This window comes from Globicephala melas, chromosome 15, assembly GCF_963455315.2.
Source record: "Globicephala melas chromosome 15, mGloMel1.2, whole genome shotgun sequence".
Classification (NCBI taxonomy): domain Eukaryota; kingdom Metazoa; phylum Chordata; class Mammalia; order Artiodactyla; family Delphinidae; genus Globicephala; species Globicephala melas.
In genome coordinates, this window is record NC_083328.1 from 4636069 (window position 1) to 4707952 (window position 71884).

Below are 71884 nucleotides of genomic sequence, written 5' to 3' on the forward strand. Positions count from 1 at the left end.
ATCAGGGCTCGAACCCGTGTCCCCTGCATTAGCAGGCAGATTCTCAACCACTGCGCCACCAGGGAAGCCCCTGCATTAAGTATTTTTTAAAAGTCCAAATACCTTATCATGAGACCTCAGTGACTGAAAGGAAAATTAATCACATCTGTTTGCATAAGGATTAAGAAAGAGCAGAACAAAGGTCAATAGAATCCAAAGCAACATATGACAGACAAGTTAATTTCCAGTTTAACTCAGGATACTTACACAGTGGGGATATACTCTCCAGGAAAGGCATTGGTCGTATAACTGATCAGGAGGCAAGTTTTACCTACAGCTCTAAAGAGAGAAAAAAATGGTGTAAGTTGCTTAGTCAACATGAATGCAGTCTTAGATTTCATTATTCGGTGAAAATAACTTATAGAAAAATCAAGAAGTATATACATCAAGTACTTAGCCCTAAAGAGTTTCTATAACCTTTTATTTAACACTACACATAGTTTTATCCTGAAATTTAAAGTAAACAAACTAGAACTACTCAGAAAGGCAGAGTCCAGAGGCTTCACACTCTGCTTTTGCTTTAGGTATTAGCACTAGTAGTCAGGAAATACTTGTTAATAAGCACAAGGTTGAACAGGAACAGTATTTTAAATTGACTGATTGATGGCTGTGTTGGGTCTTCGTTGCTGCGCACGGGCTTTCTCTAGTTGCGGCGAGCGGGGGCTACTCTTCGTTGCAGTGCATGGGCATTTTGGTGACTTCTCTTGTGGCGGAGCACGGGCTCCAGGTGCGTGGACTTCAGTAGTTGTGGCACACGGGCTTAGCTGCTCCGCAGCATGTGGGATCTTCCTAGATCAGGGATCGAACCTATGTCCCCTGCATTGGCAGGCAGATTCTTAACCACTGCACCACAAGGCATGTCCCCGGGAAAAGTATTTTTAAACTGAAAGTCTCTTCTGTGAAGATCTCTAGAAGGCTTTCATCCAAGAATCTGCAAATCTATCCTCAAATTATTTTGATGAATACTAATATGCAAACATAGCTTTCCTCTCCAGCTTCCATTTTGTTGCTAAGTAATATATTTTGCTGCCTCCGAGTGGCAGCTCAAATCCCACCACCTTCCTAAAGCCTTCCCTCTGGCCATCAGTGACAGCTGTTCTCTAAAGAGAGTGCTTAGTTACCAACCACCACACACAACTGCTCTCACTTTAATTCATCTGCATTCACGTGCCACCTTGCCACATCCTCACATCCACCATAAACTTTTTTTTTTTTTCCTGGTACGCGGGCCTCTCACTGTTGTGGCCTCTCTCGTTGCAGAGCACAGGCTCCGGATGCGCAGGCTCAGCGGCCATGGCTCACGGGCCCAGCCGCTCTGCGGCATGTGGGATCTTCCCAGACTGGGGCACGAACCCGTGTCCCCTGCATCGGCAGGCGGACTCGCAACCACTAAGCCACCAGGGAAGCCCCACCATAAACTTTTAGAGCAGCTAACACATTACATTCCAGACATATTAATTAATGGCTCAGGGACGCTGGAGTAAACTTCCCAAACAGCTGCAAAGAGGAGAAGTAACAGAGAAGAGTGTAGAAATACTCCCGAGACAGGAGGGCCTCCCGCACAACTGGAAGCAGATACAGGGTGCCAGGGCGGTGATGAAAGTCTCCCAACCACTTGGAAAATTTTTCAGGGGGGTATCACCTAAAAATTAAGACGATCACTGCACCAGTAGCCAACACACATTCTCTAAATTTTACAACATTCACAGGGTGGCTTCAGGGGCTTCTCAGAGTCCCTGGCCTCCCAAGGGCTCACCAAATAAATGCTCCTTACACGGGCCCATCTCCCTGCTGTCCTCTGTTGGCTCACCAAGGTCACGAGATACACTGGAGCTCTGAGTCGTAAGATTTTGTTGTTCAATCTCAACTACTACTATAAATTAGGACTCACAATAAAGAAGTTAAGTGATTTTCTATTTTCCTTGCACTCTTAGCAAAAACCTCTCAACAAGAGCAGATTACATACAGGCCCAGGCAGTCTTGCCAATACTTGTTGCACTCGTAACATTATCAAGGCTTAACAAAAGCTGGAACTCCCTCACCCCAAAGACCTCATAGTCAAACATGACATCATCAGGAGCTAGCGTCCAACTCCTAAAGGCTTTCTAAACAGAAATGACTCATTGGCCATACATTTTGTTAAAAGCTTAGAATGTTAAAAAAAAAAAAAAAAAAAACCTGAATGAGTAGGAGTCTGAGATATCTGAAGTCATTGTCCCAGATGTGCGACCCATAGCCAACTCTACCACTTACTGGCTGGAATTGTTTAAGTTTCAACTTCCTTATGCCTCAGTTTTCTCAATTGTAAGATGGATACAAAACTACCAACTCCATCACCAAACTATTGTGAGCATTAATGCAATTTCAATCTATACCAACAAACTGGGTGCTATGCCAGAAGTACACTAGGTGCTAAAGACACTGCAACGCACAAGATCTCATGGAACTTATGCAGTTACTAAACTAAAAAATGAAAAATGCAGTCATTACACAAAATTATAGGTGTGATAAGTGTTACTAAAGATGCTCTGGAGATGGACAGCAAAGGGATCTAACCTAGTCTTGGGGGCAGAGGCGGCAGCAATGTCATTGAGACTGATGAGTGGGGACACAGCAAGGAGGAACATTCTAGGCAAACGCAACAGCACGTGGCGAGACCCAGACTACAAGAAGCCCAGTAAAACTGAAGGACGAAGAAAGAATGGGCAAGTGGCAGAGGGAAATCTGAAGAAGTTGTCCTCTCTTCTCCTTAAGGGCCTGGAACTTGATGCTACTTGGGAAGTAACAGAAGATTTTTGTTGCCGAGAAACCATTAGATTTGCATTTTCAGAAGCAGCCTCTGATGACAGTGTGGAAAGAGGACCAAAGAAGTTGAAACTGGAGGCTGAAAACAAGGAAGCAGCTGCCACTGTGTTCCAGGAACCAGCCCTGGTGGCCTGGACCGTGGAGGGGGTTTCAGGGTGCAGAGAAGTGGGCCACTTCAAGAGCTACCGAGATGTGGGGCAAAACAAGCGTGGCTTGGCCAGGGGCTGGATGTGGTAGCTGAGGAAGAGAGTGGACTCTAAGGCCAGGATAAGTGAATCTCTTTTCAAAATTACAAATGTTGCTGTGTAAAAATGTTAATAGTTATTGCCTCTTAATGTCAAAGATAAGAAGCTCTAAAAGTTTTAACTGTTATGTTAAAATATCACAGTTTCACTTCAGAGACCCTGTCCTAAGTCTCTCCTCTATGCATGAGGAACAAAGCCATCACTATAAATACCACCAACTGTGTTTTAAATGCTCCAAAATTTCTTTTCCTGAAACTCCACCTTCAGCTGAACCTTCATCTTTTGAAAGGTTTAACTGTAAAGGAATTCAAGGTACTGGCATCACCTGATAATAAATGAAATTTTATTACCAATCATCATTTGCTAAAAAGCTGTATTCTATAAGAAAATTAGTAAAGTATAAAATTCTGACTTTTTAAAATAAGTACATGTCCAACCTTTGATTTAAATGTTTACTTAATTTTAAAAAACAGATAAAAAGAAAAGGTTATTTACCTCCCATTAGTGTATTTATTCACCGCTTTTAAACACACTCCACAAATAAATGCTAGAGGCCAAAGTCAACATCGGCTCTAGACAAAGTCACAGCTTTTCCCCACAGAAAGAATAGAAGCAGTTATTTGGTCAGCCTTGACTGATGCTGCTGCATAATTTCTGGAAGTTACTATTTGCTTTGGAATTTCCAATTTTATATATTTAACTATTCGGTTCGGTCTCTTTTTAATCTTTGAAAGATGCTGTAACTCTAGAAAGTGAATGAGTCTACTAGAAGAACATTCACATAAACACATTTTTTTTTAATTTAAGAAGTATCTTATTTGTGATAAATAATCGCAACTGTTACTAGTTTTTTTACGGGTTACAAAGTTGACAGTGTAGATAGAAAATATTTATTTAAGTTTTAAGTGACAGTGAGTCATCACACAACATTTTAATCTAACGGCAATTGAGCACATTTTTTTAACCTATGCTTCTGCTCTATCCTGTAGAAATAATCAAGACCAAAGCCAGTAAATTATGTTCCTACTATGTCCTTTATTTTTCCATTAGGAGAACCTCAAGGAAAACTTTTCCTTAAAAAATTGTTGGTAAACTTCAGTGTTACTTCCTGAAACCTATAAGCCAAAACTTAAAAGCACATAAAAATCGATAAATCTGTAAACACTGGCAATTTCCTCACATTAAAAAAGTAAGGGATGGGGCTTCCCTGGTGGTGCAGTGGTTAAGAATGTGCCTGCCAACGCAGGGGACACGGGTTCGAGCCCCGGTGCAGGAAGATCCCACATGCCGCAGAGCAACAAAGCCTGTGAGCCACAACTACTGAGCCCACGTGCCACAACTACTGAAGCCCATGCACCTAGAGACCTTGCTCTGCAACGAGAAGCCACTGCAATGAGAAGCCCTCGCAAGGCAACGAAGAGTAGCCCCCGCTCGCTGCAACCAGAGAAAAGACCACGCGCACGGCAACGAAGACCCAATGCAGCCAAAAATAAAATAAATAAATTTATTTTTTTAAAAAAGTAAGGGATGGACTTCCCTGGCGGTCAGTGGTTAAGACTCTGTGCTTCCACTGCAGGGAGCATGGGTTCGAGCCCTGATGGGGGAACTAATGAGATGCCACACACCACCCAGAGCAGACAAAAAAAAAAAAAAAAAAAAAAAGAAAAGAAAAAAGTAAGGGATCCAGGCAACTCAAAAAGAAGAAGATTCTGCATTGCCTTAAAAAAAATAAAAAAGATAAATTGATCTTAGTAGGACAGAAAAACCAGATTTCTCCAATGACTATTGTAAACCAAACTAAGGAGCCTGTATTGCTGTCTAAAAGTATCTAGATCTTTTTTTCCCCCGTTTTATTGCGGTATATTTTACATACAGCACTATATAAGTTTAAGGCGTTTAACAATGATTCAACTTATATACATCATGAAATGATTACCACAATAGGTTTAGTGAATATCTATCAGCTCTTAAAGGTACAACATCAAAGAAATAGAAAAAAATTTTTCTCCTTGTGATGAGAACTCTTAGGATTTATTCTCTTAACAACTTTCATCTATAACATACAGCAGTGTTAATTACCTTTATCATGTTGTACATTACATACCTAGTACTTATTTATAACTGGAATTTTGTTCCTTCTGACTCCCTTCTAATTCCCCCTCCCCTAACCCCTAGAAGTACCTAGGATCTTAACAAATTAATAGAATGTAGTGGAATGTTAATTATAAGTATCAAATATACATTTATACTTATTGCATTAATGAAAGACCCTGAATGAAAGTCCTCAATTTATGCCAAGAAATGGGTTTTGGGGACTTCAGTTATACGTTTACTGAAGACACCAGCCCTTCAGTAAATGTATAACTACGCAGAGAGTTAAGTTCAGAAAATGTATGGATTAATAGAGCAATTTAGTGCTACAAAAACACAAAACCCTAACTGAAATTCTGATGTTCTGCCACCAACAGGGGACATTCCAACCAACTTAGAGAAAGCCAGTCATTATCACCATTGGAGGCTTCAAAAAGTTCAGATTCTCAACACTTAGGTTACTAGAACACTCAAGGCTGAAGATGCCACCTACGATAGAGTTCAAATCTGAAGCAGCCGTTACTCCAGACTGTCATTCTAGAACCACCAAGCCTAACCCTGGGGTAGCTGATTATACGGGTCAGCTAAAGATGCAGAGTTCAAAACCAAGAATTTATATCTAACTGTGTGTCACCCCCATTCTCCTTCCAAAATCAGCTTCTGTTATCAAATCCTCTTAAACTACTGCCCCCAAATGGGAACACGTTACCATGTGATAAAGCAAATAGAGCAAACTCTTGATTACAGAATCTAAGTGGTGGGCATATGAGTGTTCACTGCACAATTCTTCCAACTTTCCCATGTTTGACATTTTTCACATTAAGATGGTGGAAGAAAAAATCCCGTCTGGTGACATGTGGTAACTGCCCTGGTAGCAGGATCCCTGGTAAAACATCTCCTTTCTAGGAAGACTACAATTCTAAGTTAGGGCTACCTGATGATGCAAAGGTGAAAAAGTAGGAAGTACAAAGACATTAACTGACTAATGCAAAAGACAGATTATAAAAGGGTGGCTTTAAGGTTTCTAAAAATGGACTCCTGATAGTCCTTCACTGAACCCAACCCCAAACTTTTAGCTGGAATTATCACCTGAAATTAAAACAACAGCAAAAAACACATTACACAGAATTTTACCAACCAAGATCAGATTCAAACACTAAACATAAATTTGGAAGGCAATGCAGAAACTTAAACTCATGGATCACACCATTACTGCTTGTTCAATGGAAGTAGGCAGGAACTGGTGTACATTCCTATCAAGATGACATCATGGAAGGCATTTATCATGCTCAACTAAAAAAATTCCTGGACAGCAATGTCTAAATCAGACACTGGGCTGGAGAGACCACTAACGCCACCTGGAGTGAAATGGGGAACGGGGGCTCAAGTCACTCACCCCCAGCCTCCCAGTCAAGCAAAGCCGAAACAACACACAATTAAAAGTGGCTGTTCAGGACCTCCCTGGCAGTCCAGTGGTTAGGACTCTGCGCTTCCACCCAGAGGGCACGGGTTCGATCCCTGGTTGGGGAAGTTCCACGTGCCACACAGTGCAGCCAAAAATTTAAAATGTGGCTGATCATAAATGTGAGATGCTGTCTTACCTAAGTAAAGCTGAGAGAAAATCGTGGGGCAGAAGTTCCCCAAATTAAAGTGACAAACCCCATGTTCAGGAAGGACTAACAGAATCAGGATCAACAGAAGGATTAACACAATTAAAAAGTATCAAAATTTACCTCACATTTGATACTCAATGCCAACTGAATTGGTGTATAGAAAATAATCCATTAGAAGAATATAGGCTTGGGGACTTCCCTGGTGGCGCAGTGGTTAAGAATCCACCTGCCAATGCAGGGAACATGGGTTCCATCCCTGGTCCAGGAAGATCCCGCATGCCTCGGAGCAGCTAAGCCCGTGTGCCACAACTACTGAGCCCACACTCTAGAGCCCACGAGCCACAACTACTGAGCCCACGTGCTGCAACTACCGAAGGCCGTGCGCCTAGAGCCCGTGCTCCGCAACAAGAGAAGCCACCGCAATGAGAAGCCCGCGCACCGCAACGAAGAGTAGCCCCCGTGCACTGCAACTAGAGAAAGCCCGTGCATGGCAATGAAGATCCAGTGCAGCCAAAAATTAATTAATTAAAAAAAAAAAACAATGTCAGAGGCAGAAGCTAAGTTCTAAAAAAAGAAGAAGAATATAGGCTAATTGGTGCTAATTATAATACAGTTACGACAGAGCCTTTAACCAGAATATTTTTAAAATAAGGAAGCCTCCAATTTGTGGAACCTCAACCAGTTTGCCTTCCCTGCTTAAACTGCCCCTAACTGCCTGAAATTCCATAACATTAAGCAACTTTCACGCCACAAAATTTAGACCCGCACTTATAGCTGTAACAATTTTTTAATAAAACATTCCCATCGGGAATATAGTTTATTCAGATAAAAGCAGGAAAATACTTTTGATGGAAAAAGTATATATCTAGATTTTTCACTTAAGCCATGTCTGCTACATGTTAGCCCTGATTTAAAGTAATACAGCTCAATTTTTTTTGTAAAGGTACATTTCACTTCTAATGTCAACATCAATGTCAAATACAGTACTAAAAAACTGACAGAAAACTCTAGGTCACCGTGTTTTATGCCTAACACTCCTTCCACAGAGCCTAGCAATGCCTCAGAGTAACAGAAACAGCAATAATAATAAAAATACTGGCAGCTGGCACTCAGTAAGCACTCAGTAGGGGCCAGGCACCTGTGAGGCACTTAATAGCCAGCATCATGTTTAATCTCACAATTTCCCCTTGAGGCACCTCTCTTGGGGGATGAGTGATATGCTCAGGGTTTCCCCGTAAGTGGTGAGGTGGGGATATGAAGGAAGGATCCAGATTCCACAGTAGGCATTCAACAAGTATTTAACTAGATAAACAAGCCAAGCAAACAGTAGAGGTCCACAGTCTCTAAGTATAATTAAGTAAACTGAATATGTCTTCTGTGCATATGTTTTTAAATTTTTCAAATAAGAATATTACATTCTAGGATTAGGTAATGGATTATCAGCAATATGACTTTAAAAAAACTAGTATGTATTACTGATTCCGCATTCTTATTTTTTAAAGGAAATTCAGATAATTTAAAATGTTCCTAAGACAGTGACATATGCTCAGTTAATTCAGTAGCAAAAGGATCAAAACTTCATTTAAATGAATTTAGTGATTTCACTGTTAAACCAATTAACTGAACATTTCCCCCAAATTAAAGCTTTCTTTTAAAGGGTTAAAAAACACAAAACTACTATACATATTCCTAAATAGAAACTTACAATTTTTAATAATATAGACAGAACTATGAAGTGTCAATAATCTTTCACATTTGTGAGCCTGACAAATCATACAGAGGGCATCTTTTTAAAACAATCAGTTGTCTGATTGTCCTTCATGGATCTGAATTAGTTATAGAAACAAGTCAAATGTCTAATTTACAATGATCTAAAGAAACCGAGAACTCATAAATTCATCGAGGCATAAAAGCAAACCAGCCCTTATAACAAGTTTAGGGTACAGGGATGCCAGAACTCTTCGTTCGACTTTACAAGACTCCAAATAGGTACCAGTTGCATTCTGACTTCGCTGCAACTGGTAGTAATTCTTGGAGCTTCCTTGTTAATGCTCATGTACTCGAACCATGCTGAGACGCACGATTTTGCTCGGATTACACTGAGATTCTTGTTTCCAGGGGAGGAAAAAACTGCCTAAGACAAGTCTTCCTTTAGGGCCGGGAACCACCACAGACAGTAGTGAAAAGAACTGTTTTGAGTCACAGGGCGGCCCGGCTCAGGGAGGCTGTTCTGCTACATCCCAAACCTAACGCATGAGGCGAAGGCCAGCTTTTTCTTATTTTCTTTTCTTTCTTTCCTTTTTTTTTTAAAATGTATGACCACACCACATTCCGAGAAAGGAACCGTCTTAAGCACACCCAGCTCCTCGCAGCTAGAAATCCTAAGTTTCCCCACCTTAATAGCAAACAGAGAGTCCCTTAAAAAATCAGAAAAGTGGCTTAAGTACAAGCGGAAGGCACCCCCTGGCGAATCAGTTTAGGATCCACCCCCAACCAGCCCGTGCACATATTCCTCCCCTACGACCGAGCTGGGACCGCCGGGACCCACGAAGGTCTCAATGAAACTCGAGGTTAATGGGAAAATCAAGAGGGGGTCCTTTTTTAAGAAAGGCAACTCCCTAAACCCACCCAAACTACAGGCAAACGAGGGAGGGTGGCGGCCCGGGTCGAGTTCTGCCGGGCGGTCAGCGGGCCGGGGAGAAAGCGGGAGGGTGGAGTTCACTTTCCCTCCGGCCGCCGATCGCCGATCCCCTCCCTCCCCCCACCACCACACACACACCAAAAAATAAAAAAATAAAAAAGCCGGAACCAGGGCCGCGCCGTCCGGTCCCGGGGAGGGTGGCGGCCCACGCCCCCCGCCCCGCGCCCCGCGCCCGGGAGAGGCCCGGCCAGGCCCCAGGCCAGCCCGCGGCGCCCGCCCGCCCGCCAGGCCCCTAGCCCCGGCCCTCGACCCCCGGGGCGGCCCGCGCACTCACCCGTCTCCCACCACCACACACTTGATGGCCTGCATCTGGGCCGCTCTCTGGGCCGCGGCGGCGGCGGCCGGGCACTGAGGCGAAGAGCGGAGAGCTCGGGGCGCGGCGGGCGGGCGGGCGCGCGGCTGCGGGCGGCGGGGCGCGGGGTGCCGGGGCCGCTGTCCACGCCGCCTTGCCCTCCGCCGATGGGAAGCCGGAGCCCAGCAGCAGCCACCACCCAAAGCTGGGGAAAACTGCAGAGAAACAGGAAATGGCCGCTCCACTCACATCCGGCCTCCCCTCCCCCGCCCCGGCGCCTCCGCTCCCAGGCTCCGGGGCGGGGCCGCTCCCGCCCGCGCGACTCCCGGGGTTTCTCTAGGCTTCGGGAACGCTCGGGAGCGCTCGGGAACGCTCGGGAACGCTCGGGAACGCTCGGGAACGCTCGGCTCCGGACTCCGGGAGCCGGGAGCGGGGCGGGCCGCCCGCCATCTTTGTGCGCTTCGGCCGCGGTCCTGGCCCCGCCCCGCCCGCCCAGGTGGGCCTCGAGGGAGGCCCCGGCTTCCAGGAGCCGGCTCCCCAAGTCCGCGACCAACTGCTGTCGGAGGCCGCCCAAGGGGTGAACATCTGTTCTTTGTGATCCCCATAATTTAGGTGATGACAAGGCCCTTCTAGAAAATTCGCAACCTAGAACTATAAAGAAAAGACCATACATGGTACCATTAATCAGATAACTAATGTTCATTCAGCCAAAAATAGGTTGAACTTTCCTCCTTTGCATATGCATTTTCTAGTTATTCTTAATTATTTTTATTTTTTTAATTATTTATTTTTGGCTGCGTTGGGTCTTCGTTGATGCATGCAGCGAGCGAGCTGCATGTTGCGGCGAGCGGGGGCTACTCTTCGTTGTGGTGCGCTGGCTTCTCATTGCGGTGGCTTCTCTTGTTGCGGAGCACGGGCTCTAGGCACGCAGGCTTCAGCAGTTGTGGCTTACCAACTCTAGAGTGCAGGCTCAGTAGTTGTGGCTCGTGGGCTGTAGAGCACAGGCTCAGTAGTTCTGGCGCACGGGCCTAGTTGCTCTGCGGCATGTGGGATCTTCCCGGACCAGGGCTGGAACCCGTGTCCCCTGCATTGGCAGTCAGATTCTCAACCACTGCGCCACCAGAGAAGTCCCCTTAATTATTTTTAATGCGTTGAGCGTTTACTATGTCCTACTGATTTGCACCAAGTTCTGGAGATAATGTCCTCTTAGCAGACCATTAACATGAGAATATTTTGGTATATCTCCTCCTAGTTACATCTGTATATATATAATGAACATGTTTTTAAACAAAAGTGGGAAATCATGCTGAATCATTGTTAGAACATTTTTCATGACTGCTTACTTTTCATTCCATTATGCGCATGTGCCTTAATTTAACCAATTTCTCTATTATCAGACAGCCGATATTTCCCTATTTGAGAAAGAATGATGGGATGAACATGTATGTACAAGAATCTTTGTAGCTTTATTTCTTTAGACTGCATTCCCCCAAAATGGAGTTACTGGGTTAAAAGAGGTGAATGTTAAAAAAAAAAAGAAAAAAAGAGGTGAATAGTTGTTCAAAGTTTTGATACATGTCGCTGCAATGCCCTTCTGCAAGGTGATAACCAGTTCACACTCCCCTTACCCTGTTTAAGAGCTGATCTTCCGGAGGAGTTATTTCCAATAATATTTTCATCTTGTAGGTCTTCTCTTCCTGTAACTCATTCAGTTGTTCAGTACTATAACAATTTTTCTGAAATCAGACCTTTTCTATACAATTTTTTTGAACATTTTTGTCTTGCAATTATTTCAAAATAAACGTTTCCAGAGCAAAGGGCATCTCTTCTTTGTTCATTAAGATCCCCCTTGAAGGCCTCTCTCACCTTCGGAGAGGGCCCACACACTGTGTGTGGAGTGTGTATCTCCCTGAATAAACCTTCCTTCACTTTACTGTGGCTCGCTCTTGAATTCTTTCCTGCACAAAGCCAAGAACCCACCCTTGGCAGCCGCCCCAGGGACTCACCTGAGACCTGGGACGTGACCATCCTCTCGCCCCGCGCTCTCTTTCCTGCAGCATCTTTTCTGGTGCCCAACGTGGGAACTCAAAGGGCAGAATCTCGATCTGCCTATTGGGCTTCGGCTTCCCCTCTGAAGGGTGGCTGGGACTTCTCCTGAGCTGTGTAGATTCCAGGAGGCCCTTAGGTGGTGACTGACACTGCCTGCAAGATCTGGCAGAGACAAGTTCTCTGGCTGTGAAGGAGCCCACAGGCCAAGGATTTTCTCCTCTCAATCTTTCTCATTATCCTATCGCTCTATCTCTTTGGACTCGAGAAGATTGACCCAGACGACCACCGGATATCCAAATTAAGACTGCGCGCGGCAAGTCATTGACAACTTGGCTGGGAACTAAGGCCCCCAGCCAGGTGGAGGATGGCAACTTCAGGCTGAGCACAAGATTCCCGGAACACTGCCCTGTTACCTCACAGCCTCCAGTCAACAATTTAACTGAACAAATATTTCAGTGCTGTTGTTGCATAATGGACTGATAGGAAATGAACCAGACAAGGACACAGTTGCCAGGATTTCAGTCCTTCTGAGCTCAGTGCTGGAAGTGTTGCCGAAACTCAGCCTAATAGAAACATGGAGACACAGTCATAGGTGAAGTGGAAAAGAGTAGCTCTTATTGCTTTGCCAGGCCCACAGCAGGATAATGCCCTCAAGACTGTGTGTCCTTCCCTGGAGGGAGTAGTGAGGAGTCTTACAGTGTTCAAGGAGGAGGGCGTGGTCAGCTCATGGACATTCTTCTGATTGGCTGGTGGTGAGGTAATGGGGACTCAACATCATCAGCCTTCTGATTCCAGCTGGTCAGGGGTCTACGTGCTTGTGGGCAGCATGCAGTTAACTTACTTCTTCCACCTGGTGGGAGTTTCAGTCTGTGCAAAACAGCTCAAAGAACATGGCTCAGAGCAGTATCTACAGCCCTTGAGGAGGAACTAAAGGTCCTTGACTTTGTTTAATGGCTAAAGTATTATTATTTTGTATTGTTCGACTGTTTTCCTTTCTTTCTGCATTTTCTTGCTTCTCTGATTAAATTTATTCTTTGACTAAAGTTTTTCTACAGACAAAAGGTGGCGGAGGACATGCGTGGGGGATCTATTATGGGAAAGCCTCATAGGGTCCTGCTCGGTTACAGAAGTGGGGGACAATATGGTGCTTATCAGGAGGCAAAAAACTATAGTTATGCTAATAAAAAGGCTTTCCTCAAAGAGATGAGAGTTGAAAGATGGTCTGGGTAGAATGGGTCTTGATGGAATAAGAAGAAAAGAGTTGGACTTCCCTGGTGGCTCAGTGGTTAAGACTCTGCCTGCCAATGCAGGGGACATGGATTCTAGCCCTGGTCCAGGAAGATCCCACATGCCACGGAGCAACTAAGCCCGTGAGCCGCAACTACCGAGACTGCACTCTAGAGCCCACGAGCCACAACAGCTGAGCCCACGTGCTGCAACTACTGAAGCCCGCGCACCTCGAGCTCATGCTCTGCAACAAGAGAAGCCACCGCAGCGAGAAGCCCGCGCACCACAACGAAGAGGAGCCCTTGCTCGCCGCAACTAGAGAAAGCCCGCGCGCAGCAACGAAGACCCAAAGCAGCCAAAAATAAATAAATAAATAAATTTGAAAAATTAAAAACAAAAAAGAAGAAGAAAAGAGTTTTCCACGGAAAGAACAAAGTCCAGGAATTTAGAGGCCCAGGGTCGTCTTCAGTCCTGACGCAGAGGCACTTGTGCTGCTCCAGGTCTAGAATCCTGGAGGTAACTGCAGGCTGAGTTACAGACTGGGTGTGGACTTTATTCTGATAAGACAGGAGTTTTTGAGCAAACATGTGACTTGACCACATGGAGATCATTATTTCTCTAGATTGATAAAGTGAAATTCCATCGTATGAGAAGTTTGACCAGGAATATAAAATAATAATATATATAAAATAATAAAGTTAATGTACACACCACATATGAAAATCAGCTTTAAATGAAAACTGAGTTAGTTTAAAACTTAATTTAAAACTTCTCCAAGTTTGGCCTTGAGTGGCCATTTACAATGTTCCACATGGCAACGAATGGTCCAAAAAAGTTAAAAATTAAAACTAAATAAAAAGAATCTGAAAAAGAATGTGTGTGTGTGTGTGTGTGTATCTGAATCACTTTGCTGTACACCTGAAACTAACACAACATTGTAAATCAACTATACTTCAATTTAAAAAAATTAAATAAGCAAATATCAGACCATGTGTGTTTCTGAATGTGCTACATAGTTGTTTCTCAAGTACCTGTTACGTATGCAATCATATATCCTACTTAGGTCCTTCATTCAAGGTCAGTCATTTATTCCGCTCCAGTCACTGTCCAGATGTTGAAAGTGTGAAATGAACAAAATGAATCCCTGCCATCAGGGAACCTACAGTCTGTTGGGGAAGATGCTTAACAGGCAAATGAACAGACAGTATTCATTTCCAGGTGACATGATTAGTTGCAAGTACTGTATCTAACATCCCTTCTATCCAAAATTCCACTAGAATTTCAGAAAAGGAATTTCAATAAAAAAGACATGTAATTCTAGAACAGAAAGTATGGAGAAGACAAGAGATAGTGGAAGGTGGAATGAGGGGACAGACTGGTTTAGCCACCTAGACCAGCAGTGGGAAAAGGTGATCAACAGCAGATCGAGAGCAGAGACTCGTCAAAGGGTTGGGAACTGGCAGCCCCAGGCACCTCTGGGACTGGGGGTGTTGGGCGCGTACAGTAAGGAAGATGGGATGAGAGCTGAGAAGCAAGAGCAGGCAGCCTGTGTGGCTTCCTATCATGCATCAGGCAGGGTGACCGCCTTCCCCTACAAAGGACTGGAGGTCCCTCTCTAGAGAGGGTAAACCAGAGGGTATGGGGGGCAGGGGTGGGTAACTCCAGGCATAGGATCTGGAAAACAGAGCAAAGACCAGAGGATTGAGTAGCCTAGGCTGAATCTTGGACCTCCCTAACCCCCTCCTTCTCGGCTCCGGCTGGAAGGTTACTTCAGCGTAGGAGGGTGGAGGGTGGGAGCTCTTCTCTGGGGAAACTGTCCAGTCTAGGAGGAAAGACCAAACAGGGGAGGGTCTTCAGGAAGCCTCCCACTCCTTTAGACCTTCCCATTACCCCCTAGTTTCCCACCTCTGATCAGCAACGGAACCATGGGTTAAAAGACATGAGGGAAGGGGCTTCCCTGGTGGCGCAGTGGTTGAGAGTCCGCCTGCCGATGCAGGGGACACGGGTTTGTGCCCCGGTCCGGGAGGATCCCACGTGCCGCGGAGTGGCTGGGCCCGTGAGCCATGGCCGCTGAGCCTGTGCGTCCAGAGCCTGTGCTCTGCAACGGGAGAGGCCACAGCAGTGAGACGCCCGTGTACCGCAAAAAAAAAAAAAAAAAAAAAAAAAAGACATGAGGTAAACCTCCAGAATGGTAGGTAGAAATCAAAATAATCAAAATAAGTAAATTTGGAGAAAACAAAAACAGAGCAGAGAAGGAAACTTAAAAAAAAACCCAAAAAACTATCAATAACTCAAGATAATATAATTCATCCATGAATAAGAAGGGAGTGCTTTTATTTTTAGGAAAAGGAACGTTCAGATGATTAAAACAAACAACAACAAAAAACCCTCAGAAATTAAAAACAAGCCAGCTGAAAAAACTCGGCAGAAAGGCTGCAACAGCAAGTTGAGGAAGTCTCTCAGAGGACCCAAAAACATGGAGTGAGAGAAAATAGGAAATGGTGAGAACATCAGGGAACCAGCCCAGAAGGGCCAACCATCCTAATAATATCCTGTAATAGAAAAGAAAGAACAAAGAAAAAGCAAAGAAGGAAAACATCTATGAAAAAATTGAAGGAAGTTTCCCAGATCTGAAGGACAGGCATTTACAGAGGGAAAGCACCAGCCCAGCAAACAGAAATACCCCACCCCAGAGCACCTCGCTGAGAAACTTCAGAACAATGGGAACAGATAAGATCCCACAAGCTTCCAGAGAGAAAACACAAGTCATAAGGAAACAGGAAATAAAACAGCTTCAGGTTTCCCAACAGTTACACTGGTGGAGCCACACCTTCAAGGTTCTGAAGGAAAATGATCTTCCACCAAGGATTCTACTCACTGCTGAACTATGGATCCAGTGGGCGGGTAAAACAGGAACATTCCCGCACATCATGTCTCAGGAAGCTACTGGCACATGTGTTCCTCCAGTAGAAGGAAATAAACCACAAGAGGCAGAAATGGGAGCAGAGCGGAGGGCAATCCCCCCAACCTCCCCAACCCCGGGCATAGTGTCTATTGCATGATCAGGCCACTTCCGAGCAGGGAAACTTCATGGCCAGAAACCGCACACAGTCCTATTCTTGGCCACTTCCCTCAGGGCGAATGGCTAGAGATAGTGAAAGACAAACAGTACTGCAGTTGTGTTGACCAGCTCAGCTCTGATGACAGGGCAAGGATGTGATACCAGTGAGTTGGTAACAATGAAACAAAAGAAAAGTACTTACTTCTGGATATGAAGTATACTCCCACCCATACTTCTCTTTTTTTCTTTTTCCCCCATCCATATTTTATTGTAAAAATTTTCAAACGCACAGAAAAGTTGAAAGGCATATACAGTGAACGCCCACATATCCGTCGAAATTCTATAGTTAACATTTTTCTATACTTGCTTTCTTGCTATCTGACCATTTATCCATTCAACAATTCATCTAATGTTATGCATTTCAAAACAAGTTACAGAAATCAGGACATTCCACCCTTAAACAATTCAGCGTGCATATCATTAATTACAGTTGCTTATAGTTTGCTTCTTTTAAAGTAAAAATTACATACAATGAAATACACAAATCTTAAGTTTGCCATTTACCAAGTGTGGACAGGTATATACACCTGTGTAACGCAAAAACCCTCTGTATGTAAAACATTTCCATCACCCCAGGCAATTTCTTCATGCCCTTGCCCAGTTGATCTCTGCCGCAACTCACAAAGGCAACTTCTGTTGAGATCTTTTTCACAGGTGAAATGAGATCGTTTGGCCTGTTCTAGAAAGTCATCTAAAAGGAATCATACAGTATATACTCTTTTGCATCTGAATTCTTCCCCTCAGTATCATGCTTTTGAGATTCATTTGTGTTGTATATCATGGTTTATGGATTTCCTCTTTGTGGACACCTAGGGTGTTTCCAATGTGGGCCGTTGTGAATAAAGCTGCTAAGAATATTCTTGTACAAATCTTTTTAGACATGTATTTTCACGTATCATGGATAAGTACCTAGGAGTGGAATTGCTGGGTCATAGGATAGGTGTGTTTTGTTTTATAAGAAACTGTGAGAGGTTGGTAAACACGTGGAGGTCCTGCAAGGTTGAAACACCCAGAAAGGGCATGGGAGCTCCGTGCCCCTTCCCACGTACCTTGCCCTACACATCTCTTCCATCTGGATGTTCACCTCTATCCTTTATCATACCCTTTTTTAAAAAAAAATAGATTTTATTTTTAGGGCAGTTTTTTTTTTTAATATTTATTTGGCTGCGCCGGGTCTTAGCTGTGGCACACGGGATCTTCATTGCAGCACGCAGGATCTTCAGTTGTGGCATGCATGTGGGATCTAGTTCCCTGACCAGGGATCGAACCCGGACCCCCTGCATAGGGAGCACAGAGCCTTAGCCACTGGACCACCAGGGAAGTCCCTATCATATCTTTTCACAATAAACTGGTAAACAAAAAGAACACGTCTTCCCTCCCATTTCATTCCGAAAGAACCCTAATCAGTGCGTTCAAAGCTTCTCCAACAACGGCGGGGGATTTCAGATACTGGGCACAGTCTGATCCTATTGCAGGATTGGGAGAGAGAAAACTCTGTCCTCTTGTTTCAGCAGCAAAGGAGAAGTGAGTTGGTTGAGGATGGCCTGGTTCAGAAGCTCCAGAACCAAAGTAAAATCAAACTGGAAAGGATCTTTGAGATGCAGCTGAGACCGAATCTGGCCCAAGTGGAGAAGGCAATGGATGTCAGAAGAACTGGGTCTCACTGTCCATCCCCCTGCTGGAGGCGTCAGAAGTTTCACTTGGCATCTGCGAGTCAGTTCTGATGGGAATACTTGGTCTGGGACTTCCCTGGTGGTCCAAGTGGCTAAGAATCCACATTCCAATGCAGGGGACTCAGGTTCAATCCCTGGTCAGGGAACTAAAATCCCACATGCCGTGGGGCAACTAAGCCCATGCGCTGTAACTACTGAGCACGTGTGCCACAACTACAGAACCTATGCGATGCCCTCGAGCCACAACGAAAGATTCTGTGTGCTGCAATTAAGACCTGACACAGCCAGAAATAAATAAATAAATAAATAAATAATTTTTTTTTTTTTTTAAAAAAAGATATAGTTGGTCCCTACAAATTATCACAGCAGACTGGACTTCACCCTAACGAGGTTGACTAGACATGAACATTAGATGTGTCATGAGAATAATAGTAATGAAAATTATAAACCCCAAGTGGGAAAGTCCATACAAGGATGCTCAGTTCTGCATTATGTGTGGCCCAAACCCTAGAAAGAGGGCTTCACGTGCTTTCCCTAGGCCATCTCCAGGACGGTGGCCTCTAGCCACTCACGTCGGGGCCAGCTTCTGGACTTGAAACAAGCTTTACAGAAACACGCTTTACACTCTGTTCAGCTTGGGAAGGTGAGAGAGAGAAGAGGACAATTTGCATCATCTCAAGCTGGAAGTAAGGCGCTGCCCCCACCGTTCCTCACCGCCGTGGGCAATTGCTGAACCAAACCCAGCTTGCACTAACAAGGGTGGCTGAAGGGAAATAAATTAGTTCTGTGCTCAAAATAAAAAGAAACTGTGGGGCTTCCCTGGTGGCGCAGTGGTTGAGAGTCCTCCTGCTGATGCAGGGGACACGGGTTCTTGCCCCGGTCCAGGGAAGATCCCACATGCCGCGGAGCGGCTGGGTCCGTGAGCCATGGCCGCTGAGCCTGCGCGTCCGGAGCCTGTGCTCCGCAACGGGAGAGGCCACAGCAGTGAGAGGCCCCGCGTACCGCAAAAAAAAAAAAAAAAAAGAAACTGTGACATTTTTTTCCAAAGCAATTGTTCCATTTCACATTCCCGTCATCAAGGTATCCCCACCAACACTTGGTGTTATTGACTTTTTTTTTTTAATCAGTCTTTTTGATTTTAGTCATTCTGGTGGTTTCTAGCAGCATCTCATTAATTTGCCTTTTCCTAGTGGAAATGCAAATGATGTTGAACACTTTGGTGTGTTTGATTATCACCATGCCTCTCTTTTAACTAATAACTCAGCAAGAGTCTTCTGATTTTTCTGGACAGTAATGCAGAAAAAAATTTCACAAATCTGCCTCAATAAGAAAAATTCTGTCATATAGACATGGTTATTTATGTGTAGCCTCTCTCTGGAAGGAGACGCAGGAAGCTGGTGACAGTGCTGGCTTTGCGGAGGGGTCTCAGTACCTGGGGAAAGGATTGTGAAGGAGACTTTTCACTGTTTACCCTTGTTCCTTTCATATTTTATCCTATGTGCATGGAATACGAGCTCAAAATCAGAATAAAAATTAAACTTGCTGTAAGAGATTGCAAGAAGGAAATCAAAAAGATCTCAAGGGTGTGGCTGTACTTTGCTATCTTGATGGAAAGAAGCAAAACCCCAGGATATGGTTCAGATTCCTTCAATAAGGGGCACCCATGGCCCAAGAAATGGCTGCCTTGTCTTCATCATGTCAGACTTGCTGACATTTGATGCTGAAAGCCTGGCACAGTGGAAGGAACGCTGGAATAGGAGCCCGAGAATGCCCAGCTTCGCCACCAATGGGCTCTGTGGCTTTGCTGAGTCACCAAACCTTTTTTTGCTGGTCCGCACAATGACAATGAACTTTGTGCTCTCAGTTCTATGGGTCCACAGTTCCAGCAAGGGCTGTAACCATGAGGAGGATACAAGCTGTACCGATCACTCATTACGTTATTGGAATTTTTTGGTAAGTAAAGCCACATGCACGTCGTTAAAACAGCAACTGCGGGCTTCCCTGGTGGTGCAGTGGTTGAGAGTCCGCCTGCTGATGGACACGGGTTCGTGCCCTGGTCCCGGAAGATCCCACATGCTGCGGAGCGGCTGGGCCCGTGAGCCATGGCCGCTGAGCCTGTGCGTCCGGAGCCTGTGCTCCGCAACGGGAGAGGCCCTCTTACCGCAAAAACAAAACAAACAAACAAACAAAACCCCAGCAACTAGTACAGCAAAGCTTATACTAAAGACCACGGTGCTCAGCCCAACTTCTCTTTGGATCTCCTACCCCCAAGTCTGCCCCCAAGGGCCAACCACTTTTTTTTTTAATTGTGAAATATAACAAATGAAAGAAAAAGGCATTAAACCTAAATGTACATTTCTAGTTTTATCAGTTTTCCTGCAGTGATTTCCCCAATCTCTAAATAACGAGCCAATACCACGATTTCTTGCTGATCAACTGTCAACCTTATATCTTCGCTTTGTGCTGTGATAAATAAAGATTAAGCTCACTGCTATCACCATTCCCCCCTTTGTTGTATATATCACGATTTCAATTCTTCTCTTGGTTACCAGTAAAACTTTAAGTAACATACTGTCCCTCTCTTTTTTGCTTTACTCACTATCATCTCTGGATCCTCCTGGGTAAGATGAGGATAACTCATCAGGCTCACCCAGGCCAGCAGGTGCTGTGCCTGGACAGAGAGTGACCAAGGCAGCATCAGCCAACCTGCTTGGGCCTCTGACCCAAGGGCAGGCTGTTTGCTTGGGCCCCAGCCTCCTTGGAGCGTTCACTGATTTTGTCCCTGACATCTGGACGGGTAGAAGCCTGAAGGTGAAAGTCCTGCCCAGAATTCAGGTGGGAGAGATGTTAGGATCGTCTCCCATCCCTCCAGACCCCAAGCCAGCTGCCGCTTGCTCCTTTGTTTCCTAAGGTTTCTAGGTGTGGTGTGTCATGCTGGCTTATCTCCCTGGAAATGTTTTTAAAATGCATTAAGGGACTTCCTGGTGGCACAGTGGTTAAGAATCCGCCTGCCAATGCAGGGGACGTGGGTTAGATCCCTGGTCTAGGAAGATCCCACATGCTGCGGAGCAACTAAGTCCGTGCACCACAACTACTGAGCCTGCTCTCTAGAGCCTGCGAACCACAACTACTGAGCCTGTGCGCCACAACTACTGAAGCCCATGCACCTAGAGCCCATGCTCCCCAACAAGAGAAGCCACCACAATGAGAAGCCCGTGCACCGCAACGAAGAGTAGCCCCGGTCGCCGCAACTAGAGAAAGCCAGTGCACAGCAATGAAGACCCAACACAGCCAAAAATAAATAAATAAATAAATTTATTTTAAAAAATGCAGTACTGTTTATTGTCTTAGGGTTCTTCAAAGAAAACCAATAGGAGAAATATGGAGAGACAGAGAGGGAAAGAAAGAGGCTGAGATTATGAGGAATTGGCTCATACAATTATGGAGGCTGAGAAGTGCCCGGGTCTGCCACCTGCTGTAAGCTGGAAGCTCAGGAGAGCTGGTAGCTCTAGTCCAAGTCCAAAGGACAAAGGACCAGGAAGTTGCAGTCTGAGTGCAGAAAACCGATGTCTCAGCTTGAAAACAGTCAGCAAATTCTCCCTTACCCCACATTTTCTACTCAAGCCTACAGTGGATTCTGCTTTATTCAATCTACTCATTCAAATGTTAATCTCATCCAGAAACACTCTCACAGACACACCCAGAATAATGTTTAACCAAATATCTGGGCACCCTATGGCCTAGTCAAGTTGACACATAAAGTTAACCTTCACCTTTACTATTATGGGTATTGAGGGGGATGTGTTATTATCATCATTAATAATAATAATTGCTCATTAATAACAAGAACAAAACCCAACTAATCATTGAACACATACTATTTACCAAGCACTGCATACACTATACTTTTTTTTTTTTGCAAATACTTTTATTGTGTTCTTTCTAAATCTCAAAACAGCTTGTGGATGAGACAGTATTATTATACCCATTTCACAGATGAGGATATTGAGGCATATTGACATTTAGTAACTTGTACAAGATTATGTCTCTTGCAAATGACACTTTGAACCAAAGTCGTTGGATGCCAGTGCCTTCTGCCTTAGTCACTACACTAAGCTACTTCATTTATTCATTCTTTCATTATAAATTCTTAAAGGTCTGGTCCCTGCCCTCAAGAAGCTTCCAGGATAGCAAGGCCATGAATACACTCACAAAAAGAAACCATCTGTGGTTTGGAAGATAAACATGATGCCAGGGAGATGCATCAGACGTGTCCACAGGAAGACGTGGCCTGGATCTAAAAGGACAGGTGTCCATAGGGTTTCCATACTCGTGGCAGGTTATATTTTCCAAGTTGGCCACTGGAAGATCTCCTATCCTACAGGCCCCGCCTACAAAGTGATATTGACACATCTCCCGCTGAGAGATGAGATCTACCGTCCCCACCCCTGAGCCTGGGCAGGATTATGTCTCTGACAGAAGTGGCTCCACTGGTCTGCCTGGGATCTCTTGCTCTTGGCACCCAGTCGCCACAGTGTGAGGAAGCCTAGGCCACCTGGAAAGGCCACAGACAGGTGCTCAGAATGACAGCTTCAACTGGGGCAGCCAATAGCTGGCATCAGCTGCCGGATTCGTGAGCAGGAAGTGTGGTATAACAAAAAACATACCTGGTTTTGTGTCCAGTTCCTGGCCCGGAGATCCTAACACCTTTGGAATTTCCTGAGCCATGGGAGTGTCTTTTGTTACTCATAAGGAGACCTTTTCCACCATATCGGAGTTTATGCTAATGAGGTGACTCAGACATGGGTCCCTAGGTGTGTTCAGGGTGGAGGTAAGCACCAGAAAAACCTCCCACGTGAGTAGAGGGTTGGAACCTTCAGCACCATCCCCAACCTCCAGAGGTAGGACAGGGACAAGAGATTGGGTTCAAGAGTGTGATTTAATCAGTTGTGCCTGTGTGATACAAACCTGAGACCATGAGGCTGGAGGAGATTTGGGTTGATGAACACACCTTCATGCCGGGAGGGCGGAGTGTCTAGATGTTATGAGGAGAGGGCATGGAAGCTCTGTGCCTCCTGCCACCTTGGAGCTCGTCCTATTCAACTCTTTTTAAATTTTATTTATTATTATTATTATTATTATTATTGGCTGCACAGTGCAGCATGCAGGATCTTAGTTCCCTGACCAGGGATGGAACCCGTGCCCCCTGTGGTGGAAACAGGGAGTCTTACCACTGGACCACGAGGGAAGTTCCTCTTTCTTTTTCTTAACCATTTCATTGAAGTATGATTGACGTACAAAAAGCTAGACATATTTAGTGTATGTAACTTGATGAACTTGGAGATAAATATACACCTGTGAAATTATCACCACCATCTATGCCCTAACCATATGCATCAGCCCAAAAGTTTCTCCTGCCTCCTTTACTTACTATTACTATTTGTTATAAGAACACTTAAGACCTGCACTCTTAGCAAGTTTTTACATGTATAATACAGTGTTGTTAATTCCAGGCACTATGCTATGTACTTAGCTCTCTAGGACTTGTTCATCTTGTATAACTGAAACTTTGCACCCTTTGACTAACACCTCCCCGTTTCCCTCTTCCCCCATCCCCTGGCAACCACCATTCTATTCTCTGCTTTTATGAGTTTGACTGTTTTATTATTTTTAAAATTTATTTATTTATTTATGGCTGCATTGGGTCTTCCTTGGTGCGCACGGGCTTCTCTAGTTGCAGTGAGCGGGGGCTACTCTTCGTTGCTGTGTGCGTGCTTCTCATTGCGGTGGCTTCTCTTGTTGCAGAGCATGGGCTCTAGGAGCACGGGCTTCAGTAGCTGTGACACATGGGCTCAGTAGTTGTGGCTCACAGGCTCTAGAGTGCAGGCTCAGCAGTTGTGTGTGTGTGTGTGTGTGTGTGTGTGTGTCTCACATCTTCTTTATCTACTCATCTGGAGCTTGATTATTTTAGGTTCCTCCATATAAGTGATATCATGTAGTAATTGTCCTTCTGCGTCTGACTTATCTCACTCAGCATAATGTCCTCCAGGTTCACCCATGTTGTCACAAATGGCAGGATTTCCTTCCTTTTTAAGGCTGAATAATATTCCATTGTATCCTATTGGACTCATCATCTAGCTATTCATTTGTATCCTTTATAAGAAACCAATAATCATAAGTAATAGTGGTATCTTGAGTTCTATGAATCATTTCAGTGAGTTATCAAACCTGAACAGGGGTGGTGGAAACCCCCAAATTTACAGCCGACCTGTCAGAATTACGAGCAGCCCCCAGGACTTGTGGCTGGAGTCCAAAGTGAAGGCTGTCTTGTGGGACTGAACCTTTACACCTGTGGAGTCTAGTGTCAGAATGGAGTTGAATTATTGGACACCCAGTTGGCCTCAAGGAATTGCTCGGTTGGAAAATACAGGAAGCTTTCAAGACAACTGCAGTTCTTGCTACCATCTGACTGCAAAAACATAAGAGACCCCAAGTGAGAACCACTCAGCAGAGCCCACTCAACCCTAGAACCATGAGAGATGATAGCAGAATGGTTGTGGTTGTTTTAAGTCGCTTAGGGGCTATTTGTTATGGAACAACAGTGACTGTGGAGTATCAGGGATTCCAGGGAGAGACCTTGGCACCATCAGAGGTAGAAGAAAGAGAAGCAAAGGGCATGTGGGAGAACATCAGCAGCTGTGGCTCTTGGGTTGCAAGTAACCAAAAGCTACTCTGTTTTTGTTTTTTTTTTTAAATATTTATTTGGTTGCACTGGGTCTTAGTTGTGGCTTGCTGGCTCCTTAGTTACGGCATGGGAACTCTTAGTTGCAGCATGCATGTGGGATCTAGTTCCCTGACCAGGGATCGAACCTGGGCCCCCTGCATTGGGAGCGCAGAGTCTTAACCACTGTGCCACCAGGGAAGTCCTGCAAAACCTACTCTAAATTAAGAAAGAGAGAAAAGATTAGTAGGAAAAATACTCGGGGAGCTCAGAGAATCAAAGGAAATGATAAGTAACCAGGACTCAAAAAGGACATGATTCAGGACCACTCTGGGGCCCTTAAGGATCTTCTTTTGGGGGCAGACATCACAATACCTTAGACCCACCTGCCTGAGGACCCTGTGCTACTCCACCTAGGTTGCCCTTCCTGGTGAAGGGGAGGGGGGATTCTGGTGGCTGGTCTGGTTACCTGCCTGCCTATTGGGGAAAAGGGAGGGACCCAGTGACTCACAGCCCACCAGAACCACAAGGAATGAGGTAGAGGAAGTCCCCCCCCCGCCCACCAAAACAACGGGCAGTTGTGGCTATGCAGGCAAAGCCCAAAAACATTTGTAGGAGTAGGTTCCGTGCCAGTGACAGAGACCTAAAGTGACAACGGCTTAGACAAGATCAAAGTTGACTCCTCCTGTGTGTGTCAAAACCCAGAGGTAAATGGTTCAGGCTGGTATATCCCTCTTATCTGTGAAGCCTCAGGGCCCAGCTCCTTCCTCACATACCAAGGCGGAGCTCTAGCCAGCATGTCTAAGTTCCGAGTACAGGTTGGAGAAACAGAGCAGAAAGGGAGCAGAGTGTGTGTCCACACAATCCTGGGAAAACGTCATGGTTCTCCTTGCATCCCACTGGCCAGAATTTTGTCACACGACCACACTAAGCTGCAGTGCAGGCTGGGAAATATCGTCCCTGCTAAAAATTCTTTTGCTCCTAAGGAAGAAAAGCCTAGATCCAGGACTGTGACCAGGTCCTACCATAGCCACCATCTGGCTGCCCAGTACTCACACGTATACATCGTTCCCCACATTTAATTTTTTTTTTTTTTTTTTTTTTTTTGCGGTACGCGGGCCTCTCACCGTTGTGGCCTCTCCCGTTGCGGAGCACAGGCTCCGGACGTGCAGGCTCAGCGGCCATGGCTCACGGGCCCAGCCGCTCCGCGGTACGTGGGATCCTCCCGGACCGGGGCACGAACCCGTGTCCCCTGCATCGGCAGGCGGACTCTCAACCACTGCGCCACCAGGGAAGCCCCACATTTAATATTTTTAAATGTTCCCACCTATCACAATGGAACCACCAACATCTCACACTCAACCAAGAACACACTCCCCGTCCTCAGGTCCAGGTGCTGCAAGAGCACCAAGTCCAGCACCTCTGGGGAGTGTCCTCTTTCTTCCATCCCTTCTCAGTGTTTTGAAACTTGTGGACCAAACAGAAGTTTAGCAGGTGCCAACTCACCTTATCTATAATAATGAGGAAAAGGAGGAGGAAAGAGATGTAAACTTTTTAAAATAACAATAGTATGACACAGAATGCAAGAAAATGCAGGTAGGCACTATCCACAGTCCCCATTCTGCAGTCATAATCCTGGAGCTGACGTTTATCACTTCCCTTTTCACTACCCTTTCTGAGATCCCCTTGCCTTTGGCCAGAGTCAAAGTTAGTTAGTTAATTCGCTCAAAACTTCATTCCTAAGAGGTCTAAGCCCCTGATGGTCCAGCCCAGGTAGGGATTCTGGCATCTTTTAAAACCTTTACCCTTGATGGATCAGTCATCTATTGCTGGGTAATTAACGACTCCCAAACTTGAAGGCTTAAAAGAAAAATAAACACCAAGCAGGTTTTGTAGAATGACTGTGAACACTTCTACGTCATCCTGTGGAGCTGGGGACGCCCCAGGAGTACACACTCACAATACTAGAGTGGGAGAGTACTAAATTATCAAGCAGAGAGAAACACTAACAGGCTATTCAGTGTCTCCTTTTTTTTTTTTTTTTTGTCTTCAAGTAGCACTCCTTATAAAAGGCATCACAGGGGCTTCCCTGGTCGCGCAGTGGTTAAGAATCCTCCTGTCAATGCAAGGGACACGGGTTCGAGCCCTGGTCCGGGAAGATCCCACATGCTGCCGAGCAACTAAGCCCGCAAGCCACAACTACTGAGCCCATGTGCCACAACTACTGAAGCTGGGGCGCCTAGACCCCGTGCTCCACAACAAGAGAAGCCACCGCAATGACAAGCCCGTGCACCGCAACAAAGCGTAGCCCCCGCTCACCGCAACTAGAGAAAGCCCGCGCACAGCAACGAAGACCCAATGCAGCCCCCACCCCCAAAAAAAGGCATCACAGGTGCAAACTATTATATATAGAATGGATAAAAAACAAGATCCTACTGTATAGCACAGGGAACTATATTCAATATCCTGTGATAAACCAAAATGGAAAAGAATATGAAAAAGAATGTATACATATGTATAGCTGACTCACTTTGCTGTGCAGCAGAAATTAACACAACACTGTAAATCAACTATACTTCAATAAAACAAAATTTTTAAAAAGGCATCACAGGGACACTTATTTTGGTCAAAAAATTTTTTTGAAATGAGAAAATAGAGGATCACCATATCAATTCCTAAAAATTCATCTATAATTTTCATTACTCTTAGCTTTTTGTCAAGCTGTATAAAACTTTTAAGTATTTCATGGATTACTCATGGACAACTGGATTTTTTTAAAATAAATTAATTTATTTATTTTTGGCTGCATTGGGTCTTCGTTGCTACGCGCGAGCTCTCTCCAGCCTCGGCAAGCGGGGGCCGCTCCTCGCTGCGGTGCGCAGGTTCCTCATTGCAGTGGCCTCTCTTGTTGTGGAGCACGGGCTGTTAGGCACGCGGGCTTCAGTAGTTGTGGCACACGGGCTCCAGAGCGCAGGCTCAGTAGCTGTGGCGCACGTGCTTAGTTGCTCTGTGGTATGTGGGATCTTCCTGGACCAGGGCTTAGAACCCGTGTCCCCTGCATTGGCAGGCGGATTCTTAACCACCGCGCCACCAGGGAAGTCCCGGATACTTGGATTTTGCAATTTATTTCATGACAGTTAACATCAAAGAGAATAATCTGAGTTTACCTAGATGACCCTGACTTTCGGAATGTCACGCATTTTATTCTGACACATTCTTGGAGTGATGATTCAGTCAAAAAATATCTGTTTTCCATCTGCTACATCATGAACATTATTGTTAATTGATATTGGTAACAACAAAAAACAATTTACAGCTAAGGAAAACTTTTGATACTTTGTGGCTTAACAGAAACATTTTATTTATTAGCCACTGCATGCGGCATGTGGGATCTTAGTTTCGAACCCGTGCCCCCTGCATTAGAAGCGCAGCGTCTTAACCACTGGACCACCAGGGAAGTCCCTGGGTTTTATTTTTATTTAAACCCTTAACTAAAGATATTTTCAAATATACAGAAAAATAGAAGAGAGTAACAAACTCTTAGGTACCTATTACCCAACTTCAATCATTATCAATATAAGGCCAGTCTTGTTTCATCTATCTCCCTACTGTCAACACTGGAGTACTTTAAAGCAAACTCCCCTCATCATATAATTTTGTTCATAATTACTTGAGTATGAATCTCTAAGATAAAAACTCAATAAAATAGCTATAATTATATTAGCACATCTAACGCAATAATTCTTTAATATTAGAAATATTATACCTAATTCATGGCCAAATTTCTCTATCTCAAAAATAACTTTTTTTTTTTTAAGATGTTGGGGGTAGGAGTTTATTAATTAATTAATTTATTTTTGGCTGTGTTGGGTCTTCGTTTCTGTGCGAGGGCTTTCTCTAGTTGTGGCAAGCGGGGGCCACTTTTCATCGCGGTGCGCGGGCCTCTCACTATCGCGGCCTCTCTTGTTGGGGAGCACAGGCTCCAGACGCGCAGGCTCAGTAGTTGTGGCTCATGGGCCTAGTTGCTCCGCGGCATGTGGGCTCCTCCCAGTCCAGGGCTCAAACCCGTGTCCCCTGCATTAGCAGGCAGATTCTCAACCACTGCGCCACCAGGGAAGCCCAAAAATAACTTTTAAAAAACCTTTTTTTTTTAATTATGGAAAATTTCAAATGTATGCAAAAGCAGCAGAATAGTAGAGGGAATCTCCATCTATAGGCATCACCCGATTTTTTTTAAAGTCTTTTACTGAATTTGTTACAATATTGCTTCTGCTTTATGCCTTGGTGTTTTGGCCAAGAGGCATGTGGAATCCTAGCTCCCTGACTAGGGATCGAATCCATACCCCCTGCCTTGGAAGGTGAAATCTCAACCACTGTACCACCAGGGAAGTCCCCGCATCACCCGATTTAACAGTCATCAATTTATGGGTCTTTTTGGGTCATCTCTATCCACTCTCCTCCACACTCATTATTTGGAAGCAAATTCCTTGTATCATACATTACATCTGTAAATATTTCAACAGGTATTTCTAAAGGATAAACTCCTTAAAAATAATAATAATTCCTAAGATCATCAAATTTTCCCTGTTGCCCCCTGTCTTTCTTACAGTTGACTTTTTTTGAAATAAAGTCCAACATCAGATTTGGTAGCTAAATCTCACAAGCATCTTTTAATCTATCACCTCCCCACCACTCTTTCTCTTTCCTTTTTAAAGTATCTTTTTAAAAATGTCACAGTCTTGATTTTGCTGACCACATCATTGTAGACATTTAATATGTTCCTCTGGTAATTAGATCTAGATTTAGGGTCACATATTTTCCCAATAATATTTCATCAGGAGTCATATGTAGTTTTACCTTTTTGTGTGTTGTTTTTGTTTTGTTTTTGCTTTTTGGCTGTACCGAGCGGCACGCAGGATCTTAGTTCCCTGACTAGGGATTGAACCCGTTCACTGCAGTGGAAGCGTGGAGTTCTAACCACTGGACTGCCAGGAAAGTCCCAGTTTTTCCTTTTCGTGATGTTAGCAGTCATCAGCGATCACTGCTTAGATTCATTCATTCATTAAATTCTGCAAAATGGTGATGTTCTCATTCTGGCATTCCTGTTTTGCTTATTAGCTGGACCCATATATAGAAAGTGACCTTATCAACTACTTGCTTATCCTGAAGTACAGTATATACAGGGAAAGTAAGATAAATGCTTCATTTCTTCCCTTTACTTACTAGTTTATAAAAAAAGTTTGTCTCCAAGCACATTCCTCAGGTGACCAGTGAGGCTGTTTTTGTTTCCTTTTGTTTTGTTATTGAGTACTGTATTGGGTTAAATAATGTCCCCCAAACCTCATATCCACCCAGAACCTAAGAATGTGACCTTGTTTGGAAATGGGGTCTTTGTAGACATAGTTAAGATGAGGTCTTACTGGATTAGGGAGGGCCCTAAATCCAATGACTGGTGGGTGTCCTTCTAAGAAGAGGAGAGACACACACAGGGAAGTTGGCCGTGTGAAGACAGAGGAAGAGATTGGAGCAACATAGCTACAAACCAAGGGAGACAAGGATTCCTGACAACTTCTAGAAGCGCAAAAAGCAAGGAATGATTCTTCCCTAGAGCCTTCGAGGGAGTGTGGCTCTGACAACACCTTGATTTTAGACTCACAGCCTCCATAACTGAGAATAAACTTCTGTTGTTTTAAGCTGGCTTGTTAATGTATTACAGCAGCCTTAGGAGACATACAAATACCATAATGAACTCAGGGATTTGCCCATGCTTGGTGTGTTTCATTTCATCATAGTTATCCTTATTGGTGCTCAAACCATCCCATTTTGGCCAGTGAGATCCTCTTTAAGTTGGTTCCTGAGTCTTTTTGACACAACCCTAGCATCTGTGAGAACTTCCCTGCTGTCTGGTGTGACAGGAAGTTCTAGGCTCATCTTGTACATCGTCTGCCCCAGATCAGGTATCTGCCTCTGAGTAGGAAGCAGTATTTAGAGACTCTAACCTGGACACTAGGGGTGCTCATTGCTACTAGATTGGTCACTACTCCTAGGCTTTTTCGGCGAATAGAGCTAGGAAACACACGTACATTACCGAACCAAACTTGGGTCAGTTTGCCCTTGCGCGGTAAACCCTATCTCCTGACACGAGGCTGTGGTGAAGGAAAGTGCAGCATGTGTTGCAAGGCCAAGCCAGGATACAGGCAGCTGATGCTCAAAGAACCTGAACTCCCCAGTGGATTTCAGGGAAGGGTTGTTTAGAGACAGGGCGAGGGAGAGGGTAAAGGGGTGTGTGATCAGCTCGTGGACATTCTTCTGATTGGTTGGTGGTGAGGTAATCAGGAGTTTGCATCATCAGGTGGGTTTCAGTCTCTGCAAAACAGCTCAAAGATAAGGCTCAAGATATTACCTACAGCCCTTGAAGAGGAGCCAAAGGTCCTTGACTTTGTTCTATGGCTAAACTATTATTTTGTCTTGCTTGACTGTTTTCCTTTGCTTCTGCATTTTCTTACTTCTCGGATTAAATTTGCTCTCTGGAACTCAGGGAAAGCCTAGGAGGCTAAAGTTTTTCTACAAACAAGAGGCAGGCAGAGGACATGGTTGGAGGTCTGTCCTGGGAAGGCCCCATAGGGTCCTACTCAGATAAACACACACTCGTCTTTTTAAGATAAATACATATGAATTCACAGCATACCTCCAATTCAAATTCAGAATTACAGTATTTTATTTAAACCCATCAAGTTTATGTGGGCAACTCCCTTCTCCCATGCCAAAATTCCTTGTTCTCAGAAACACCAAAATAATTACTGATTACAATACATACATACGAGTTTCAGAGCAACAATACCGAAGCCTCTACCCACAATACAGTTAGTGAAAACAGTTTAGGAGTTTATCTTGGTTTTTAATTTTTTTTATACAGTGAAATTACAGTTGTGATGTTTCTGGGAGCAGCTGCTCGCTCTGTATTATGCCACCAATTGGATACACAGGTTCATTTGTTTCATTTTGCTTTCTGTTTTAAGGGTTTTAAATTAAAAAAAAAAGTTTTTATAATCGTGTAAAATATTTACATGGTTCCAAACTCAAATTCTAGAAAAGAAGGTATATTCAGAGAATAGCTTTTATCTCTGTAGCCTTGGCTCTATTCCCTCCCTCTCACTATAGATAAACATTTTATTTATTTATTTAAAATTAATTTTAAGGGCTTCCCTGGTGGCGCAGTGGTTGAGAGTCCGCCTGCCAATGCAGGGGACGCGGGTTCGTGCCCCGGTCCGGGAAGATCCCACATGCCACGGAGCAGCTGGGCCCGTGAGCCATGGCCACTGAGCCTACGCGTCCGGAGCCTGTGCTCCGCAACGGGAGAGGCCACAACAGTGAGAGGCCTGCGTACCGCAAAAAAAAAAAAAAAAAGTTAATTTTAAAAATTGAAGTCTGGTTGATTTACAATGTTTCAGGTATACAGCCAAATGATTCAGTTACATATATGTATATATATATATGTGTATATATTCTTTTCAATTATATACAAGATATTGAATATAGTTCCCTGTGCTATACAGTAGGTCCTTGTTGTTTATCTATTTTATATATAGCAATGTGTATCTGTTAAACCCAAGTTATTAATTTATTGCTCTTCTGCCCTTTCCCCTTTGGTAACCATAAGTTTTTTTTCTATGTCTGTGAGACTATTTCTGATACTTAACCACTTTAAAAGAAATTTATGGTTTATCGTTTTACTTAAAGAATAAACAAACAAAAGACCCCTCTCAAACCCTATAAATATGTATTTTAAAATCTGTGTATATTTAGATGTATATATATACGTGTGTGTATATGAGTATGCATTCCTCTCCTTTTCTTAGCTAAACAGTGGCATTCTATGAAGACGTTTTCACTTAAGAATGCTCCATGCTAGTACTGACTCAGCAACTCATGTTGACTTTGATCTGTTGAAGTAGTAAGTCAGGTGCCTGAAAATAACCCCTTAGCAGGAGACTGGAAACTTGCATTTTCCCAAAATGACAATTAAGGTAGTGTGTTGAAATCTACCCCCCCTTTCCAAGTCTCCATGGGAATGAGCACAAGAATTTTAATTACTTCTGACCCACATTTTGGATCGTTTGTGTCCATCTTCTCTTCGAGGTGCTTGTGATCCAGAGTTAAACATTATTAATTATAATGATTAGAATCAACTGAACTTGCTTTCTAAGGACTCAAGGGCTCTGAGTATGAAAATAGCTACTACTTTTTGGGTGCCCTCTGTCTGCCTAGGATGTGCCAGGTACTGTGCATCCCTGATCTCACTTATTTCTCAAAAATATGCTGTAGGATGGGTGTCCTTATCCTCATTTTACAGAACCAGCTCACAGGGCATCGAGCAGTGGCTGAACCTGGAACCTGGCCTCTCTGTGCTTTTCTCACCAGGTCATGCTGAAAAGAAAAAAAGGCTTTACTATTTTCCTCACCTGAGATGCTGCTCTGATGGCAAGAGAGAAGATTACAGGCAAATCACCTGGATCTTGTTGATCAACAATCAAGATTTTTAATAAAATTATTTTCCTTTTTTTTTTAAAATTTTTATATTTTCCTCTTTGCCTCTGCCTCTTTTCTCCTCTTTCCTCTCATAATCCATTGTACGTCTATGAAAATACTTTTCACACTGACATAATTAGTTCTGTTTGTTTCTCAAATTATAACTAGCAGACTGCCTTTCCCAGAGATGTCAGAAGATTGGGGCTGAGTTAAATGTTAAGTCATGAGGCTACACTGATTTACCCGCCTGCTTTGTAGCAAGGAACTAGTTAACCTTGATATATAGTAAACTTCAAATCTTGTTCGGGTTCCCATGTCTTCTCTTTGACCTCTCATTACATCTAATTACAATAGGCTTCTCACCTTGCTCAGTTAAGCTTTATGGTAATTTTGTTTGCCATTGTTTATGGCAACCGCAGAGCTTGTTAAAAATGCCTCATTGCCTCAATGGCATTTGGAGACAAAGAATGAGTAACCAGGGAGGAGATATATATATATCTCTCACATCTCCGAAGCCCATCTGGTTCTTCAACATAGTTCTAATAAACAGGACTGCCAATTCTCCACCCATGAAAATCTTTATAGGCCCAAGAATAAATTTAGCTGATCTCCAAACCTGTTTGCACATTGTCAGACTGGTTTTGTGTCTTTTGGTAAATTTTCCATGGAAGACCCTAGCCTTTAACATTTAGTCTCCTAAAAACTGTATAAAGAATAGTTCATTTTGCTTTTGGGAGGGGATGGATTGAAAAACAATGATAATTCAGCAGCATGTGTTCTGTTGTCCTCAAAGATAGCATCCACTATGCACCGAAAGGAAAACATGGCTCACAAAAAAAGCGAAGTGAGCTTTTTAAGGTCAGTGATAAATGTGGCAAAATGCAATGCTGCAAAAATAAGGGAAATTAAAAGTTTGTGCAAATCCTTTGAAAAAATATTATTTTCATAATAACAAAACTAGCCACAAGCGGGCTTCCCTGGTGGTGCAGTGGTTAAGAATTCGCCTGCCAATGCAGGGGACACAGGTTCAAGCCCTGGTCTGGGAAGATCCCACATGCCACAGAGCAACTAAGCCCGCGATTACTGAGCCTGCGCTCTAGAGCTCGTGAGCCACACTACTGAGCCTGTGCACTACAGCTATTGAAGCCCGCGAGCCACAACTACTGAGCCCATGTGCCACAACTACTGAAGCCCGTCCACCTAGAGCCTGTGCTCCACAACAAGAAAAGCCACCGCAATGAGAAGAACGTGCACCGCAACGAAGAGTAGCTCCCACTCGCCACAACTAGAGAAAGCCCACACACAGTAACGAAGACCCAACGCAGCCAAAAATAAATAAATAAAATAAATAAATTTATATATTAAAAAAAACTAGCCAAAAGCTAAAAACCCTCAAATATCTATTTCTTGGCCCAAAACACTGAACATCAAAAAGTACAATTCTTGGGCTTCCCTGGTGGCTCAGTGATTGAGTGTCCGCCTGCCAATGAGGGGGACACCGTTCGAGCCCTGGTCCGGGAGGATCCCACATGCCGCGGAGCAACTGAGCCTGTGCACCACAACTACTGAGCCTGTGCTCTAGAGCCCGCAAGCCACAACTACTGAGCCCATGTGCTGCAACTACTGAAGCCAGTGTGCCTGGAGCCCGTGCTCCGCAACAAGAGAGGCCACGGCAACGAGAGGCCCACGCACTGCAGCGAAGTGGTCCCTGCTCGCTACAATCAGGGAAGGCCCCTGCGCAGCAACAGAGACCCAATGCAGCCTAAATAAATAAATTTATTTTTTAAAAAAAGTACAATTCTTTTTAAACAGTAGACATATAAAGAAAAATGATAATCTAAATAATAGTTACAATGACAATACTAGAAATGCCCTATGTAGTTTATAATCTTCCCCTTTGCACTACAGAGGGAAAAAAAAAGCATGTTTAAAAAAGATTCTGAATATGAATTCATTTTGTGGTAGAGAAATTTTAATTGATTTTTTTTTTTTTTTTTTTTTTGGCAGCGCCGGGAGGCTTGCGGGATCTTAGTTCCCCTACCAGGGATCGAACTCGCTCCCCTTGCAGTGTAAGCCTGGAGTCCTAACCACTGGACCGCAAGGGAATTCTCTTAAATGATTTTTAAATTTTTTATTTTACTTTTTATTTATTTATTTTTTGTCTGCGTTTGGTCTTCGTTGCTGCACGCGGGCTTTCTCTGGTTGTGGCGAGCGCGGGCTACTCTTCGTTGCCGTGGGCGTGCTTCTCATTGCGGTGGCTTCTCTTGTTGCAGAGCACGGGCTCTAGGTGCGCGGGCTTCAGTAGTTGTGGCTCACGGGCTCTAGGCGCACGGGCTTCAGTAGTTGTGGCATGTGGGCTCAGTAGTTGTGGCTCGTGGGCTCTAGAGCACAGGCTCAGTAGTTGTGGCACACTGGCTTAGTTACTCTGCAGCACGTGGGATCTTCCCGGACCAGGGCTCGAACCCGTGTCCCCTGCACTGGCAGGCGGATTCTTAACCACTGCACCACCAGGGAAGTCCCTTAAGTGATTTTTTAAAACAATTATTATCACAAATCCATTTGGGGACAAAGGATTTTTAAATTTAAATACATTTAAATCCATCTTACACTGTTGCTTTCTATTGTCTCTTTCTTAAAGGACTTGACTTGTTTTTCATTTAACCAATGAAACTTTTTTCCCACCTGAACTACATTCCCAGACTTTCTCTTGGGTGGGCTTAAGTAATGACATGAAATACTGTGTCTGAAACGAGAAACACAAACACCGCCCACAAATCTTTAATAGAAACCTATATGCTTAAGCAGGAATGTAAAAACTCACTGTAAAAAAAATCCGCTTAAAACCACAGAACACTAGAAGTTTTGAAAGTTTCAATATTTTAAATTTTTACATCAGAGGCTTTATAATTAATATCATAACTATTAAAAGATTAAACTATATGTAAGTTGACACTGTAATCTACACGAGGAGTAAGTTCTGCCTGTTGGCCCCAAGCTTTCCTTTTTTTCTTTTTTTAATTGTGGTAAGACACAGAACACAAAATTTACTATTCTAATAATTTTAAAGTTCAGCAGCATCAAGTACATTCACGTCGTTGTGCCACCCTAAACCCACTGTTCAGCTCCTCAGCTCCTCCACTAGGGGGCGGACGAACACAGCGCAATCAGCCGGCCTCTTCGCGCCACCTAGTCTACGCATGCGCTTCTCACCTGGGGAAGGTAAACGGGGGCGGGGCCTGGGCGGAGCCTCGGGGCGGGGCCGGGGCACGCAGGCGCGGCGCGGGCAGTGTGACGTCAGGCTGCGCGGCCGGGCTAGGAGCTGGCCTCGGCTCGCTGCGGCTCTTCCCCGAGCGTGACGTGTTGACTCCCCTCCCCGTGGACTCCCTTCCCCGCGGCCCGCCCGCCCGCCTCACCGCCGCCTCCTTCGCTCCCTCAGAGCGGGCCAGCGGCCGGGGTGGAGGCCCGGAGGCGTCGCGGCGCCGAGAGGGCGGGCGGGCAGGCTTCGGAGCCGGGAGGGCCGGGTCCGCGGCCGGTCGGTGCGCGGCGGGCGGGCGGCGGGCGCCGGTCTATATGGCGGCGGCTCTGTCGGGCCTGGCTGTCCGGCTGTCGCGCTCGGCCGCCGCCCGCTCCTATGGGGTCTTCTGCAAGGGGCTGACCCGCACGCTGCTCATCTTTTTCGACCTGGCCTGGCGGTTGCGCATCAACTTCCCCTACCTCTACATCGTGGCTTCCATGATGCTCAACGTCCGCCTGCAGGTGGGTGAGCCGCGCCCGCCCGGCCCCTGTCCCCCGACCCTCCCCGAGCGCCGGTCCGCCCAGCGCGGCCCGGCCCACCTCGCCCAGGACGATGCAGATGCCGCCGGGAGCTGCCAAGCTGGATGCTGAATGTATGCCAAACGCCGTGCATTTCTCCCGCAACCCCACGGGGGAGAAACCCGCTGAGGTTATCGTTATCCCTGTTCCGCAAACGAGGCGGGGTGGGGACGTGAAGCGGCCTGCCTCGGGTACGGGCCTGCGGCTGGGGCGTGGGCTCCGCGGCCAGGCAGGTGGATGCTGCCACGGGCGCCAAAGGCCCTGGCCCTGAAGAGGAAATTTTGCCCAGAAAATTGCAAATTCTGGGGGGCGGGGGTGGGGGGTGAGTTTATGGTTGACTTTTCTAGTTCCCAAACTTTATGAAGCTTTGAAAAGAATTAAAACTTAAGAGGGATTAGTTCATGTTAACCAGTGTTCTGCTGGAGTTATCTCATTTATCCTGGCGGGGGTGGGTGGTGGTGAAAGGAGTGGGGGTGATGAGAGAAAACGAGGTGGAAGGAGGTAGAGAGGCAAAGGTTCAGAGGCTCGAAACAGTTCAGGTGTGAAATAGTTCACACACAAACACACACACCACACGCACACACCCAGCGCCTTGGAGATCATCTTTGCTATAAATGATTGACATTTCTACATCCCTCAAATTCCAGATGCCTTTTTCTGGTGGAATGGAAAGTCATCAAATTGAGAATTATTCCTTTCCAAGTGTGTCATAGATGGCCAAGTGCTGAGCGTGTCTTGGATTTCGTTTTCACGTGGTGGAGTGTCTGCTGTGTGCGAGGCACGGGCTCTGTGATGGAGGGATGGGTCCCTGTCCATCGAGAGCTTACAGTCCGGCGGTACTTGTGTTGCTCCCTGGTGTGCAAAATGAGGAAGCCTGAGTAGGAGTATGCAGTATTGACATGGGCGGGGCAGGTGTTTTTCTTTTTCCCTTTGGTTTAGTTGTATCAGAATATAATTGTCTCTAAGCTTGAACTGGAAGTTTTGGGTGCCTGGCACTGGTGCTGGCAGGCCACATAAAACTTAAAACCCACTGTTCATCAAAATTGTGTTCAGGTGAGTTGGGATGAACCTGCCTCTCTATTTCAGGGTCCAAACTGAGATACTTTTATGTGAGCAGGGACTTGTGGCATCCTTAAGTGGTTCCTGACAAAAGGAGTAGAAAACTCGGATACCTTTCCAGCATGTGGTATCAATGTGTAAAGAAGGGTGCTGGGAGTGGGGACTGGGGTAAATCAGAAAGCCTGTGCTCTATCCACTTGTCACTAGCCAACTGTTGTTTGTCAGATATAGCAATTTACAAGAGAAATTGGAAATCCTGATTTTTAAATATCAACTTAACAAAAAATAAACTGTGGGTAAAACAAAATATTTGACCCCAAGCTCCACTTTGGAAACTCTTGTTCTAGTGTTACATTTATAATTTGCAGTCGTCTGTAAAAATCACAAGAATGACTGTAAGAGAAAACCTACGTAATGTTGAAAATACTCAATTTTGTACCATTAAAAAAAAAATCCGCTTTCTCATATGCTTACTTAGCTATTTATGACCACTCCCCTAGTCCAAGCTACTATAATCACTCACCAGGCCTATTGCAGGTGCCTCTATCTATTCTCCACAGGGCCCTTAGAGAAGTCTTTTAAAAACATAAATCAGATTGTGTCATTCCTCACAAAAAAACAGAAAACAAAAACTGCTTCCCATTGCATGTGGAATGCAGTTCACATGTTTCTATCCTGCAGATCTGATTTCTGTCCACCTTTCTAACCTCTCCCCTGGCCTGTTCCTTGCTTGCTATCATTTCTCTTATTTTTCTATCTACTCTTAGCATGCACCAAGCCCTTGCGGCCCCTGGGCACTTGCACTTGCTGTTCTTTCCACCTCGAGTGCTCTTCCCTGGCTCTTTGAATGCTGATACATTCTCACACCCGGGTTCTGCTTTCAGAGAGGTCTTTTGGGGTCACCAAGGAGGATCTTTTGGGGTCACCAATCGGTATGATCTTGCAGCTGCTCTCTTCACTGCAAGAGTGCTGAAGGCTTGTTTGTTTCATATCAACAAGGAGCAGAGGAGTCTGTTCCTATTACGATGCTGAGGGTTTCCAAATCTCTCAGTTGCTTGTAAGGCAGTAGGATTATCTCTGGAAAGGTTGTTCAAATACAGATTTCATAACAAGGAGTTTGCACTGTCATGATTGAGGGTAAATGCATTTTGGAGGCGGGAAGTTGGCTCTGTGAGGATGGCGTGGGCAGTAGGGAGAGCTGGGTACACCAGGCTAATGGATGACTTGGTGGACTTGATGTCAAGTCATCATCCAGGTACAGCACAGCTTTAGAGTACTGGGGAATTCGGACGCTCTGGCTGTAGAGTGTGGGCTTTGTTGGTCAGTTCAGGAGTGAGTGGGAGGTGGGGAGGCCCAGACAAGGTGGTCGCCGGGTACCTTGCGGGAGGGCTGTCTGAGAACTACGTGAGGATTTTAGGTGTGATCTTGGGCTTGGATCAAGTGCATCAGCAGCCTGTCGCATGCTGAGGGGGGCAAGGTGGGAGTTGGGGTGTCTCTTTACTGTAACATTTCCATCTGCTGCTTTAAACTCCCCTGCAGGTTTAGAGTTTCTGTTCATTGGTGGAAGATCATTGACTTACCTGACTTGAGGGTTTAATGATTCTGGCCTCTGGTAAAGAGAAGTGCAACAGGAAATAGGGGACAAGAGTAAGGGGATGGGCCAACTCACCGCCACCTGCTTACTCAGGACACTCTGTCCATCCTCTTCCTTGCAGGGGCGCTGGAGCCTGTTTTGTGAGTCATAATGAATAAAGGACTCTGTCCCACATGTTTACTCAGGACCCCCAAACCATCTGTCAGTAGGGTAGCCAGGCATTTTAAGGAGATTGATACCTCTTCTTCAATTTTTTTTTTTTTTTTTTTTCCGGTACGTGAGCCTCTCACTGTTGCGGCCTCTCCCGTTGTGGAGCACAGGCTCCGGACGCGCAGGCTCAGTGGCCATGGCTCACGGGCCCAGCTGCTCTGCGGCATGTGGGATCTTCCCGGACCAGGGCACGAACCTGTGTCCCCTGCATCGGCAGGCGGACTCTCAACCACTGCGCCACCAGGGAAGCCTCTTCTTCAATTTGAGAGTGATTAAATGAGAAAATAGATGCAAAGGGCTTTGTAAACTGAGAAGGGCTATGATTTAAAAATACCGTTTGCAAGCAAGGCTTAATCTCCTAGAGTCATTAGCATCCTCCTTATTTATATATAATCTGAAATACAAGGCATTGAAAAAAATGAGAATCCATACCAAATACTAAATGTAGTAAAAGGAAGATGAAAAAAAGTGCTCTGAGAACCTGCTATAATTGAACAAGTTATGCCTACAATGTTTCAGTTACGTTGCCTGTGGAAAGAATCAAGTATCTTAGCCCCAGGTCCCCTAGATTCGCGTAACCATGAAAAGAGGAGGCCTGAAAGAGAACAGCTGGAGAAGGTGACTTCATGAAGGTGAGGGATAGTTGTCAGACCAAGCTGTGGCCTTGGCTTTCTGAGCAGGCAGCCACACAGCCCTGTGCTGAGCTGGCCAGGCCGAGAACCTCTCTTGGCCCGTCCTCTGCGGCCTGTCTCCTTGTTTTGTTTCTAACTGCTCTTCTTCAGTCTCCTCTCTCCGAAGGACTTTCTAGATCCATAGCTCCATACGTTTCAGTGTTCACCTATCACTTGAAAATCTATATTCATTCCTTCCAACCAGGTAAAAAGGGTTGAGGAATGCACGCAGGGCTGGGGAAGCTGGGTGCTGTTCCAAATAGAGCACTCAGAGTGGGCCTTAGCGATGAGCAAAACTTGAAGGGGATGAGGGCTTTAGCCATGGAGATGCCCGGCTTAGCAGAGAAGCCTTGCAGCCCGTGCGAGAGCTCTGCGTGTCCCAGGGCAGTGGGAGGTGGCCGGAGGCTGGAACTGAGAGGCTCGTGTGCCTTGGACTGCCAGGACGTTGGCCTTGACTGATTGAAATCATCTTATGGCCGGACAATTTCAAAAAGTAGTAAAGATTCCAAGGGTCGACTGCAGCTTGAAGTGAGTTTTATTTTGTTGCTTGATCTACATCAAGCTCCTGGAAGAAAGTTGGAGGAAATTATAGACTATTAAGGAACATCATAAAAGCTTAAGAGGCAAAGTCAGAAGCATGAGCTCAGTAAAACGTAGGAGTTTGTTCTGGCTTCTGGGGTATTGAACAGCTATATACTTTGAGATGGAAAATTCCAAACATGTAGGACACATAAAAATACCATGGAATCTTTCCTATCTTTCAAGGGAATTCATAATCATGGTTTTTCATAAACTTTTGAAAAAAGTTCCACCTCTAAAGATAGGTTGAAGTAGACTTTAAAAAATTTTTAACCTGCATAAAATTTGAAAGAATAGTACAGTGAACACCTGTATCCTTGACTCAAGTTTTTAAAAAGTCTTAGAAGTAAATTCTCACATAATGGTTCGAGCAGATGTTAAAGTATATGAATTAGGTCTATATGTACTAATGTTAAAAGGTATCCACCAAATATACAGTGAAGAAAAGCAAGTTTAAAAACCATCTGAGTAGTAGCACATTTAAAAAATTTTTCATAAATACACTTGTCAATACCTAGAGCAGGGAGAAGCATGCCAGGACCAGGAGGCAGCCCTAACTCAGGAGAGAGCCTGGGCATTCCTCCTCACGTGATCTGTGCAGAAGGGCCAATGTTTCTTCACCTCCACAGACTGGATGGTTTGTAAACAACAAACATTAATTTCTCGCAGTTCTGGAGGCCGAGAAGTCCAAGATCAAGGCACCAGTATGGTTAAGGTCTCTTGAGGGCCCTCCTGGTTCGTAGCCAGTGCCTTCTTGCTGTGTCCTCACATGGTAGAAGGGGCTAGGGATCTCTGGCATCTTTTTATAGGAACATTAATTGGGGCTTGCCTGGTGGCACAGTGGTTAAGAATCCGCCTGCCAATGCAGGGGACACGGATTTGAGCCCTGGTCCGGGAAGATCCCACATGGCCGTGGAGCAACTAAGCCCATGTGCCACGACTACTGAGCCCGTGTGCCACAACTACTGAAGCCTGCGTGCCTATAGCCCGTGCTCTGCAACAAGAGAAGCCACCGCAATGAGAAGCCCGCACCCTGCAACGAAGAGTAGCCCCCGCTCGCCGCAACTAGAGAAAGCTCGCGCGCAGTGACAAAGACCCAACGCAGCCAAAAATAAATTTAAAAAAATTAATCTCACTCACCTCCTAATACCATCATCTTTTGAGGTTAGGGGTTCAGCATATGAATTTTGGGGGGTTACAAACATTCAGACCATAGCATCTCCTGATAGGTTTGTAAGATCCAATAGAAATGAATTGCTTTTAAACATAAGAACTAAATGTAGTTCTTAGAATGTAGTTCTTAGAGTGTAGGGGAAAATCTTCATGATACTGAATTTGGCAGTGATTTCTTGCCAAAAGCACAGGCAACAAAAGAAAAAGATAAATTGGACTGTGAATATTAGACATTGGTTCATCAAAGGATACTATCAAGAGAGTGAAAGAGGCAACTCACAGAATGGGAGAAAGTATAGTTGACCCTTGAAGAACACAGGTTTGAACTGTGCAGGTCCACTAATACGCAGAATTTTTTCAGTAGTATATGTTAACACTGCGTGATCTGAGGTTGGTTGAATCTTCAGATGTGGAACTGCAAAGACGGAGGAACCATGTATAGGAAGGGTTGCTGTAAAGTTGTACTCAGATTTTCGACTGTGAGGAGGGTCAATGTCCCTAGCCCCCAAGTTGTTCAAGGGTCACCTGTATTTGCAAACCATATATCTGTTAAGGATTAATGTCCAAAATATGTAAAGAACTCTTACAACTCAACAGCAACAAAAAACCCAATCCAAAAATTGGCAAAGGACTTGAATAGACATTTCTCCAAAGAAGATAGATCAATGGCAAGTAAACCCAGGAAAAGATGGGCAATTGGAACATGTTTGTGGGCAGCCAGTCCACCAACTATGGTGAGGCCCTGACACATCATTATGATGACCTCTGAGCCCCAGCTTGCCCACTTCAGCCTTGTGGCCCTATGGGATGCCCAGAGGAGGGGCCCTGGTGGCCAGGCGCCTCTCCCCATACCAGCCCTGCAGGATGTGGACGCAGTGTCCCCCTGCCTCTGGGCTCTCACAGACCCACCGGGTCAACTTCTCTCCCTGAGACTCGGCTCCTCCCATCTCTCCCCATCCCACTCCAGGGACACTCATGGACCTGAAGGGTGAGTGACCACTCGTTTCTCACTGACAGTCTCCCAACCCAGACCCAGGGACCCCCACGCCAGGCTTAGTTTCCAAGAGCCCTCACTAACTGCTCCAGTTCCAAATCTGAGCCCAGCCACACAGGCTGAGAAACACTCCCCCTGCCCAGCCCTCGCCTGGCCTGGCACTGCCCCTAGGATGCCTCTCCTCTGCCAGGGCGGTAATAAAATCCAGTGCTAGGAGAGAAGAATTAGGGAACTGCACATCAAAGCCACAACGAGATGCTACCTCACACCCGTTAGGTTGGCTATTATGGGGTGAGGGGGAGGGAAAGAACGCGAGGATGTGGAGAGATTAAAACCCTTGTGCACTGTTGGTGGGAATGTAAAATGGTGCAGTTGCTATGGAAAACAGTTTGGCAAGTCCTCAGAAAGTTAAACATAGAATCACTGTATGATTCAGCAAGTTCACTGGTAGGTGTATACCCCAAAGATTTGAAAACAGGGGCTCAGGCACTTGTGCTCCAATGTTCATAGCACTATGGACAACAGCCAAAAAGTAGATACAATCCAAGTGTCCATCAACAGATGAGTGGATAAACAGAAGGTTTTATACTTTCAATGCAAAATTATACATCTTTGAAAAGGAATAAAGTTCTTTTTTGGCTGTGCCGTGCAGCTTGCAGGATCTTAGTTCCCTGACCAGTGGTCGAACCCGTGCCCCCTGCAGTGGAAGCAAGGAGTCTTAACCACTGGACCACCAGGAAAGTCCCAGGAATAAAGTTCTGATACCTGCTACAGCTTGATGAACCTTAGGAACACTATTCATAGAGACAGAATGTAGAAGGTGGTTGCCAGGGGCTGGAGAGGGGGAATGGGAATTGTTTAATGGAAACAGTTCTAGTTTGGAATGATGAAAATGTTCTAGAAATGTGTGGTGGTGATGGATGGTAGATTTTATGTATATTTTACTGCAGTTTTTTTTTAAAGTACTAGAAAAGTGATTATGCTGTTGGTTGTTGTGGCAGTGTTAAGTTGCCATAGAAGTTTCTAAGAGCCTATTCTTAATTTTGTTCTTGTATGATCACAGTAACAAACTTGGGGGTGTGGCCAGGGTCCAGTGGCTTGTACATTTTTAAGGATTTTGGCTTACTCTGAGTGAAATGGGAAACATTTCACTGAGATGTGACCTAATCTCATTTGCTTTTATAAAGGATCATTTTTTTCTTCTTTTAAAAAAAAAGGTTTATTTTTTCTTTTAAGGATCTTTTTTTTTTTTTCCCTGCGCAGCATGGCTTGTGGAATCTTAGTTTGCCAACCAGGGATTGAACCCAAGCCCCATCAGTGAAAGCACCGAGTCCGAACCACTGGACCGCCACGGAATTCTCTAAAGATCATATTATAAAAAAACCTTTATTATGGGAATATTCAAATATACACAGAAGTGGAGTACAGTTGTCCCTTGGTACCTGCAAGGGGTTGGTTTCAGGACCCCTGGGGATACCAAAATCCACAGATGCTCAAGTCCCTTGTATAAAACTGTGTAGTATTTGCATGTAACCCGTGTACATCCTCCCTTATACTTTAAATCATCTCTAGATTACTTTTAATACCTAATACAATGTAAATGCTATGTAAATAGTTGTAAACACAATGTAAGTGCTATGTAAATAGTTGCTAGCACATAGCAAATTCAAGTTTTGCTTTTTGGAACTTTCTGGAAATTCCCCCCCCCCAAAAATTCTATTTTTTTCTATTTCCTCTTGGTTGAATCCTCAGATGCGGAACTTGCAGATATGGAGGGCCACCTGTAGTATAATGAACCCCATGTATCCATCACTTCTTTTCAGTAAGGATCAACTCTTTGCTAATCCTGTTTTATCTTTTCTCCCCAGTCCTGCACTGTGTCCATCTAATCACCCCACACCGGAGTATTTTAAATAAATCCCAGACAGAACAGATCACTTTTTTGGTTTGTTGCTTAGTTTTTACGTTGAAGTAATTTGACTTACAGAGGTTGCACGTCAGTGCAGAGAGTTCCCATAGGCCCTTCCCCCAGCTTCCTCTAATGTTGGCATCTTGCCTGGCCAGAGTACAGGCATCAGAACGAAGAAGTTAACGTTGCTGCGGTACTCTTTGGATTTCACCAGTTTTTTCCACCAGTGAATTTTTTTCTGTCCCTGGACCCCACAGTGCATTTAGTTGCCATGCCTTAGTCTCATCCAATCTGTAATTTCCTTAGTCTTGTCTTTTATGTCCGTGAGTTGTTTTTTCAGCTTTTGGGTGTTTTTCACTTTTTGGCTGTTGCCACGCACATTCTACAGGCACACCTTAGGTATCGTGGGTGCGGTTCCAGACCACTGCAACAAAGCGGTTATCGTGCTAAAGCGAGGCACGTGAACTTGTTGGTTTCCCAGTGCATGTAAAAGTTATGTTTACACTGTAAGGTAGTCTATTAAATGTGCAATAGCATCATGTCTAAAAAATGGACATACCTTCATTAAAAAATACTTGATTGCCAAAAAATGCTAACCATCATCTGAGCCTCCGTTGAGTCATCATCATTTTTGCCGTAGTAACATCAGAGGTAACTGATCACAGACCACCATTACAAATACAATAGTAATGAAAAAGTTTGAAGTATTGCAGGAATTACCAAAATGTTCAGATACGAAGTGAGCAAATGCCATTGGAAAAATGGCGCCAATAGACTTGCTCAATGCAGGGTTGCCATAAACCTTCAGTTTGTAAAAAATACTGCGAAACGTAATAAAGCGAGGTGTGCTTGTATAGGTGTTGTGTGGGCATGTGTTTTCATTTCTCTTGGTTATGTACCTAGGGGTGGAATTGCTGGGTCATATAGTAACTCTGCATTCAGCCATTTCAAAGAGATCACTCTTACTTCACGGTAAGAGTGGAGGGTGGAAGCAGGGAGACCCTTAGATTAACAGGAGAGGATGCTGGTGGTTTCTCAGGGCGCAGCAGGGGAGGTGATGGGAGGAGGTTGCACTGTGGGTGTATCTTGGTGTTTGAGCCAACAGGCTTGCCTGCCTTAAAGGAAGAGGTGGTGTGAGAGAAAAGCTCATTAGCATCTCTTTGTGTGTGAGCTATACATGTTCTTTACCCAATTTTTTTTTTTTTTTTTTTGCGGTACCTCTCCCGTTGCGGAGCACAGGCTCCGGATGTTCAGGCTCAGCGGCCATGGCTCACGGGCCCAGCCACTCTGCGGCACGTGGGATCTTCCCAGACTGGGGCACGAACCCGCGTCCTCTGCATCGGCAGGTGGACTCTCAACTACTGCGCCACCAGGGAAGCCCTCTTTACCCATTTTTTGGTGGGTTGTTGGTGGGTTTCTTGGAGCCACCAAGAAACCCACCAACTTATCAGACACCTTATCAGGTGTCTGTGATAAGAGTTGAAATTTTTTTCCAGTTAATATATTTTTGACTTTGTTTATAGTGTGTTTTTGCCATACTGAAGTTTATGTAGTCAAATTTAATAATCTTTTCTGACTTTTGGGTTTTGTCATAGTTAGAAAGGCCTTCCAAATGCTAAAGATATAAGGAATTCACCTGTTATTTATTCTGGTACCATTATATCATGTTTTACTTTTTCTTGTGTGTGTGTGTGTGTGTGTGTGCTACATGGGCCTCTCACTGTTGTGGCCTCTCCTGTTGTGGAGCACAGGCTCTGGACACGCAGGCTCAGCGGCCATGGTTCACGGGCCCAGCCGCTCCGCAGCATGTGGGATCTTCCCGGACCGGGGCACGAACCCGCATCCCCTGCATCGGCAGGTGGACTCTCAACCACTGCGCCACCAGGGAAGCCCCATGTTTTACTTTTAAATGTAGAGTGTTGGAATTTATCCTGGTATATGGTGTATGATGTTGATCCAAACTGACCGTTCTCTGAACAGCACTGCCGGGAGAAACCTCGTGTGTATGACATTCTTGTCCTTGTACGTACATTCACTAGAAAGCAAGTTTCGAGAAGACAGAGCCCTTTTTGTCTGCTCGGTGCACTGTCCTGATACCAGCGCCTAGAACAACGCCTGGCTTAGGGGCTCCGTGAACGCTCGCTGATTGAATCTCTAGCAAAAAATCATAGGTGTAGAATCCCAAAGGAAAGGTTATACTCATTTGTAAATAATTTTCAAAGTCATTGCCTACTTGCCTTCCACAGAGGTGCTGCACTGTGTGCTCCCTCTGGCCATGCGGGGGGCCCTCTGGTTGCTCCCCGTCCCCTGTGGCCACTCCAGCCTGGGCCTCGGTCTCTGTCCCCCACTGCAATGTGCTGGTCCGTGCTTAGGCCACTTCCGTGTTGCCATCCAGTGGTCACTTCTCTGTCCTCTGCTTTACAGACCCCCTCAGCAGCGTTTTGTCACTGGTTCCCTCTAATACTCTTGCTGATAATGGTACTAATAGCAGCTGTTTCTTGGATGCCACAGGCTGCTGGTCAGAGAACATGCTGGGTGCTTTCACATGAAGAGTCCTCACACATCCTGAGGAAAGAGGACACAGCCTAGCTCAGCCATCCTTCTCGCCTCTCGGCCCTCGGACGTGTGAGCGCACCTTTGAGCCTCTGGGTGACCGAAGCAGGGGACAGAGTAGTGGCCCGCAGGAGCTGCACAGCCAGCTTAGAGCACAGGTGTGATTTGGACGCGCTGAGTGGTTTGCAGCAGGAAGTTGGTCCCTGTCGTCTGCTTCCTGTGCTTATGATTCAGTGTAACACAGAGATGACCCAGCCCTTCCTGTTTCTCATCCTCTAAACTGTGTAGCAGCTTGAGCAATTTGTTACTCAGCTTGTGTGTGTCAGCTGCCTCCTCAGGCTGATGTTTCAGTGCTGAGCTCAGCGATGGTCAGGTCTGCTAACGCTCACCTCTGAGAGCTGTGAGTGTGTGATATCACTCATATGTGGGACCTAAACATAACACAAATGAATGTACATGCAAAGCAGAGACAGACTCGCAGGTACAGAAAACAAACTGGTGGTTACGGAGGGGGGGCAAATTAGGGGTATGGGATTAACAAATACAAACAATGATGTATAAAATACATAAGCAACAAGGATATATTGTATAGCCATCATCTTGTAATAACTTTTAATGGAGTGTCATCTGTAAAAATACTGAATCCACTATGCTGTACACCTGAAATTAATATAACATTGTAAATCAACTATACTTCAATTTAAAAAAAAGGCCGTGAAGCCAGGTGGCCTTGGAGCACATTTGTGAGCTGTCACCAGGCAGGACCCCCGTCAAGCCCATTGTTGTCTAACCTGGCCGGGCAGCCCCTGCTCCATTAGCTGTGTCTGCGCCCCCAGCCCCACGCCGGCCCGCTTTGGGAATAGCCTTGCCACCTGGCTTTTGGGAGCACAGAGGCTGGGATATTTTTAGTTTCCAGAGCACTGGTATCCAGCCCATCATGTCCCTGAGGCCATTAATAGCCCAGGTTAGGGAAGGGAAGGTGTTGGCCGTCCAAGAGGGCACAGCTGCCTAACTGGGTCAGGCCTGTTGTCAGGCAGCAAGTCAGCTGCCTCCACAGGTGGGGACTCTGGTGGGAGAGACTGCTCCTGTCCACCCCGAGGATCGTGGACACACCAGACAACCTCGTCTCCCTGCACACCTCACCCCCTCTGGCCTCTGTGGCTCCATTTTCAACCTTTGTCATTTGCTGAGGGGCAGGGGGAGGCACCTGTTGGGGAGGTACAGAGTTTAAGTTCAGGAATTTACTCCCAGTCCTGCACTTTGCTTTTCCTGAATCATACTGTCTTGAATTTCAGAATAGACTTCCCTCATTCTGGGGCAGGGAGGGGGTGTGTCAGTTTTTGTGGATAAGATGGTTTGCCATAATTTATGCTGCTTATTATTTTGTAGACTTAACATCGGGGTTGAGGGGTGGGAAATGATGAGAGAGCTGGGGCCGAGGATGGTTAGTTATATAATTGGCATATTTTACTTGGTATGATATAGTGTGCCAAGATGTATGTATTCAAAAGTACAGTGAGAATAAACCACAAAAAACATTTCACAGGTGACTGCGTGTTTGGAAATTACTTGAAAATTATTTCTGGCTCTCAAAATATAAGTAATGTGTGTAACTGTCTAATATCAAAAGAGGTGGCTGGTTAAGGGCTCAGAGCCAAAATGTTTCACTGACTTACTGAAGTATTTTTAAGGTAATTGAATACATAGTTTATTACTGCATTTACTAAAGAACTAGGAGATCTTCAGTAAGCAGTTTATTCTATCATTATTAAATGTATGACTACATGAATAGTATCTTATTCAAAATATTTTAACACAATTCTGGCAACACTTTATCTTTCTGAATGGTACTAAGTCCTCATACAAGGACATAATAAAAGTAGTTAGAAACTAATTTTCCTGAGAGTTGGCCCACATTAAGTGACCTGTTTTTCTTAAGAATTATTTTAAACCTGTTCTAATATGTATTAAAAATATATTTAGGAATGCTTCCATTTCAGGAAAATGTTCATTCTTAGTACATTTCAGATCAGTAAAATAAATGTAAGGTTTAAAATAACATGCTTTGGAGAGTTAATTTGAGAGAATTGTCAAGAGAAGTTGATTAGATTTGACTTGGTGAACTTTGAAAGTGTTTGTTTTGATTCGTAGCTGGAGTTGCACCTCTTACAAGTGTAACTGTGAGGTGATGGATGTTAACTTGTGATCATTTTGCAATATATAGAAATATCGACTTACTGTGTTGTATACCTGAAATTAATACATTTTATGTCAGTTATATCTCAACTTAAAGAATTGCACCTTATATTTGCATATGGCTTCATACTGCTCAAATATATTTGTATCAGTTGTTATATGTAATAATGGTCACACTTGTACAGATAAAAAGTTTTGAGCATGCCCTGTGGAGATATCTATATCTCTGTGGTATAAATAAGCATATATATACTATTTTTATAAACTATGTATTTTGCTCTACCAAAATATGTTATATATTATAAAACATAGAAAAAGTTACAAGGGGAACAAGGTAAAAATGAACTAGGCAAAGATGTTCTGATATTTTCTCCCATGCTCCTTGAGTTGGGGGCACTTGAACAGCCGCTGGCCTAGTGGAGTGAGTGAAGAGTTCTTCAGAGCTTACCTGACGCTAACTTAGTTGTTTGTGCAGGAAACGTATGTAACTGCCCTCTTTTTGAAGCACTCAACGCAGTTGGTGTCGGCGACCCTGGGTTTTCCCGAGGCGCTTTTTTTTTTTTTTTTTTTGCGGTACGCGGGCCTCTCACTGTTGTGGCCTCTCCCGTTGCGGAGCACAGGCTCCGGACGTGCAGGCTCCGGACGTGCAGGCTCCGGACGTGCAGGCTCAGCGGCCATGGCTCACGGGCCCAGCCGCTCCACGGCATGTGGGATCCTCCTGGACCGGGGCACGAACCCGCGTCCCCTGCATCGGCAGGCGGACTCTCAACCACTGCGCCACCAGGGAAGCCCTCCCGAGGCGCTTTGAGTCTCCCTCCTTAGTGACTTTGGTGGGCCCCTCGCCCGTCCGGCCTTTAGATCCTGGAGACCCCTGTCTTCTGTACCTCTGTCTTCTCTCTTGATTTGTTCTACCGGGCCGTCATTTTACCTGCCTCCGCAGAGCTGGCGGCTTCTGAGTCGAGGTCCCCGGCTCTGACCTCTGTCTTGAGGTAAAGGATTTACTGATCCACCTGCTCGCCAGAGCCCCGCAGCCCAACTCTGCTGCCCAGTCTGAGCACCTTCCCTGTCTTCCAGACCTGCTGCTCTCCCCGCTTTGCGGTTAATAACACGTTCATTATCCAGAACTGAAAGTCAAGAAACCTGTGGGTCATCTCACTTTCTTCTGCACCTAGTCAGTCACCAACTTAAAAAAGATTCTTCAGTTTCTCTCCCCTCTTTACTCTCACAGGCTTACTTCCTTTTTTCCTCTGCAGTATTAGAATAGCCTCCTAATTGGTCTGTTTAAGATGATTCCTTTCCAGTCTAGCCACCACCCTGCCTTAGCACGGTGGCGGGGTGGGGGTGGGGGCGTGCCTCACTGTCGGCCCTGCTCCTCAGTGACTCCGCAGCCCCGTTTCTCAGCCCTCTTTGCTTTCTCCCTCAGCCTCCAATAATACTTACCTGCTGTGTTTTCTTCCCAGTGTACTCTCTTTAACTTTTTGTTTGTTTGTTTGTTTGTTTTTTGTTTTTTTGCGGTAGGCAGGCCTCTCACCACTGTAGCCTCTCCCGTTGCGGAGCACAGGCTCCGGACGCGCAGGCCCAGCGGCCACGGCTCACCGGCCCAGCCGCTCCGCGGCACGCGGGATCCTCCCGGACCGGGGCACGAACCCGCGTCCCCTGCATTGGCAGGCGGACTCTCAACCACTGCGCCACCAGGGAAGCCCGCTCTCTTTAAATTTAAAAAAAACTTACACAGTCATAAAGCTTAATGAGTCTCCTGGTGCCACGAGATTAGTTAAGAGAAACAGCAGTTTCCTGTCTCCCATTTCTCCATCCAGCCGACTGCTTGCAGCTACAGCTGGTTCTCTTAGTGTTTACTTCTCTGTCTCTAAATTGCACGCTTGTAGTGTTGCTTCTTGACTTTTCATTTTTTGAGTTAGTCTTTGTCTTACTGTGGGAGAAGAGTCAGACGCAGCTGTCTTCTACCTGAACCCATATTTCCATCCCTCCTCCTTCCAAAAAGAGTTACTGCATTTTAGCTAGGTTGCTGTTCCTTAGGCTAGCCTCTTAGAAAAATTACTGAATACAAAGTATGTATTTTTGAAGTTGAAACATTTATCCGCGTTCTCTCCGAGGTATGCTCCTTTTTAAAGGAACATGTGTCAGACACTTTTTAAAAGTCATCAATTAAGGAGGGAACTAGTAAGATGTTATAATCAGTGTAAAGCAGCATTTAGACAAAACACATACATACAATGAGGAATGCTAAAGTGAATTTACAAATAGATGTAAAACTGGTCAATGTGCATAGGGCAGTAATCCGTTGCATTCCTCTGGACAATATTAATTTCCATTTCTTTGGACAGGAAATCACTTGCCTTTTAAGTTTTCTACAACTTAGAGCTGTGAAGCATCAAAGAGAAAGCTGTGGAGCCCTGTTACATTAGATAACGCAGAGAATGCACTAGACAGCACACCCAGTAATGTTGTCTTTTTGGGTCCATTTCAAAGCCTTTCACAGTTTTTCCTACATCTTCCCCGTTTGGAGCATAATGTCACAGAAAGATTATTCTTGGTCACAGAATCTCAGTAGGTTTGCAGGTGCCTCAGGGTCAGTGACCACATGGGCCACCTCGAGTTTGCTCTTGAACAACTGGTGAAGTCGCAGATCAACTTCTGTTCAGAAGTTTTCATGTGGAATCTGAGAGTGGGCAACTAAGCCCAAGAAGCTTTCTCCACCATATTTTTGCCTGCAGTACATAAAAATCTGGGTGAATTCTTCTCTTATGGAGGCTCCAAAATTTGCTGAGATTCCTGACCAGCCGGCGGGTGATCTGAGGCTGGAATCTTGGATCCCAGGACCCCTCCAGTCTGGTTTTCCTGGGAGGGCTTTGTAGACATCGGATCCATAAGTAAAGTTGCCCTTGATTCCTTAAAAGTGGCTTGTCGTACCTGAGTCACTGAGACTCATTCTCAAATAGGACACTTTGGTAAGACCTTGGTTGCCTAATTGTGTCATCCAATTTATCCTGGTTAAAGGGAGGACAGATTTTTTTTAAAAATTTTATTTATTTTTGGCTGCGTTGGGTCTTCATTGCTGCGTGGGGGCTTTCTCTGGTTGTGGCAAGTGGGGCTCCTCTTCGTTGCGGTGCATGGGCTCTAGGCATGTGGGCTTCAGTAGTTGCGACACATGGGCTCAGTAGTTGCGACCCGTGGGCTCAGTAGTTGTGGCTCTTGGGCTTAGTTGCTCCACAGTATGTGGGATCATCCCGGACCAGGGATCGAACCCGTGTCTCCTATTGGCAGGTGGATTCTTAACCACTGTGCCACCAGGGAAGCCCCCAGGAGGGCAGATTTTTTTATCGAACCTACAGGAATAACTATATTGCCACGAAAAGTGCAGAGCCTCAGAATGTATGCTTTTATTATTTTTAAGTATTTTTAGGAAACACTGCATTAATAAACTACTGTTCTTTTTGTTGTGGTTTCTAATTGGTAGGTTGGTAGGTTGATATCCTGTTTTCTATCACAGTGTAGGTATCCTTGGGGTACCAGAGACTGTCAAAGATATCTTTGTATTTGTTGGGAAATAGCTGTGTGGACTCTCTTAAGACCCTGTCTTCATTATTACACTTTAATTTGTTGGTCTTTTCCAGGTTCATATTGAGATCCATTGAAGGCCTTCTGTGGACTGACAGGCGTGTCCTGGGGCTCAGGGTGTCAGAGAACCCACAGCATGAGGGACGGAAGGGGGACTCTGAGCACCTGCCTCGCAGAAGAGAAGGGAGCGGGCGATGACTTGGACAAATTACTGTACAGAGAACTGTTGTATGAGAGAATGCAGGAGGAGAGCGCTTGCCCATCAGATATAACTTCCAGGATGAATAAGCCTGCGGTTGATGTAAATGGAAATTCACAAAATGAGGAGTTATCACTGGAAATGAAAAATGATCTGAGTGAGGTCAGCCTCTTGCGTCACGATGGCAACAAAGTGCTTGCATATCTGCAAGAACCAATACGAAGAAATTCAGCTTCAGCAGCTGCTCAGAGCAAGACTGTCGATCTGTTCTTTGCTCCCACAGAAGAGCGTTTTGCTGGGGCATCCTTTGGCGTCGGGGGAGCTTATGGTAGGGACTGGCTGGGAGGAGGGCCCAGGGCCACTGACAGCCCCGGAGGATGGAGCCACAGAGGAAAGCCTTGGGGGTCAGGACTACCGTGCCATCAAAAATGGTTAGAAATGGGGATTTCTGAGGATGGACCACCAAGCGCTTCGCTGGAGAAGCTGGACTCTGAGTCGGAACCCTCTCGCCTACGTTCCGTCCTGTCTGCACTGCTGCACGCACATCCCCAAATATTCTTGAATGATGAGACAAAATGTGTTTTCCCTGGCCATTCAAAGCCCATGTTTTCAGAGCAAAGAGGAGAATACAAGAAAATGCTTTCACGAGTAAAAAGTACCTCAGATGATCTGCAGGAACCACTGGCGTTACTGGCTCTACAAGCTTCTGAATTAGCAAATCTCTTATGCCATAGTTAAGGTACAGACAGAACAATAAAAATAGATTTTTAAAAGTTGTCCTAGAATGATTTCTTTTGCATTAGGTCTGGATGCACAGGGTACAGCCATGAAGCTCCTGCTTTGGTTTGCATGACCAGACATACTTAAAGTCAGTGGAATTTAAACTCATGGAGAGCTGGTTGAATCAGAAGGAAAATTTTGAGTTTTAAATTGTGCTTGAAAGACACTCAGAGTTGGGAAGCCATGTCAAGGAGAATATTGATATATCCTATATAAATATCAGATTAGAATCAAAAGATTTAACAAAGTTTTTTAATTTACCTTCAGCACCCATCCTAAAGGGCTGCTGTCCCAGATACTGTCTTCCTAGACTGTCTCTGACCATCTAATGGGAGTAGATATTTGTAAAGTCGACTCTGAGCCAGGCTGAGTTAATGGTAAGCTGTTACCATTTCTGCATTTCGCAGAATAATTTGAGCAAAATCTGATTTCTTTTCTCACATCCCTTTCCTTCCACTTGACATGCAATTTAAATGGAGGCCCTACGGTGAAAGTTGCAATATTAACCTTACCTTTAGATAACGCTTTCTCAAGCTAGGAACCCTAGCAGTGTTACTCAGAATAAAAAATGAGCTTGAGCCTGTCTGCCGGGGCTCAGTTATAGAGAAAAATCAAGCATTTCCCTTAGAGAAGGTTTCCAGTTTCTAGGAGTCGAGGTATCTCTTACACTAAGATTTTTTTTCTGAGAGAACACCTTTTGTTGTGTGTTGATCACTTTGATAAAAGGCACTTAAGAGCGTAAGTTTTTAAAGAGTCCGAAAGTAAGGCTTAACCATTTTCGGAATTATTGATTGCATCTATCAGTTTATATTGTGTGCTAAATTACTATGCCATGTGCTATTTCAGTGTTTTGGGGAAATGAAAAATAAAACCTGTTCTTTAGCATAATAAATGTCGTATTTTACATGTGTAGGCTTGGTTCCCCTTGTCTTCATTATTAATGCTGCCCTCCTCATATGCAAGTCTTTTAGCACAAAGTCATTGGCTGATTTAGAAGATTGGAAGCAGAGAATGAAAAGCATAACGTCAAGTTACGTTGGAACTCAACTCTCACTTTCCTCCCCGGATGTAATGGAATGCAGTATTGTGCTCCTTGGTTACGGGGGGGGGGGGGAGGGTGCGCTCAGAGAACCCCAAAGTAAGAACCCTTGTGGAAGGAGCGATCTCTAGCCGGTCTAAAAGGACACCGACTTGACTGAACGATTAAAGCCCTGGTTAGTGGACACTCCGCCTAGGGGTCACCCGTGGGTGGTGAAACGAGATGACACATTTCAGTGTTTCAGAATGGGAACTGTTTTCCTGTCAACACCTTCTCCCTGCCCCCCGCCTTTTTGTTTTAAACTCAGTCTGCTACTTTGAGATTGAACTTTCTATGACTCATCAACGTTTTTTTTTTTTTTAATTTTGCTTTGTAAATTCCAAGTCTGTAAATTTTCAACCAATTGCAAACAACAAATACAGAATTTCCTGCTTAGCATTAACTAAATTAACTTGAAGTGTTTTCATATGGTTATATCAGAATAAGGTGTGTTTTTTCTAAAAGCTTTGTGGAAAAGCTCTCAATAATTTTTTTTTTTACATTAATTTTTTAATACACTTACACTAAGCTGAAATTTTTCCCTTTGGTGCTATATTGGTTCCAGTTCTGTCTGAAGGTGGCCTCTCCTGTGGAAAGTTCTGGGATAAAGAGGTGATGATAACTATAGTGTATGAAGTTTCATGACTGTGAAAGAAGGCCTTCTATAAACATTTTAATTTTAAAAGCAATTAGAGAAATAAGATATTCTTTTGAATAAATTGTTTCCATGATTGAATTATAAAAGGGATCACTCATTTGAAATATTTTAAGTTGTATCATTTTGGCAATGAAAGCCAAGGGAAGCCTGTTTTAAAAATTCTGACATTTATATGCATTTTCTTCTTTTTTGCCTTTATGGATTCTGTTCTTAAAGATTGAACAGCACAATCACTTTAAATTTAGAAACAGTGTATAGCACAAAATCTTGGACTCGGTTATTCTCATTTGGAAATCATAAAATCTTTTTTTTTTAAACATTAGAATGAATGTTGAGATCTTGAAGTGATTATGAAGTTGCAAGCCTATAGAGAATAAAAAATTAAGAAACTTGCGTTTAAATCGATCATTCTTTACGTGACTTGATTTTATAGCTACGAAGCAAGACATATTTTGGAGCTCAGCATGTGTATTCTAAAATGCATATAGACCATTTACTATAATTTCACAGAGAGTAAGAAATGTGGGGACTTCGCTGGCAGTCCAGTGAATAAGACTCTGTGCTTTCACTGCTGAAGGCCCAGGTTTGCTCTCTGGTTGGGGAAATAGGATCCCACAAGCCTCTCGGCACGCCAAAAAAAAAAAAAAAAAGGGAAAAGAAATGTGCTATAAGATTCTTTTTACACTTTGCCATAGATAATTTTTAAATTCTTCTTAAACTTTCCAAGGAGAAGAAATAGAATTAAGGGATCTCCTAAACCATATGAACTCAGAGCTGGAAATGGCCTTTAAACACCAGCCAGTGCTGGAAGCTTTGAAACACACCTCATCCAAGTGATAATCTGTACACTCAACGTAACCATTTGAAGTTAGAGGCCTAAATAACATTTCACAGGACGGTAGCTTCTACTTGGCTTTCCTTTACTTCCAAAATGTTACCTCTTTTTTCCAAATTTATGGAAACTTGGATGAATTGGATCAATTTTTAAAGAAGCATCTCTGGACTTCTCTGGTGGCGCAGTAGTTAAGAATCTGCCTGCCAATGCAGGGGACACGGGTTCGAGCCCTGGTCCGGGAAGATCCCACATGCCGCGGAGCAACTAAGCCCATGTGCCACAACTACTGAGTCTGTGCTCTAGAGCCCGCGAGCCACAACTATTGAGCCCACGTGCCGCAACTACTGAAGCCCACGTGCCTCTAGAGCCCGTGCTCCACAACAAAGGGAAGCCACCGCAATGAGAAGCCCGCACACTGCAGCAAAGAGTAGCCCCCATTCACCACAACTAGAGAAAAAGCCCGCGTGCAGCAACAAAGACCCAATGCAGCCGAAAATAAATTTATTTTTTTAAAAAAAGCATCTGTTCACTCTTATTTGCACTTCAAACTCTGCAAACTATCCCTTGAGCTGTATATATGCACAGCTGAAATTTGATTAGAGAATATTGTTTGCAAAGGGCCTGACTGCTTGGGAAAGGTCATCTTCGTAGGATGAAGTTTCCTTTATCCTGAAACAAATGATCTTCCTTTATAGACGCGTGCCAAGATGTTTTAACTGAAGTGCTGCGGGTTGAGTTGGGAGGGTGTGAGGCGGCCCCACCAGATCAGACACACTCCTCATCTTTGTAGCCTGTGCCGTTGGGTGTGAGGCATCTTTGAGGGCTGGTTACTTCTGGTAAGCAGCGGTTTGTTTCAGGAGCAGGAGCAGGCATGGCTGTAGTTCTGTTCTGCCTGTGTTTTGAGTAGATTCTTCACAGTTCATTTTTGAAATTGTTCAGGTACATGACAAGGAATTTTTATAGGGGAGCTGTGCCTTAGCACTGTATTAGAGTGGAATTCTCCAGTTAACTTTAATGCTTTTAGCTTTTAGTTTTTTGTTTTTTTAATTTATTTAGTTTTGGCTGCGTTGGCTCTTCGTTGCTGCGCGCGGGCTTTCTCTAGTTGCGGCGAGCGGGGGCTACTCTTTGTTGCGGTGCACGGGCTTCTCATTGCAGTGGCTTCTCTTGTTGCGGAGCACGGGCTCTAGGTGCACAGGCTTCAGTAGTTGTGGCACACAGGCTCAGTAGTTGTGGCTCGTGGGCTCTAGGAGCAGGCTCAGCAGTTGTGGCACGCGGGCTCAGTAGTTGTGGCTCGCGGGCTCTAGAGCGCAGGCTCAGTAGTTGTGGCACACGGGCTTAGTTGCTCGGCAGCATGTGGGATCTTCCCGGACCAGGGCTCGAACCCGTGTCCCCTGCATTGGCAGGCGGATTCTTAACCACTGCGTCACCAGGGAAATCCCAATGCTTTTAGTTATTTTTTTCTGTACGCGGGCCTCTCACTGTTGTGGCCTCTCCCGTTGCGGAGCACAGGCTCCGGACGCACAGGCTCAGCGGCCATGGCTCACGGGCCCAGCCGTTCCGCGGCATGTGGGATCTTCCCGGACCCGGGCACAAACCCGTATCCTCTGCATCGGCAGGTGGACTCTCAACTACTGCGCCACCAGGGAAGCCCTGCTTTTAGTTTTTTTAAGGAAGTGGGCTTAACCTGTTTTCCCTTCCCCATCTACCTACTAAGTGTTCTGTTTCTATCAGAAACAAGAAGTGTGCTTCAAGATTGGAAACTGGCTCAGTTTTCTAGCTCTTAAAGCTTGTCTTCTATTATTTTTAAGATTACAAGCACTCTGCCACTGCTGCTTATCTAAGATGACTTGGTGAAAGCAGCAAGTCTCTGTGCTCCTTTGACTTAAGTTGCTGTATTAGTCATTCTCCAGAGAAACAGACAATAGGATAGGAACTTACGTGGTGGAGCAGTGGCTAAGACTCTGAGCTCCCGATGCAGGGAGCCCAGGTTCGATCCCTGGTTAGGGAACTAGATTACCACATGCATGCCACAACTAAGGAGCCCGAGAGCTGCAACTAAAGAGCCTGCCTGCCAAAACTAAGACCCAGTGCAACCAAATAAATATTTAAAAAACAAACAACAGGATATACAGATATGGATATGAGGGGATTTATGATAGAAATTGGCTTACATGATAATAGAGGCTGAGAAGTCTCACCATCTGCCATCTGCAAACAAGAGACTCAGGAAAGCTGGTGGTGTCATTCAGTCCAAGTCCTAAGGCCTGAGAACCAGGGACACCAATGTCCAAGGGCAGAAGAAGGTGGATGTTTCAGCTCAAGCAAAGAGCAAAATTGCCCTTTCTCCTTTTTGTTCTATTCAGGCCCTCAACGTTTTAGATGCCCACCTGAAATGATGAGTGTGATCTTTACTCAGTCCACCGATTCAAGTGCTAATGATCTCTTCCAGAAATACTCTCACACACCCAGAATTAATGTTTCACCAGCTATCAGGGCATCACTTAGCACGTCAAGGTGAGGTCAAATTAACCATCACACTTAACGTTGCTGCCTCTTTTCAACCAAATTCTCAGATGCATCGAAAAGTCTAGTTCCGGGACTTCCCTGATGGTCCAGTGGTTAAGACTCCACAATCCCAATGCGGGGGACCTGGGTTTGATCCCTTGTCAGGGAACTAGATCCCGCATGCCGCAACTAAAAAAAAAAGTCCTGCATACCACAACGAAGATCCTGCAAGCCGCAGCTAAGACCCAGCACAGCCAAATAAATAAATAAATAAATATTAAAAAAAGAGTCTAGTTCTTTGTAGGACACGTAAGGGGATGTCATAGCTAGGACAGCGCTGTTCCTTGTCACTCCCCCCCCCATGACTTGATAAGTACTCATTCCTGTTTAGAAACACCTACGACTATGTGACAGTGATCTGAGAAAAGAGGGGAGTTGGCTTATTTTCCATGCAGGTACTTTGTTCTCTATGGGGTAAACATACACTTGTCTGAATTCACGTAGAAACTGAGATTGCAGCGGTAAGGGAAACAAACTCATCTTCCAGCCTTGTGATGCCTTTTGGGAGAGAGATTGAACCATGTTCTGGTCCCTGCCTCCAGAGGAGTGGTAGGCAGGGTAAGTTTGGCAGATACGTGAATTTTAAAACATTTAAACATTTAGAGTTTCTGTTAAAATCAGCTTCTCCTTTTTTCCCTCGATTAGGGATTCCCAACAAGAATATCTTACCAGACACCTCCCTTTGATTCTGCGTATATATTGATTTGGGTTGGATGTGTTATATTCTCTCATCTGCCTCTTTATTGCCTGTATTTTCACACTGTCTCTACAAAGGGTCTCGGAAGGTTGGAATCAGCTGTTTTGTTTTTTAACATTTGTATCATTTATTTATTTATTTACATCTTTATTGGAGTATAATTGCTTACAATGGTGTGTTAGTTTCTCTTTATAACAAAGTGAATCAGTTATACATATACATATGTTCCCATATCTCCTCCCTCTTGCGTCTCCCTCCCTCGCACCCTCCCTATCCCACCCCTCCAGGCAGTCACTAAGCACCGAGCTGATCTCCCTGTGCTATGCGGCTGCTTCCCACTAGCTATCTACCTTACGTTTGGGAGTGTATATATGTCCGTGCCACTCTCTCGCTTTGTCACAGCTTACCCTTCCCCCTCCCCATATCCTCAAGTCCATTCTCTAGTAGGTCTGCGTCTTTATTCCTGTCTTCCCCCTAGGTTCTTCATGACATTTTTTAATATGGTGAGTATGACACCAAAAATGACTTAACTCTTCTGGCTCTGGATTTAGTTTGTTGGGAGGAGGAAGTGGGATCCAGAACAAGGGATGAAAATGCCTGGTTCATTCTGGATGAGAATCGTTCGGGCCAAGGGACCTGCCAGGTGAGGAGGAGACTGGGGGTTAACTCCCAGAGAGCCCCCTTCTCTCAGTGGGAAAACCCGACGTTTTCATAGTTGAAACACTTTGATACGGCTCTTGGTGTGACTGAAGAAACCTGATTTTTCTTTTAAAAAAATCTGTATAGGATGTGTTTTGAAGGTAATGCTTATTTTTGACGCTAAGGGTACGTATGCACGTTGCGTTTTAAGTTGGCAGATGAGGTCGAATGTAGGATGGGAAGGTCGAGTAGCTACCTTACTAAGGGGCCTTTATCACTCTGGACTATTTCAACAGAATATTCTCACCTCCCTCTGGACAACTGAAGCCAGCCCCAGTGGATGGGACGGTACTGCCCAGACTGTGTGTTTTTAGTAATCTTAGTAATTCAGGGTCATTTGAATGTAGCTGGCTAATTTGAGGGGGAATGAATGGGTGGGGTGTGAAGCAAGCCCAGCAGTGGACATGTGAGGTCTGCTTTTGCCACAAGAGGGAGCCACGTGTTCACTTAGGGTGTGTCTTGTTTCAGGGAAGGTCTTGGGGTGTTTTTTTCCAGTTATTTTGTTTCTCCAAATTCTTAAGCAAAAATGAACGTAAAAATGCTGGCACTGGTTCAGTTCATTGTGCTTTGTTAAGCTCAGCAAGAGTGATAAGATTGTAACTCTTTAAATCAATGCCCTTAGCTGGTGCTTTGAAACAAGAAGGTCCATGTGCTAGAAACATGAATTTGGTGGTTTTGTGTTTATTCGGGAGAGCGACTTTCAGTATGAAACTGCATTTTCACACCGTATCAACAAGAGCAGTGGTGGGGCTTCCCTGGTGGCGCAGTGGTTAAAAATCCGCCTGCCAATGCGGGGGACACGGGTTCGAGCCCTGGTCCGGAAGATCCCACGTGCCGCGGGAGCAACTAAGCCCGTGCACCATAACTACTGAGCCTGCGCTCTAGAGCCCTTGAGCCACGACTGCTGAGCCCACGTGCCACAACGACTGAAGCCCGCGCGCCTAGAGCCTGTGCTCCGCAACAAGAGAAGCCACTGCATTGAGAAGCCCGCGCACCACGACAAAGAGTAGCCCCCGCTTACAACTAGAGAAAGCCCACACGCAGCAACGAAGACCCAACACAGCCAAAAATAAATAATAAATTAATTAATTTAAAAAACAAAACAAAAAACAAGAGCAGTGGTTTCGTCAGAGTATCCGCTTCTGCCCAGAGTGGCTGAACCCACAGGCCACTTCAGAAGGGCCTGGGTCTGTGCTGATCCAGCTTGGGCCACAGTGAGCTTGTCCTGAGCCCGATGCATGTGTGAGAGCCTCTTGGAGACCCTTAAAGGGAAATCTGCTACACCAATGAGTCGTTTTTTTTTCACTACAGAAATCACGACTTTAGATTTCTTTGGTGGCTCGTAGTGAAATATTCCTAAAACGTCAGAATCTGTTAAAATATTGGGAACGGCTATTATTCTGTAATGTCAATGAATGATTGCTCTTTCTGGGGCATTTTGGTAAAAGACCTACTGGAATTTTTTAAAATGATAAATTGTGATAATAGAGTATATATAAATAGCTTACAAGCGATTTAATTTCTTGGAAATGTTCTCAGTACCACTTAGGACTTATTAAAATAAAAGCAGTCTGAATAAACTCCAGGCTTCCTCTTTGTGGGATATTTCCGTTTGGGTCTCTTGGGGAAAAATTGCTCGGGTATTGCTCCCTCTCTCCTGCTCGATTCAGACACGCAATACGCAAAGCTCCTCAGAGAGATTTTGCAAGATCCCAGAATCTGGCCTGAGCTTCTCATGAAACGCTTGTCTTTATGTTATAAAACTCCTCTCTTTATGAACATGGTTTAGCCCCGTTTTTACTGTTCTCTTAAGTTGTGTTAGAATGAGGATGTTTTATTAAAAGAGAAACTAACGATAATGTTCAAACTCCTAAGAATATTTCGACCACCATCAGGCAGCAGACCATTTGGAGAGCTAATAACATCCATTCATTGACCTCCCACCCCTGCAGCGTGAAGAGGCAGCAGCTCTCCCAGTCAGAACGATCTCTTACATTTGAGTAGCCACGGAGGCCAGACGGCATAGCTGGTAACCGGCAGAGACGTGATTTAACAGTTGAAGAACACAGTTCGTTGTTCATGCTGTTTTGTTTTGTTTTTTCCTTGTCACTTCCTTCCAAGATAGTCATTCAACATTCAGCAAATGCTGATTGGACACCTACTGTATACCAGGCATCCTAGTAGGTGCTGGAGACAACGAGTGAATGAAACCAAGCCCTTCAGATTGGAGAGCCCAGCTCTTGGTTCCTCGTTACGTAATGAAGTGAAAGGCTGGAGGTACGAGGGGCATGAATGGGGAAATGGGAACTCTCAGCTCTTACAAAAGTACTGGTATTTGATATTTGACTTTCTCCTTGGGAAAATGACAGGTCTTACATCAGAGAATCCAAGTTTTGTCTGGAGAGGACGACGCTGTTCACTTTTCGGTGTTGATGGGGGTCTTCAAGGATGAACGTCAGACCTTCCACATCATACTTGAATGTTCACTCACCTCAGGCTGCACCGGCCACACCAGCCTCAGACTTTTCCACCCGTGGTCAAAGACTAAAAAAAAAGATCTTGAATGGATCTAAAGTTATGGACATTATACCTGTCCTATCCAAATAGAGTAGATGCTACTACCTGTGACTACTTAAATTTTAATTAAAATCAATAAAATCTAAAATTCAATTCTTACAATAGTTACCTTTCAAGGGCTCGACAGCTGTACGGGGCTAGTGGCCACTGCTTTGGGCAGTGCAGGAAAAGAACATTTCCACCATCACAGAAAGTTCTGTTGGATAGCCCGTCACAGACAGACATGTGACAGTTTTCCTTCTTCAGGATCTTTAATATAATATGGTGTGTGATTTTTTTTACTTTTAACACCCAGCAGTATAAGGCAAACACCCCATTCTCTTGAAGTGAGGGGGGAAAATGATCACGAGTTTGCACATGGTTTTCTGTAAGTGTTTACAAAAAGGGATTGTCTTAATCTCTGCCTTTTAATCTTATTCACAAGTGTATCAGTCAGGGTTCTCCAGAGAAACAGAACTAGCAGGATATACATGGATACAGAAGAGGAGATTTATTATGGGAATCAGCTCATGTAATTATGGAGGCTGAGATATGCTATGATATGCCGTCTGTGAGCTAGAGAACTGGGAGGGTGGGTGGCTTAACACTCCTGGACCAGAAACCAGAGCTCAGATGTCTGAGGGCAGGACATGATGGATGTCCCAGCTCAAGAAGGGGTCGAAAATATCCTTCCTCTGCCCTTTTTGTCCCATCCAGACCCTCAGTGGATTGGATGATGCCAGCCCAGTTTGAGCCCATCTTTATTCAGTCTACTGATTCAGATGCTAATCCCTTCCAGAAACGCCCTCACAGATACAACCAGAAACAATGTCTCACCAGCTATCTGGGCATCCCTGGGCCCAGTAAAGCTGACACGTAAAATTCACCTTCACAACGAGGCCAGTCGTCATTCTCTCTGAATGAAAGACGTGAAAGTTGAACAAGGGCCACATGGCACGGAAGGCATTCTGTGAAAGAGACTGGCATCCTCTCTTTGTCTTTATTTCACATGATTTTGAAAATTTAAAACTTTTAATTTAATTTTTATTTTTTAATTAAAAAATTTTCAATTGAAGTATAGTTGATTTACAGTGTTGTGTTAGTTTCAGGCGTACAGCTAAGTAATTCAGTTATACATACATACATATATATTCTTTTTCATATTACTTTCCATTATGGTTTATTAGTTTATTAAAGGATATTGACTATAGTTGCCTGTGATGTACAGTAAATCCTTTTTTTCTTTTTCTTTTTTTTTTGCAGTACGCAGGCCTCTCACTGCTGTGGCCTCTCCCGTTGCGGAGCCCAGGCTCCGGACGCGCAGGCTCAGCGGCCATGGCTCACGGGCCCAGCCACTCCGCGGCATGTGGGATCTTCCCGGACCGGAGCATGAACCCGTGTCCCCTGCATCAGCAGGAAGACTCTCAACCACTGCGCCACCAGGGAGGCCCCACAGTAAATCCTTTTTGTTTTTCAATTTTATATATAGTAGTTTGTATCTGTTAATCCCAAGCTCCTAATGTATCCCTCTCCACCTTTCCCCTTTGGTAGCCATAAGTTTGTATTCTATGTCTGTGGGTCTACTTTTCTTTTGTGAATAAGTTCATCTGTATCATTTTTTAATATTCCACATATTAGTGATAGCATATGATATTTGTCTTTCTCTGTCTGACTTACTTCACTTAGTATGATAATCTCTAGGTCCATCCATGTTGCTACAAGTGGCATTATTTCATTCTTTTTTATGGCTGAATAATATTCCATTGTATATATGTACCACATCTTCTTTATCCATTCCTCTGTTGATGGACATTTAGGTTGCTTCCGTGTCTTGGCTATTGTGAATAGTGCTGCCATGAACGTTGGGGTGCATGTATCTTTTTTTTTTTTCTTTGCTGTACGCGGGCCTCTCACTGCTGTGGCTGCTCCTGTTGCGGAGCCCAGGCTCTGGACGCGCAGGCTCAGCGGCCATGGCTCACGGGCCCAGCCGCTCCGCGGCATGTGGGATCTTCCCGGACCGGGGCACGAACCCGTGTCCCCTGCATCGGCAGGCGGACTCTCAACCACCGCGCCACTAGGGAAGCCCGCATGTATCTTTTTGAATCAGAGTAAAACTATATTTTAAAATGAAGATCCCTTGGCCTTTCTTTGCTGAATCCTAAGCATTTTATTGTCCAATAGCAATGAGTTTTGAAGTCTCTTTCAATCTTTCACCTTTGGAAACATGTCATCTTGTATTAGGCTGTCACCCAGCCTGCGATTGTAGGAGAGGAGTGTGTGCTACAGTTCAGCACACTGTGAAGGAAATACAGACTCAGGTTTAAAGCTCGACCTTGGCACTGGTGCTGGGACTGTTCAATGGACTTGAGATGATTCATGAGAACATCCTGTACCACGCCCAGTGGAGCCACGTGGGGACTCAAAACGTGAGAGAGGACAGCATGAGGGATTAGTGCGGGTCTTGGAGGCCGTTGCCCCCTAGACCTTCGGGCTCACGGAGGAACCCTTGGGTTCCTTCCAGCTTGAGGCTGGACTTGGCTTCCCCCTCATCACCTCTAAAAATAGGATTTGGAAGTTATCCCCGCTGTGACATAATGCATCTCACAGTCGTGGGCAGGAAGTGAATGCTTTCCTGCCAGGTCTGCAATGTCCCGGGGAGATGGGCTGGGAAGGACAGTCCTTCTCCTATTTCACAATAGAACATCAGAGCACTTATTCTAAGCCTACTCTCTTCAGTCTGAAAGCATGGCATCTCTTCAAAACTATGCAGCAAAATAGACTGGCTAGATCTGGGTGATCCTGGATGTTTATATGTCATGAACAAAGTATGGTCAAGTATGAGTAATACTACCCTCCATCTGCTCGAACTCTGTCCTGGGCTCCGTGAGGCTCATGAAAGGGGTGAGGGCATCTCATTAGGGAAACACACTCATAGCCTTCAAACGATTAGAACAGACAACAGAATTTGGTTCACTGGCCCAGCGGGTGATTAAGAATTTCGTACAGCAGACCGAAGCCAGCAGGCCAGGGCTCCAAGCGTTTGACAACAGTAATTTTGGTTTTCCAGGATTTGCAATAAGAAGCGAATGTCTTCATTTCATTGCAACTGTGTCAGGGTCTAAGGATAAACAAGACAGGAGGGCTTCCCTGGTGGCGCAGTGGTTGAGAGTCCGCCTGCCGATGCAGGGGACACGGGTTCGTGCCCCCGTCCGGGAAGATCCCACATGCCGCGGAGCAGCTGGGCCCGTGAGCCATGCCAGCTGAACCTGCGCGTCCGGAGCCTGTGCTCCGCAATGGGAGAGGCCGTAACAGTGAGAGGCCTGCGTACCGCAAAAAAAAAAAGAAAAGAAAAGAAAAGAAGCCTCTGCTCTATAAAAGCAGGCAGCCTGAAAGTCTGGTCTCGCCTGTGCCCTGGCCTGTACCCATCTCCTCGCCCTCCCGTGCCCTCACCACATCCAAGTCCAAGTCCTCCCCTTTGTGGCTGACGGCCAGCTCCCACCACAGCCCTGAGCACCCGAGGCGGCCTTGCTATCCTCGGTTCTTTGCCCAAGAAAGACCCTTATCACCACCACCCAATTGTTTAAAACAAACTGAGAATAAGAAATGAGAGTCAGATTTTTGCTTTGCTGCTTGAAGTAATTCATTATGAGTTCTAATGGAAGCAAGACCCCATTTAAGATGACAAATGGGGGAAACCCACGTTAGTTGGATTTGCTATTAAGTGGGTGTATTGCTACCAAGCTGGACAGAAAATTACTGGGAGCACTTAGAGTGAGAATGAAAGTGTCTCAGATGGTGGGAATGAGGCCCAGGCAGCTCTCGCTCCCTCCCGCTCCCTGGGTAGCTGCAGCCTGACGTTTTCCCCGTGGTTCCGGGTCCCTGAACCCCATCTGGCCCCTAGGGGCTCCCAGACTTCCGGCTGTTCGCTGGCTGACCCCCTTTTCCCCACTTCCTTCCAGGCTTCTTGGGATCCAGCCTGCTGTCCTTCTGAGCTGCCAGCACTGACTCTGATTTCTTGAGATTCCCATCTTCAGATCAGACACAGTTTCCCCACGTCCTGGTCATCCCCCCAAGCATGAGTGCTTGTGGTCTTGAAGATGTCACTGTAATTACTGTGAAGAGAAAGGAGAACACAAGGTAGCAAGGAAGAGAAAATGGGGGTGGGGGTGGGGGGATGGGGAGTTATTATTGAATGGGGGCGGGGTTTCAGTTTGGGAAGATGAACAAGTCCTGGAGATGATGGTGGTGACGGATGCACAACAGTGTGAATGTACTTGATGCCCCTGAACTATGTGCTTAAACGTGGTAAATTTCGTGTTATGTATTTTACCACAATAAAAACTTTAAAAAAATTTTTTTGAAAGGAGAAATAACAAAGTTTCTGGGATCTTGAGAGCTAGAGCTCGATGAAGGGGCTGGTGGCCCCAGGCCTCCTTTCTTACTTGGTTATGAGACGACCTTTGAGCCCTCTCTGTCTCTGTCTTTGTCTCTGCTCTGCCTCTGCCTATGCCTCTTTCTCGTATTCATTTTTTTTAAATTCATTTATTTATTTTTGGCTGCGTTGGGTCTCCGTTGCTGGGCGCGGGCTTTCTCTAGTTGTGGTGATCAGGGGCTACTCTCCATCGTGGTGCGCGGGCTTCTCATTGCAATGGCTTCTCTTGCTGTGGAGCACGGGCTCTAGGCGTGCGGGCTTCAGTAGTGGTGGCGCGCAGGCTTCAGTAGTTGTGGCTTGCGGGCTCTAGAGCACAGGCTCAGTAGTTGTGGTGCACGGGCTTAGTTGCTCCGCGGCATGTGGGATCTTCCCGGACCAGGGCTCGAACCCGTGTCCCCTGCATTGGCAGGCGGATTCTTAACCACTGCGCCATGAAGGAAGCCCTTATTCTCTTAGTTGGATTGCCTCCAAACCCTGACCACCCTCTGATTCCCCAGCCACAGACCTTAACCCTCTATCATGGACTGAATTGTGTGCCCCCCAAATTCAATATGTTGAAGCTGTGACCCCCATGTGATATTTGGAGGTGGGTCCTTTGGGAAACAATTAGGTTTAGATGAGGTCCTGAGGATACAGCCCCCATGATAGGATTAATGTCTTTATAAATAGAGGAAGAAACTGGAATTTCTCTCTCTCAATCTCTCTCTCTCTTTCTCTGACATGGGAGGACACAGCAAGAGGGTGGCCGTCTGTAAGTCAGGAAGAGGGCCCTCACCAAGAACCGAATCTCCCGACACCTTGATCTTAGACTTCCAGCCTCCAGAGCCATGAGAAATAAATGTCTGTTGTTTAAACCTCCCAGTCTATGGTCTTGTGTTGTAGCAGCCTGAGATGAGGTGGACACCCTTGGACCCAATGGGCGTATCACCTGTAGGGATGTCTGCAGACCCGGGGCCCCCATTTCTGAGCCTTCCGCTTGTCGAGGAAAAGGTGCCTTGAAGGATTGTTTTGTGCTTCCTAGAGGGTGTGCCACAAAAGGGCCAAGACTGTCACCTCCCACCTTGTTGCTCCAGAGGCCCACGGGGAGGATCCCTATTTTCCCCACCCCCAAGCCCCTGACAACCACTTCTACTTTCTATTTCTATGAGTTTGACTTTTTTTTTTTTACATTTCACACGTAAGTGATATCATGCCATATTTGTCTTTCTCTGGCTTATTTCACTTAACATAGTGCCCTCAAGGTCCACCTATGTTTTCACAAATGACAGGATTTCCTTCTTTCTCATGGCTGAATAATATTCCATTGTATATACACCACATCTCCTTTATCCATGCGTCTGTTGATGGACACTTAGGTTGTTTCCATATCTTGGCTATTGTGAATAATGCTGCGATGAACATGGGAGTGAAGATATCTTTTTTAAAATATCCTGTTTAAACGTCCTTTGGATATATGCCCAGAAATGGGATTGCTGGATTGTATGGCAGTTCTATTTTTAATTCTTTTGAGGAATCTCCAAACTGTTTTTCATAGTGGCTGCACCAATTTACATTTCTATCCACAGTGTCCAAAAGTTCCCTTTTCTCCACATGCTCGCCAATGCTTGTTATCTCTTGCCTTTTTGATAATCGCTCTCCTCACAGGTGTGAGGTGATATCTCATTGTGGTTTTGATTTGCATTTCCCTGATGGTGAGTGATGCTGAGCCCCTTTTATGTACTTGTGGGTCATTTGTATGTCTTCCTTGGAAAAATGTATGTGCAGTTTTTGTGCCCAGTTTTCTTTTTTCTTTTTTTTTTGAATTTTAAAAATATTTATTTATTTATTTTTGGCCACGTAGGGTCTTAGTTGCACGCGATCTTCGTTGCAGCACACAGCCTCTCTAGTTGTGGCTCGAGTGCTCAGAAGTTGTGGCATGCGGGCTTAGTTGCTCCGAGGCACATGGGATCTTAGTTCTCCGTCTAGGGATCAAACCCACGTTCCCTGCATTGGAAGGTGGATTCTTAACCACTGGACCACCAGGGAAGCCCCTTGTCCCCAGTTTTATTTTTTTAACGTCTTTATTGGAGTATAATTGCTTTACAATGGTGTGTTAGTTTCTGCTTTATAACAAAGTGAATCAGTTATACATATACATATGTCCCCACATCTCCTCCCTCTTGCATCTCCCTCCCTCCCACCCTCCCTATCCCACCCCTCTAGGTGGTCACAAAGCACCGAGCTGATCTCCCTGTGCTTATGCGGCTGCTTCCCACTAGCTATCTATTTTACGTTTGGTAGTGCCCAGTTTTAAATCAGATTTTTTTTTTTTTTTTTACTCTATTGAGTTGTGTGAGTTCTTTACATCTTTTGGATATTACCCTCTTATCAGATGGCTGATTGCAAATATTTTCTCCCGTTTTGGAGGTTGCCTTTTCATTTTGTGGCTGCTTTCCCTTGCTGTGCAGAAGCGTTTGAGTTAGATGTGGCCCATTTGTTTATTTTTGCTTTTGTTGCTGTTGTCCTTAGGGACCTGCACCAGCCTTTGATCTTTGCACCAGATCAAACTAAGCCTGGAGCTGGTCAATCCTCCAGCCTCACTTCTGAAGAATCTGTTGGCTCTGGTTCTTCCACGGGTCCTCGTCTAGGTTTTGTTATTTGTTTAGAGGTTATTTTTAGCCAGTTGGACCAGTTTTTAAGGTAAATCTTTTGGGTACTTACGCAGTATTATTTTTTTTAACTGATCATGACTATTTTCAACCTGGTATAAGTTCTAAGGCAGAAATTTTTCCTTTTTAAGGCGCTGTTTCTCAGGCAATTAGAAAGAGTAATCCAAAAGATTAGCAAAAATAGCTGCTTGTTAAATAGCTTAAATCTGGGAAAGACAGGTGCTGCTTCTGTTCAATGAAGCTCTCTGGGGTGAAAAGGAAAGAAGAAAAACTGAGAATTTCTATGGACATCTATGAACGGTGAATTCTTTTCTAGAACCAAGATTTCTTTTTTTTTTAAACTAGAAAGTTTACCTTCATCAATGATTAACAGCATATACCTGACCCAGAAAGGCATCCCCCAAAATGTAAATTAAAGAGTCCACTAACCTCTTTGGGGTCAACCCTGTACATCTGCTGGCTTAGCTCACTGGGTCTGATCCATTTCTGTGTCTTTGGGAATCACTTGGTCTTGGGGCTCTCCCCATTGTTTCAGGGGTGCAGGTGTCAGCCTCCTTCAACTCTGGTGGCAACCCCCAGAGTCAGGCTTTGTCTTCAAAATTTGCAGGTAAACAGAGTATTTTCCTTTAGGAAGTGCCTGCGGTTGCTTTTTTAACGTTAAACACAAACACACCCTTGAAAAAATTTATGCTAAGTGAAATAAACCAGACTCAAAAGGACACCTATTGTATGATTCCATTTAGATTGTGGAACCTACTGTAGTCAGATTCATAGAGACGGAATATAGAAGGGTGGGTGCCAGGGGCTGGGGATGGGGGATGGACAGAGTTTCCGTTTGGGAAGATGACAAAGTTCTGGAGATGGTTGGTGGTGACGGTTGCACGACAATGTGAATGTACTTAATGCCACTGAAGTGCGCACTTAAAATGGTAAATTTTATGTTTTGGATATTTTGTCACAATGAAAGAAAAGTTCACACGAACACACACACACACACACACACACACACACACACACACACACACACACACACACACACACACACACACACACACACACACACACACACACCAGTGCGTTAGCCAGTATGAAGCTCTATGTTCAGGGGCCTCTGCAGGAAGACTGCGGGGGTTGCTGGCATTCAGACCAGGATCTGGATCCTGCCTCCTCCACTTACTTACTCCTGGGTGACCCTGGCAAGGCACATAACCTCTGTCCCTCAGCTGTCTTCGTTACGGTGTTGGTCATGTTCCCGTCCTTAGGCCATTGTGGAGGACCTTGGGTGCTAAAGCATGCAAAGT

At 45.0% G+C, this 71884-nt stretch overlaps 2 protein-coding genes across 2 annotated transcripts in view; one reads left to right on the top strand and one right to left on the bottom strand.

The window, feature by feature from the left end:
- The window catches only part of RAC1 (Rac family small GTPase 1), a 21225-nt gene extending 11143 nt beyond the window's left edge, over positions 1–10082 (bottom strand). Inside the window, exons 1-2 of the mRNA XM_030846053.3 lie at positions 9769–10082; positions 247–318 (exon numbers count right to left, since the gene is read on the bottom strand). Coding sequence (XP_030701913.2) covers positions 247–318; positions 9769–9803 — 107 coding nt within the window. The 5' untranslated portion in view covers positions 9804–10082. The remainder of the gene's footprint in view (positions 1–246; positions 319–9768) is intronic.
- Positions 10083–36415: 26333 nt separating this feature from the next.
- On the top strand, positions 36416–55325 carry SMIM10L3 (small integral membrane protein 10 like 3). The gene is made up of 2 exons (XM_030846057.2): positions 36416–36862; positions 53493–55325. The coding sequence occupies exons 1-2, from the start codon at positions 36677–36679 to the stop codon at positions 53511–53513; spliced, it is 207 nt and encodes a 68-aa protein (XP_030701917.1). The 5' UTR covers positions 36416–36676; the 3' UTR covers positions 53514–55325.
- The last annotated feature ends 16559 nt before the right edge of the window (positions 55326–71884 follow it).

Excerpts from the sequence above, each read along its gene's own strand:
- SMIM10L3 (XM_030846057.2), top strand. The coding sequence starts at position 36,677 with ATGGCGGCGGCTCTGTCGGGCCTGGCTGTCCGGCTGTCGCGCTCGGCC. Across the intron at positions 36,863-53,492 it reads TGCTCAACGTCCGCCTGCAG|GTTCATATTGAGATCCATTG; the intron begins GTGGGTGAGCCG and ends GGTCTTTTCCAG.